At 39.7% G+C, this 72,089-nt stretch overlaps 5 protein-coding genes across 5 annotated transcripts in view; 4 read left to right on the top strand and 1 right to left on the bottom strand.

Annotated features, from left to right (window-relative positions):
- cxcl12b (chemokine (C-X-C motif) ligand 12b (stromal cell-derived factor 1)) overlaps nucleotides 1-3,082 on the top strand; it is a 14,145-nt gene extending 11,063 nt beyond the window's left edge. Inside the window, exon 4 of the mRNA XM_022189453.2 lies at nucleotides 1-3,082. This exon is cut by the window's left edge and continues 272 nt beyond it. The gene's annotated coding sequence lies outside the window, so the exon portion shown is untranslated.
- A 35,133-nt stretch (nucleotides 3,083-38,215) lies between these two features.
- hmox2a (heme oxygenase 2a) lies at nucleotides 38,216-44,064 on the top strand. The gene is given in 8 exon segments (XM_051945714.1): nucleotides 38,216-38,301; nucleotides 39,354-39,474; nucleotides 39,581-39,698; nucleotides 40,841-41,008; nucleotides 41,323-41,646; nucleotides 41,799-41,931; nucleotides 43,738-43,820; nucleotides 43,822-44,064. Coding segments are annotated over 7 exon segments (963 nt in total). The 5' UTR covers nucleotides 38,216-38,301; nucleotides 39,354-39,382; the 3' UTR covers nucleotides 43,867-44,064.
- Nucleotides 44,065-46,938: 2,874 nt separating this feature from the next.
- tmem186 (transmembrane protein 186) lies at nucleotides 46,939-49,046 on the bottom strand. Its single transcript, XM_022189451.2, has 2 exons — nucleotides 48,936-49,046; nucleotides 46,939-47,968 (listed from the first exon to the last, which is right to left on the bottom strand). Exons 1-2 carry the CDS (start codon nucleotides 48,936-48,938, stop codon nucleotides 47,303-47,305), a joined length of 669 nt encoding a protein of 222 aa, XP_022045143.1. The 5' UTR covers nucleotides 48,939-49,046; the 3' UTR covers nucleotides 46,939-47,302.
- Nucleotides 49,047-49,902: 856 nt separating this feature from the next.
- Nucleotides 49,903-59,430, top strand: gde1 (glycerophosphodiester phosphodiesterase 1). Its single transcript, XM_022189450.2, has 6 exons — nucleotides 49,903-50,068; nucleotides 51,790-51,965; nucleotides 54,152-54,257; nucleotides 55,203-55,295; nucleotides 56,094-56,305; nucleotides 57,867-59,430. The coding sequence occupies exons 1-6, from the start codon at nucleotides 50,051-50,053 to the stop codon at nucleotides 58,012-58,014; spliced, it is 753 nt and encodes a 250-aa protein (XP_022045142.2). The 5' UTR covers nucleotides 49,903-50,050; the 3' UTR covers nucleotides 58,015-59,430.
- A 1,502-nt stretch (nucleotides 59,431-60,932) lies between these two features.
- mcrip2 (MAPK regulated corepressor interacting protein 2) lies at nucleotides 60,933-70,320 on the top strand. Its single transcript, XM_022189452.2, has 5 exons — nucleotides 60,933-61,513; nucleotides 61,635-61,704; nucleotides 64,192-64,325; nucleotides 66,055-66,162; nucleotides 68,359-70,320. Exons 1-5 carry the CDS (start codon nucleotides 61,459-61,461, stop codon nucleotides 68,427-68,429), a joined length of 438 nt encoding a protein of 145 aa, XP_022045144.1. The 5' UTR covers nucleotides 60,933-61,458; the 3' UTR covers nucleotides 68,430-70,320.
- Nucleotides 70,321-72,089: the final 1,769 nt, after the last annotated feature.

Raw genomic sequence — 72,089 nt, 5'->3', positions numbered from 1 at the left:
AATTACACCTTGGAATGCTGGGACGCATGTTGATGTCAAATGTGTGTTGAGTGCTGAGTGACTGATGTGAGAAAGAAAGACAATGAGTGTATGTGTGTGTTTAAATGCGTGAACTAACTCTGACTGTGTGCCTGTATATAGTATTTTTCTTGCTTCACACAGCTATAAAGAAGCAATGTTAGCTTTCTGTCTCATGCAAGATTTCATGCAAAAACCATGTCGTGTCAGATTAACTTTAAATACAAGCTGCTTCCTTGGAGTAAGTACATTCTGGACTCAGTTGCCAGGTCCTGCCCTGATAGGTCATTTTGTGGTTTGGTATGTTGAAGAATTGCTTAATTCAAAACCACCAAAGGAAATTCATCCAAGTCGAACCCACAAAGCAGAGAACGTTCCCACGATATTGTGACAAGTTCTAAACATTTTAGGGATGTTTATCATTTGAAATAATGTTCCTGTAAGGTTAAAAGTGAAGTAAGACAGAATGTTTTAACATTTGGAGGATACTTGTCAGATTATGTTCCATGATAACAATAGAAGAGCGTTCTCAAACCAATGTTAAAAAATATTTTCAAGGTGCTTACGAGGTTTGAGAAGACAGAATGTAAAATGTAATGTTATGTATTAACAAAGGTGCAACATTTGCCTGCAATCTTTTGCATAGGATTTGAGGACATTGCTGTTTAGAACACTCCTACTATGTTACAGCAACATTCTAGGAACTAAAAGACAACTTTCTGCTGAAAATAATATTAGAATTTTGCAGAACTTTACACAAAAATATTCTAGCTTGGAAATGACCACGTCCATGTTACTTCTACTCATTATATTCTGTGATATTTTAATAGTTATACTATATTTAATGTATATAATAATAACATAATTACTTTGGATGTGGGCTTTCTGGACATAAATGTGAAAAGTTGCTTCTGATTTGACATCCCTTTATGAGGTGAACCATCCACAGCAGGGCAGAACACGATACCACCAGTCTGGTATCGTCTTTAAGCTTGGTGCAGGAACAAAACTACTAAGAAACAAGCACTGATCCGATGGTGCTATATATTCAGTATAAGGGCCAGAGCCATTGACATATGTTACTGTTTATTATATGCAACATTTAAGAGGAGATGCTGTGAGCACTATGTCTTACATTAAACTTTTTTTATCACTCAAGCAATGCTTAAAGGGCTGTTGTAGGAAGTCTTACATGAAAAATGAAATGGAAAGCGGGTTGTTAGTAGATGGCCATAGACTGTTAAAAAAGAGAAAAAAAAACACACTTATCAATGCAGCTTTGTCATTGATTGAACATTAACAGAGACCAAATATTTATTCAGTGACACATGCACATTAAGTCGTGTATAAACCTCAAAAGTCGTGACTTTTTTTCACCTCTTGTTCAGAAAACAAGGTAGTACATCAGCTGACACCTCAGCAAAACAGTTCATCACAACAGAGAAACTAAACTGCAGTATTTTCATACCAACACCTGTCCTAGGTAGGAATGAAAAGCTACTAAATGGTGAAAAAAAAAAAAATAGGTGAAAGATAAAAAGGGAACGTGGCAAGGTGGCAAAAAGAAAGTTTTTGATTGTCCATTTTTATATATATTTGAGCCACTTTATTACCAGATGTGTCTTTTAAATGTAATTGTTTTATTTTTATATTATGTATAATCTTACTAAATGCTTTGTAATGCAATGTACAGTAGGCAGTAGCTACTGAATGAAGGCTGTTCTGTAAACTGATAGAAACAGTATTAAACTTCTTTTTTTTTTCAAGGATTCAGGCAGTATTTCTCATATATGTAACAATTTGTTTTCAAGTATTTTATACACAGCATGCAACACATCTTGTATGATTTTTTTTTCTACAATGTGGATAAAATCTTGAGCAAATGATGCATTGCTCTCCTAGTTTGATGTCCTCTCCTTATCTGCTGGTCTCGGATGTAGAAAATCTGTAAGGTCCATCATGCAGTGATAGAAAACAAAAGCCGCTGTCATTGTGTTACACGAGTTGGGAAGCTATTGCGATCGGCCCACCAGTTCTCCCCAGTTCAATCTTTTATAGTTTTACTCAGGTTGATGTATGATGTGTCAGCAGAGCCACTGAGCCAAAACAGAGCCAAACCTTTGAGTCAAAATCCCAGCGACCAGCATGTGCTTTCAATCTGGACACTCCCAGCACCCCACAGACTTTCTTCGCAATTTCACTCAACTGCTGCCATGCCGCAAAAAATTGGCTTGTTTCCCCCCCTAAAATTGTAACAGGAGTTACAGGAGTGGTTGTGGACATTGTTATGGTCTTTGTTTTGTTTAATTTTGCATGGTTTATTTACAGACTGACTGATTATTGGTGATTATCTTATCAGTTTGGCAGCCAGTGGTGCAATAATGTAATTCCTTCTTCCATTTATGCAATAGAAATAGCCAATAAGAACATTGGTGGATAAGCTGAAAGTCTTTCATTTTCCAAACAGACTGATATGCAAAGAGGAAATGTCAGATTTAATTCATTGTATAAGTACATTGCAAAACCACCATCCTTTCTGTATTAACTATAGAGTTACATCTAGTAAAATTCAATCTTTCTCATGTATAACCTGATAAATATCCCAATAACAACTAAAAGAGATTGCATTATCTGTGTAGAACTATATTAACCTAATGAGAAATGTGTTTACCAAACGCTTAATAACACGAGTTAATAAGATTCATGCAATGTAAAAAGTGATTAGTTTTATTAAATAGAATTTCAGTGCTGTTAAGCAGCTCCTGAGATGCCACAGCCACTCTTAAGGATTATTTTTTGTGTGTATTATTTAGACCAAATACACACTCAGGTTCACATTTACTTGCTGTTAGTGTGTTGATATCTGAAGCAAAGTGTGCTTTACTTTGGACCCCAATACAATGTGAAATGACTTCATTATTTCTTTTGAGGCAGCTTCTGACACATATTCTTCATATACGTAAGATGTATTACTCTCTGTATTTTCACTGTTTGTAAACCAAGAGGCAGTATTTTAGCTATGATATCCATGCCCGTTTTTCAATAAAGTCATATGAAATAAAGATTTGTTGTAAGTCTGTATATAATTAATGAGAAACACTGTTTATTTGTATTGCTTGTTGTTTTAAAGCTGGATTGTGTGATTTTTGACCAGTAGGGGGCAGAAAAAAATCCATCCATCCATCCATTATACACCGCTTAATCCTCATTAGGGTCACAGGGGCTGTAGTCTATCCCAGCTGACGTAGGGCGAAATGCAGGGGACACTCTGTACAGACCACCAGTCTATCACATAGAGACAAACAAACACTCTCACATTCACACCTACAGAGAATTTAGAATCACCAATTGACCTCAGCATGTTTTTTATGTGGGAGGGAGCCGTAGTACCTGGACAAAACCCACAAATGCACAGGAAGAACATGCAAACTCCATCCCAGACCAGGACACCAACAGGACGCAAGGCAACAGTGCTAACCACCGAGCAACTGTGCAGCCCACAGCAAAAAATCCCTGAACAGATTTACAGAAACACCTGAATAAACCATTGACTTGTGAAAGTGTCAAAGTAAATCTATTCATAAACAAATGCCAGTTTAAACATCCTGGAACCATATGAGCATGAACTAAAGCTCGGTATTCACACTTTTCTTTCTTAGGATTGCTCTTTCAATTCCAAAGAAAAGCATCCAGGTCCATCTGTTTGACTTTCTTCGGTTAGTTTTGGCCTTTGTGCATGGTTTGTAAGAGTTTTGCACAAAGCAGTGATATAAATCATTCCTGGCTTCCGAAGAAAATGCAAAACAATCCTTCAATAGTGACATTACTGGGTTACTACAAGTTAAATGATGAAAAAGGCCTGAGAGTTTGGAGTTAGAAATAAAATGTCTAAGAGAGCTTGTTAGGCCTGCTTCTGCAGGCTCTAGATAGGGCTCCTCCTTCCTCATGTTTTTGCTTTGTTTCAGGTATGCTGGGTGCTGCAGCGGCAGGTGAAGGTAATTTTCTGCAGGCAATCAGCAGAAGCAGGAGCACCAGTGCCAATTAGCCCACTAAGCCTCACAGTAAAACCAGACTTTATTCACCTCTCAGACGCTGGATGGTGAACATTTATTGTTAGTGTTCACTGCACATGGTTTTACAGCTTCCTGAACTCCAGTAACTCTGTTTTGCTTTCCCAAAGTTTGACTCTCCACCTGTTCCTGCTGCCCTTTGACTTGACCCTTTTTGGATTCGTCTTCTGCTCAGAACCCCACCACCCCCATCTCATTTCTTGAGATTCAGTACATTGAGATCTGAGGACCACCATGAAAAAAGTAAAAAAAAATAAAATAAAATGAAGTCGATGCTTTGAGTTCAACACTTTGAGTGACCTATTTCACATTTATGCTTTAAACACTACTTATGGCAGCTCTGAAGTGGAAATTGCCCAACAGAAATGTCTGGAAATTTCTCAATTTTTCAAAAACTGTCATGAGAAATTACTTACTCTCTGACGATAATACACTTTGGCGGCACCACACCTCAGACAGGTGGAATAAGATCATGCAACAACACTTTCCACAGAGAAAAATTAAACACTGGAGACCAGGCGTCCTGCTGCTGCTTCACCAAAATAACCCGTTTACATAGAAAAGCAGAACCAGAACCTCACGCAAACTTTCTGTAACAGCCACTTTGAGGCTCAATGAATAATTCAAAAGAACTATCAGTTGCCATTTTCTGCTTTAGAACCAAGACCTGCCCAGTAAATGTTCGTTTTTACACTAAAGCAAGGAGGAAAGACGCATGCAATGTCCATTAACATCATGCTTGTCTGATATTTTAACACCTGAGGTTTCAGAAGTATACTTTTGCATTGGTTCATTACTTGTCAGCAGCACCAAGGAGCCCGTGTAGCTTTATGTAGCTGTCAGCTCTAATAAAGTGGAACCATGTAGAGCGGATTAATTTCATGGTACAGCTCTCTCCTCTGACCTCTGTGCAGATCCATACGAGGAACATGAGACATGATTTGGATGTGGACCAGGCGGTTTAGAGGGTCAGAGTTGCATGTTTGGGCCTTTCGGGCACATTCAGAAACCATTATGGGATTTCCATACTGTGCTTACTCAGCTGAGACCCAGACACAGTGGAGGTGGCTGATATACGTACCGAATGTTTATTAAGATGTATTTTTACTGACACATTGCTCTGATCCGGTTCAGCTGAGGAATTTGGAGGGGTTTCACTACAAGAAAAAAAAAGGCAAATCAAACACAAATAGGCCTCGTGCCAGAATGGGAAATATTTTTCATAAAGCTAGATAAAACATTGCGAGCCTGTCGTGGCTAATAAAACACGTCCAGTGGGCTAATAAGTGTTTGAATCAGACATGCACGGTCCAACCGAGAACAATAAAAGCGCAGATTGATGAAGAGACACATCAACTGATGAAAGAGTGGAGTTAATGTTGACACAAATGGTGCAGGGAGAAGTGGACCTCACACACAGTTGAAGGAGACAGCGAAGGATATTTGATGGAGTGTACAAAACATGGCACATTTTATTATATTACACGGTATAACAGGTGATACTGTGTGTATTTTTAGTCAGTATAACATCATGCTAAAATAGATACAAGAAATAGGCCCATAGGTAGCACAGGAAGTCCTTGATATGTTATTTCCCAAACTTGGGAATTATAAACACTGAAAAACCAAGTTTATTTGCATATATGTGTTAATGTATTTAATAAAGAGCTTTAAACAAAAAGTTACTTAAATAAAATGAAAAAATAAATGTACTTGTAGTTCAGATTTATTTTTTATTTTTTTGGGTGAGTGTTTACCTTAGTGAAGCTTAGCGCAACTACATTTAGCAAAACTTGTTTTATCAAAAGCTGACTGTTTATGTCACATCAGACATCAGAAATCAGTTATAAAAGTACAAAAAATACAGTAATTTAATCAATCAAAGTTTAGGCCTTTGCAACAGCCCGAAGGGTGATCAAAGTGCTTCACAGTAAAAAACAGGAAAATAACTTACAAACAATACAATACCTTAAAGCAGGACAATCAGTCACACTTTCAGTTACACCTATGGACAAATTTACATTAATTAATTAACCTCAGCATATTTTTGAAATTTAGACATTAATCTGCTTTACCGGCCCTTAAACTTCAGTGTTTAAAGTAATGCATCCATTGGTTTTTGTCAATAATAGAATGCACTGTTTGATACGTGTCGTACTTTTATTGTGGCTCATTCATTGTATGTTTTTACATGTTTTGTGATTTTGGGGTTTATCAGCTGCTCAATCAGGGACAGTACAAACAGGTTGGCATCATTAGTTCCTCTTTGCACTGAGGGTCTGCACACTTCACTTTCAGCTTAAAGGTTTCCATAGCAAATCGTGTGCCCTTCATATTCAGTGGCAGTGTTATGGGTCCCCAGGGATTAAAATAGGCATGACACATGCAACATAACATTAAATTACAGTATCTGACTGCAAAACCACAACTGTATCAATGCAAGCTAAGCAGCAAAGTAAATATCCATATCAGCACACATTTACACATAAGGATAAATAGGTCAAGTTTAATTGCACATTACTTCATGAATACGCGCTGGCCTGACCTCTTAAAGGCTTGTTTTTGTCAGATTAGAAAAGAATTCAAGTTCCTTCCTTCAATTTTCTGTTCTAGATCTACATTATAAGGACATGAACAACAGGGTGTGGTGATGTTAAACTACTTAAACTCTCTACAGTTGCTGATAGAGTCCAACAATCTACTCCTGCACAACAGTGAATGTAATATTCAACAAAGCACTAAAGATATCTTCTGTGAATCTCCCCATCTTCTAGCAAACAGAAAGCACATGCAAACAGCATAGCTTCACTCGGCACACAGCAGCCTTCAACTCAAATCACCTGAGACAGAGAACATAACCAGGCTGGACAACAAATTGCTCCGCTGATTTGGTCTTGGAGGTTGTGGCTAATCCGGTGTGATTTGAGGCTCTTGACTGTACATCTTTGAACAACTTAATACCCATCCAGCTGAATTGAACGTAATAGGAAACATGTTGGCTACAAATCCGTGCAAGGGTGTGTGTGTGCTGCTGCTGTAGCAAAAGAAAGTCAGGAGAAATGAGATGCCATGAACCTGGTGCTGAAAGATCAAGTGAACATGCACAGATGAAGTTAGAAAGTATGTTTAAAAGGAAACTAAAAACCCATGTACACCTACGTTGTTTTTATGCAAGTGCAACAAAATACAGTTATGACCATCAAACTATGAAAATAACACACTAAGAATGCCACCTTCAGATTCACAGGTAATATGACACCCTGATGCAGGTGGAATATAGGTGGAAATATGCATAATAGTAAGCATTCTTATTTACTTTTGTGTCTAAAGTTAAACCCCTTTCAGGCATGCACTTCTTTCCATTATTCTGACAGCAACTGGGCATGTCAACTTTATGTCTCAATAAACACCCTGGTCTGTGAAAGTCGCAACATCAATCTTCCCTGATCAGACTTTGTGACGTTTCTGCATCACTGTCGACATGGCAGAAGGGTGAACTGCATTACGTCACATTCAAAGATAGCTACACAGAATGACATATTTTGAATTGTGTGAAGTGAGTTGAGATAGTTTGCTGCCAAAATCACAAAACAGCATCATCAGTCACTTTTCCCAAAAATTCCCAATCTTTTTCAAGCTAAAATGTCCATGAAAACAGTAACAAACAGTTCCAATCAATGACGCTCAAGGATTTTTTTTCTTTGTTGCTTCCTGCTATTTTAGGAGTTTTTCCTAGTTTATTAAATCACCAGTCATCAGACAGCAACAGGATCCATATGAGCATCCCCAAACGTAATTCCAGAGAGTTGCACTCATTTACACATGTGGAAGAACAGACCACAGCACTGTTAACTTCATTTATTACTTATATTTGCAAATTATCCCTGACATGGAGACAGGATCAATCAGGAACAGCAGGTTAACTGAAAACTAACCTGTGTCATAATAACAGAGTGGCATCATCTTATTGGACTGATGTAGCGAGCCTGTGATTTCATTGGAGACATAAGCTGAACTTTGTCTTAGGTGGGTCACTTCCTTGGGTCTTGTCATCGCCTTCAAGTTACCAGGCAACCATGAGACTCCATTGAAGTTGCTGCTAGGCCTTTGGACTGAATCTGGCTAGCATTTCCTGTCTCTGTGCTAAGCTTATTATTGTCAAGCCTGTGGAGAGGCTCACATTGGCCCCTGAGCAAAGAAAAAAGAATAACGAATATGCAGCATATCATGTGAAGCCACAGGAAACAGCAGAGTCCAGTAGTCCCCTCAGTAACCCATGTTTGAGTCCCTCGTCTAACTGCCTGTGTGGTGACCCCTCCACATACAAGCTAGGCCTAGTTACCCCCTACAGACAATCAGCTCCAGGCCTAAACACGCAAAAACCAACAAACACCAGCTCAAAAAGACAGACGATGTTTGAACTAATGGCAGCCCAATTGTAGAGAGAAAGAAATAAGTATGAAAGAGTTCACAGTTCCTGCTGTCACAGAAACCACATATCCCTCAAGACACTTCTTCACGATCAAATCGAGAAGCATTAGCGTAAACAGCTCCAGGGGCTTTCAGAATGTCCTTGAATCCATCATGGCTGAGTGTTCAGTGTTTCTCTAACCTTATGGCAGCGGAAAAGGTCACAGGCATCACTAATGGAAACAGGTTGATCACTGTTTCCATACAGGGACATCCCACATGTCTGAGACAAAGCAGAGCAGAGGAGGAAAGAGATGAATATCATTATCTGTCAGCCATGAGTCACAATTGTTCCATAGCAGAGAAAAGGGACTAATACATCTTTGTTTATTAGCATTTTCAGTAAAAAAAAAAAAGCTCAAAGACAGAATAAAAGAGATGTCATCATTCACGGCTCATTTTAGAAAGACATCACGTACAAAAGGCTCGCAATGATCCCCATTTAATGAGTCGTTCCACTGTGATGCAGGACCAGGCGGACTGTGTCTTTGTTGCCTGGTTATCAGATTCCTCTGCTGGCATTCAACAGACAAGCATCATTAGCTTAGTGGCAAGTTGACTTCCCAGCTATTTCCTTTTGTAAGGCTGCAATGCCCTGCAGGCAATTACTGCTGAACCACTATGATTCCACTGCAAAAGGAGGCAAAAATGTCACAATTTATCTGCTATATAAGCTGTGAATTAACGTTTTTACAGTTTGATGTAAAAGAAAATAAAAAAATAACTGCAGCATGCTTGGCCTTAAATAGAGCTGGCAAACATAAGGGTCATTCATCATTCATGTCACGTAAAACTCTCTCTGACCCATTTTGGCACCCCATGCTTGTTCAGTCCCCATAAATGAAGGAGCAGATTCAAAGTTTTATTCCAAATCATCCAATAACAAAGTGGTACTGGATGATTTGGGACAAGTACGACATGTTCTGACTTTACATGATCTTTGCAGCTTTAAGGGAATTTCTACTGCACAACGTTTATTCAACAAGCATAGGCAGTACATACTTTACAAATGAAAGTTTTATATAAAAACAATCTGTAACTAAAACATAATGAAGTTAAACACATGGTTCACTGTTGTAGATTAAGCCATCCATCAGTATGTAAAATTTGTTTCGCATCAACCAACTGCTAAAAAGTGATTCTTTAAGAGGAGTCATAGGTGTCTTGGTGGCCTGTCTCGTTAATCTCTTTCTTTTGCTGTCACTCAGTTTTTTAAGTTTTTTTTTTTACATGTGTTGTATTTTTTTCCATTTCTTTAGGATGGATTTAACTGTACTCCAAAGGAAACGCAGTGACACAATCTCAGGCCTTAATGGTGTAGTCATAGCCAGGAGTACTGATTCACCAGTGACTTGAGTTTTTAGACACAGGTGTTTTTATACTACAGTCATTTGACCCACATTCACTGCACTCAGATGATCTCCATTTTAATAATTGTGTGATGTCTAGCACCAATTGGTGGCACCTGTGTTGAATTAGAACTCTCACTTTAAAGGTAGTCAGTGCTCTCACTTACTTTACATTTAATATTTTTAAATTAATTGACATTACTTAGTAAAAATCTTGTGCTCACTTTAATTAACATGAAAGAGTCTTTTTTTTGTAAATTCTCATCAAAAATGCCGATTTATATTGAGTACAATTTAATGTTGAGAAGCAGTTAAAGGAGAAAACTTCCAGGTGGTGGTGTGTGATTTTTATAGGCACTGTACTACAACAAAATCAGCTTTTAAATTTCTTCTTTGCGTTTTATTAGTGACATCTCTTAGTATACCTCAGGTTTTTTGAAAATATTTTTCCAGAGATGTCTTTCATCAATTTATACATTATTTCAATTATAATAATAATCATATTATGTCTAGGAAATATCATTTTAGTCGTATTTAAGCTACTGTTCTTCTGTTTTAGAATTAAAGGGACTAACTGCGAACAGACATTTTTTACAGTGTAACTCCACCAGGGCATTTCAGAGCCGAGCTTCTCAGAGCAACTTTCTTCTGAAGTCTGATGAACCGCAGAAAGCAGAGTTCAAGCCGAACTGCCAACATTTCTTCAAAGCACGTCATAATTCGCTCACCGGGTCTGAAACAACAGACACTGCGTTCCCTCAGCCTCCTCACTGTTTACCATTATTCTCAGTGTATTGTTAAAGTTACCATCTGCTGTGTCATCTGTTGAGTTTTCCTAACACATTTATAACACTCTCTGGTGACAGAGTAGCTGGTGTGAATTTTCTCTTGGGTGCTTTAGAAAGCTCTCCATCACCGAGAGGCTGTAGAAGAGTCAACATAACAATGTCCATCCTACCAAAGCACTGAATCTTTTTTTCTTTTTATCTCAATGACAGATTTATTTTTTTAAGTAGTAATTTGGAAAAAAAAAAAAACGGTCTTATAGTTTGGACTCTTAAAAAAATCACTCACAGCAAAGACCACATACAACATTAACTTTAATTCAGCTTCTTAAAGTCTTTTGGTAGTTGTTATTTTTGGAACATTCTGCGTAGGTAAAAGGTTTATTAGTTTGGTCTTGACTTGGATTTGGTTTTAAGAAGAGTCAAATGTTACTACTTGTGTCAGTTCCTGTAATATAAGCAATCTGAGCCTAAATTCTCCTGCATGGTTTCTAAGGTTTTGACCCAAAGCAGAACACAAACAAGCGCCCAACATTTTATTTCCAATGTAGTTATTGGAGTAAGACATCAGATTATATTGGACTGGACTTTCCTGGCTGACCCTTGAGAGGTTAAGTTTTTCTCATACCCAGCAAGGAGCCCAGATCGTGAACTTGCTCAACTTGGGAAAAGGGCAGAGTGAAATCCTCATATGTGTTTCATAAATTTCTGTCTCATATGGCCTCATTTTGTAGGTGTGATGTTAAATACGGTGCATGGACTCCTGGGCAGGACGCAGACACCAAAGGAAGTGACCAGATGTAAATACACATCAATAAACTCCCACTGGAGATCAATTGCAGGCAACTAAAACATATCAGTTATTTAATCATGTCAAATCAGAGTTTATCATATGTGATTCAGCATTAAACACAGTATTAAGTATTCAAGATTGTCATTTTTACATGTTGCAGAAACTGTACAGAGATTCCCAGGGTTCAAACAAGGGGCGAGGTCACACTGTGTGTTTGCCAAGACTTCAGAAAGATCTTGACAATTTATTCCTATGTGAACTTGAACCATAAGTATGCAGATGTTAACGCACAACGATTGAGTGAATTCATCTGGTGTTACTGCTCTGTTGTGAGTTGATCCAAACAGGGCAGCAGGAGAATGAAGTTTAGAGGAAGGCTTGTTAACCGTAAGGTCAGAGGTTCAAATCCCCAGACTGGTTTAGAAATGTGGGTGGAAAACTTGAACTGACACTTCTCTGTTCCTTCATCAGTAGTGTTCTTAACCTTCATCTGTTACAACACAACTGGTCAGTAGCCAGTATGTGTGTCACATAGGACACAAGATGGAAAAAGCATGCATCTGGTAGAACAGCTACAGTGAAGGCATCACAAGAAAATGTCCTAAAGTTTAATAGATCGCTATGCGTTAAATGTCGGCGATGTGGTTATCATTAGCTGCAGTGATGTTAAAAAACATTCAAGTTCCATGGTTGTAGCATCATAAACCTCTTCTAAGAATGCACATTTTCCCGTAAATCTGACAACAGTATTACTAGAGGGTGTCTCAGTCCTGATCACTCTTCTGTAAAATCAAGAAAATCAATTTTATTAGAACAGATCTCGTAAAAATTCCTTGTCACTTTCAGTTTGGCACAACCTTCATTGAATGTGGTCACGCTGATGGATAGGAACCCACAACATACTGATGTGTGACCATTTTACATATAGTGTGTCTGCCAATCATCACAGCTTAGGTAGTGATGTTTGAAAAAGCCGCAACTGAATTCAACCTAATCTACACAGACGTGGCAAGTTTGAATGTGAATATAAATTTTCTAAGTTTTTTTTTTCAATATGGTCGGCAATTTGAAATAACCAGGCAGCATACAAATATCATAACCATCTTCCTGTTCTGTCTTGGATGACAAATATCATTCATGTACTCTGGATCTGTAGCAGTCTGAATAAAGCTGTAAGGAACATAACATGAGAGCCACCCATGTCCGAATGATACACAGCTTTCTTTGTGTCTTTCAGACACAGACAACTGGTGAAGCGATGACAGAATCATGGTGAAAAGGCTGATCCATGTGGTTTAATCCCACAGAAGAGCTACTGTAGCACAAATTGCTGAAAACCTCAATGCTGGATATGACCAAAAATTGTCACAACGCACAGCGGATCGCAGCTTGCTGGGTGTGGGCCTCAGAAAACACCTACAATAGGCACATGAGCGTCAGAACCGGACCATGGGGCAATAAAAGAAGGTGTTTTGTTGAATCGTGTTTTATTATCATATGGATAGCTGGGTGGCTGTGGGGGGGGGGGGGATGGCAGCAGGATGCTCTGCTATGACAACGTTCTGCTGAGAAACCTCGGCAGAAGTTACTTGACACATATCCCCTTCCCTAAACATAGTTGCGGACCAGAAAGACCCCTTTATTGCAACTTTATGTTTGGTGGCAGCAACCTAATTTAACAGAACAACTCTCCCTGTTACACTGCGAACATTGTTCAGGAATGGTTTGAGGAACATGGCCAAGAGTTCAAGTTTAAACAATACCGTTCAGAATCTATCAGATGTGCTTCAAAAAGCGGTTTATTGCTTGAAGGTCTCAGCTCATAACTTACAGAACTTAAAGGGTCAGCTGTTAACATTCTGGTGCTTGATATCACAGGACACCTTCTGAGGTGGAGTCAGAGATGGGTCAGAGTTGTTTAGGCAGCACAAGGTGGACTTAACAAGATTAGACAGGAGGTTTTAATGTTGTGGCAGATTGCGTATCTCTGTTTTACTGTGTGGGAAAACTCACCAGAGATTGCAACTTGTGTGGGCCAGTTTACAGTTGATCTTGCTGGAGCTCCTGTTGGCCAGTGTGTTTCTTCCGTCCAAACAGATAATAAAATATGCACACAAATAATGGGAAACTGCGTACCCTGGAGTGTCAGATGATATTCACTGTATACAGTTTACCAGGAGGTAATATATCAAACGTAGATGCTAATTTAGGGATCTGACACACAGAAAATGAAAACAACTCAAGCATACAATGCAGCTTTAATAAGAAGAAGATGAAAAGAATTACACATACTGATCAATAGAAACAAACCAAAGAAACCAATAACGTGATACTTTGATATCAACCAATCTCACCTTCATTCCAGTCCATGCAAAAGATGAAGCTGATGTCCAACTGGACTTTGCATCATGCAGCTCGGGGCTATACAGCCATAGAGGGTTAAAGCTATAAATATTCACTGGCAACATTGTTGACTTTTGCTTTTTGCAGCAACAATGCAGAGGCACCTCCTTACAAGGCATTCTAAGAAATGCTAGCTATAAATAAGAATAGAGCTATTCCCCCTCAACCATCAGTCATGAGCAAAAATTCTCATGACTGATGGCTTGACAGGTTTATATTATAGACATTAAGCTGACAGCAAGATGAAATACACCGACCACTGGCCCTGTTGGTCCAACTTGATTCATCACAGGGTGATCTGTCTTCTCATGAGAAACACTGGTTTAACACTCATAATAGACTAATATATACACAGACGCACAGATACATTAAATGCAAGTAAGCATTTAAACACAGAGTGCCTATGGAGGGCAGGTTGTTGTTAAGGTGCTCATGGGTGGGGGTGCAATAAAACGCTGCAGTGAAAATGAACCGAGCTGTGACTCCCTCCTACGGTGACAGCAAGAGAGGGATGTCGCATAGGTCAGAGGCTGTGGAACTACCTTGGGTGGCACAGTTTTGCTTTTCCCTGCCAAAGCCTCCCTCGGGAAACCACGAGGAGACTCAGAATAGATGTGAACATGGATAAACGCACTCTGATTTCTCAGTACCCCACTGCAAGTTCAATTCTACACACTATTCCCCTGCTAAACATCAGGGCGTACTGGGAAGCAACTGGTGAGAGATTCTGATGATGAATGTGTGGATATATAGCAAGGGACAGATGGTGGCCAAACTACGTTTTTGTGGGCCCATGTAGTCATGGGAGACTTTCAGAGCACGGTCAGGTCAGTGTGAAACGCCATGTCTAAAATATTTGTCCTTTTATACTTTTCTTTACTCAGCTTTTGATTTATTGGTAGCTGTAGAAGAAAATGACATATTTTTTGCACCAAAAATCAATAGGTGGATTTGCATTTAATGTCATCACTTGTTCACAAAGAACTTTGTTTTCTGATCCTAAATTGCTATTATTTGATTAGGTTAAGTTAACATCATGGGCTGCTCAGTGGAGTAGTGGTTGGCACTTTTGCCTTGCAGCAAGAAGATCCCTGGTTCGAATCCCAGGGTGGGCCTGGGATCTTTCTGCATGGAGTTTGCATGTTCTCCCTGAGCATGCGTGGGTTTTCTCTGGGTACTCCGGCTTCCTCCTACAGTCCAAAAATATGCTGAGGTTTAGTGGTTACTCTAAATTGCCCATAGGTGTGAATGCGAGTGTGATTGTTCGTCTGTGTCTGTAGCCCTGCGACAGACCGACGACCTGTCCTGGGTGTCCCCTGCCTTCACCGAGTCAGCTGGGATAGGCTCCAGCACCCCCCGCGACCCTAATGACGATAAAGCGGTGTATAGAGGATGGATGGATGGAAGGCAACATCATACTGTACACTATTACTTATTGTAATGATTTTTTTTTTAAAATTGTGCTATTTGTCAGTAGAAAACAGGAAGCAAACCAAATTCTCTTGACCAAACTAAAACTGTCCTCCCATGAAAATGACATCATGAGTTCAGCAAACGGCCAAAAGCAGCTTTTTCTCAGGTTGTAGTGATAAAGTTCTCTTTTTTAGCCGTGTCTGCTAGAAGTAAATGAGGAGTTTGAATGATGCTGAAATAAGAATTAAAGACCCCAGCCATGGAGGAGGTTGGGGTGGATGGACAGGTCAACAAAAGGATTGACTTTAATTTGGACTGTATTACAATGACTTGTGTTTTTTGTTAGTCTAATCTGTCCAGTGTCATATTTTCTTGTTTTTATTTTCTATTAAGTCATTCAGTTCTTATTTTCAGGCCTCTTTAAAGCAAACTTTATGAATCCGTGGTTGACTTAAATGCCAGGGTTTCTTAGACAGTCATCCAAGTATATGAAATCTAGTATGGCAAGTCTACAACAGGGCTAGATGGGTATATATGTCTTTAAAAGTAAATTCTAAATATCCAAACAAAATAAAATAAAATAAATCTCTAAAAACACCATTTTACTGAACTGGTTGATTAAACTTCCAACATAAATGCACTTTTAACAGATACAGTAGAAAAGAGGAGTTCATCTGGGTAAATCATTATATTTTTTTAAAAAAACTCATCTTCTGTGATTACGGCACCTTGTATATAACTGTGACCATTTTCAGTTGTGTAACTCCAGTCAATTCCATCCAGTGTATGTATATTTTTCAGAGCAGTCATTAAATTGCAATTGTTACGGCCCCCAGTATTGGTGTGCCGTCTGGTTTCTGAGGTGATGTCCTGTTAGGCCTTTGTGTGGGGGAAGATTACATGTGTGGGTTCACCTGCGGCTGGTTCCAGGGTCTCTGGAACCCCAGCTGTGAGCCATTCCAGCTGATGACAGAGTTAAGGACCTGCACACAACCTTGTTCTCCCCTCCTACCGACCTACCTGATTGGGCCACCCTCCAGCTCCCCTCTACCTCTGACCAACCGGATGCAGCCAGCACCACACCTGCAGACTATATATCTGCCACTTTGGCCTTAGTCTGTGTGGGTGTCCAGTCTGTCCTGTTGCCTCTTTGTGTGTGGTAATTTGTTTGTATGTTGATGTGTGTCAGTCTGTAGGTACATGTGGTTGGGTTGGTGGGTACTGCAGACACTTTGTAGATAGTCTTGGTGAGTTCTACAGAAACTTCGGGCTTCTGTTGGCAGCTGCTACTTTAGTGTGGAGCCTGGGCCTCCAGGTAGCAACCCGCCAATTTAGTGAATAAGCCATTCGGTGTTTGAGTCTTTGTGAACAGTATAATCAGTGAGTGTGAGGCACCAGTTTTGTTTAGTTTGTTTTTGCACTCTTTGTACTAGTTTTTGTTACTGTGGTGGGTTTTGCTGATGTGCTTATGTTTGGTTAGGGAGTTTAGTTGTAATGTTTTGGGTTTGGATAATTTGGAAACTCTGTTAGCCTTCGTTTTGTTTTATTCTGTTCTTTGATTTAGCAGCATTCACCAGTCTTGTGTTTGTTGTTATCACTTTAATGTTCCATTCACCGCTAAGCAATAATTCCCTTCACCTGAAGCAATAACATCTGTTTTTTGTTGCATCCAGGCAACCCCTAGAGGTTGGATCGTAACACAATCAAACAAGTTTAACAATAAAATAGTCATAACACTTTTTGATTCTAATGAGTGTATTCAGCTGCTATTATGATCCAGATTTCCTATATGCGCAGCAGCTTGAATAACAATAACTGACCTCAGTTTCTCTAACATGCATCATGTGAAGCTCTGCTGCTACATAAACCAACAAATTGAAGCCTGTGTGTATGCAATCAATGTCTAATGTATGTGACCTTTATGGTTTTCACTTACCACATGTGGATGTGTGTACGTGTGCAATCACAAACTCAGACATGTATTTATAAAATGCTTTTAACAATACAGGTTTACAACAAAGTACTTTTTTGAGCACAGGATACATAAACAGAACAATTATCAGACAATCGCTCAGATATTGAATAGACATGAGGGGAGGGAGTGTGCAGGCGGGGTAAGGTTGGTCTAAAGGGGATTTCAGAAGGCCACAGGAGGCCACTAAACCAAAATAAAGGCTGCTGGTGTTTTCCCCAACCTTCCAGTCCTTGTGTAGTCTTCAGTAGATGGCCTGAAAGTCTGGAGTAAACAACTGGTAGATCCATAACTCTAACCACAAGCCATCAGACTGCCATCCTGCTGCCATCGCTCATAAAGCACTTTGATAAACTCAAGGGAGGACAGATCAGGTTGGAAACAGCGAATAAAGATGCAAATCTCAATGAGAAATGGGAATCAAGGGTCATGTTTGCCAGATTCATGAAAACAGTGCATGCTTTGTTGAAGAAAAATGGTGTTTTGACGTCTACAGATGCACCAGAGTGAAATGCAATTCTGTATGGTGAGCAGAGACAGGTCTGGACATGTTTTTCAAAAATGAGCAAGCTTAGGAGTATTGTCCTCATCTGATTGTAATCATAAATCTTTCAGTTCCATGGAAGCATTGACTTTATATTGCACATACTTCTCTGATGATTCTATCAATTTGTATTAGTGTGCTTGTCACAAGTGAATTATCAAGCTGGCAGTGATGCCTCAATATGATATCTGGGCAACATCAGATGTAAGTTCAGAGGTAGTTTGTGGAACATCTGGAGCACAGGGAGACTATGAGAGTCACAGGAGGTCTGAGTTGTATAAGTTTTTGGATTCTACAAGGAGATTATAATAATATGTTGGCAATGACCCCCTTCAGTTAAGTTTTTTGTCTTGGTAGTATGTCCATGTGATACTTTTAAATGCTGGAATATCCTGTCACTAGCTACATAAGCAGTCAGCACCATGGCTGAGCTTTCCTACCTCGAAAATGCAGCTAAAAAAAACCTCTCATTTAGACAGCCAGCGTTTCATATGTAACAAATTTAAGGAATCAGTCCTGTCTTCCTGAGAAGTCCAGTTTGAACATGTATGACTGAACTACTCCAATGTTTCTACTTGCCATTTATGCAGCTTAAATGAGCTGGCATGCTCAAGCTGCAGAGAGTGGTGGAGGGACAAGGCAGGGACTTAATCAATTTGCACAGTCTAGAGGGAAAAAAGTGTGTAGAGTTACAGCAAAGCTATTTTATATTTTAAAAAAGGTATTGTTTTGATAGGAAAAAAACTGATGAATATGTAACTTTGAAAAACAGAAATGAGTTTTTAGGGGTTTAATCAACAATTGTAGTGGAACTTAAGTGAAATTACAGGTTTTAACTGGCTAATTATGTTTTAAAATTACATTCACAACTCCACAATTGAGATCACCATCAAGCAGCTATCTAATGTTTTGTTTCCATGTTTTGTTGTGCAACTGAGCCGATTTCTGTTTGGTGATATAAAACAAGTCTCATTAGGTCAGATCAAGAAATTTTCCTTTATGTTCTTATTCTATATAAAATATGTGGATCATGTTAAATGCTGCAAAAATTCTGCTGATCTCTTTTCCATGTTGATTGATTTTCAAAATCTATAAGACTAATTTAATGACAGTATGCCACTGACTGTGTGAAGCTGTATATTTTTAGCTTAACATGATCACATTCACGATGCTAGCATGCTTATCAGCAAATGGTACATTCCAAGCATAATGTTTGTCATGTTCCTATGTATGCATGCTGGTAATTTGAACGAGTAATATGCTGCAAATAAAACTAGTGTGAATCCTTTCAGTGTTGCAGGCGTTTAGCAAAATGTTCACTTTTTGTTATCATATCCAGGCACTGGCAGCACTTGGCTAAGGTTAGGGAAAGATCGTGGTCTGGTTTAAGAGAGGAAAAGTACACAGTGGTTTGCAAAACATGTAATAACATTTAACCAAAACCATAATCAGTCCCCAGCTTTAACCAGAGTTCTTTTGTTGCTTTAGCTGAACCACAGACGGGAGTCAGGATGAAAACCACCGACCCACAAAGCTGTCATACTCTTGTCTGCTTCTCAGGCCAATTACACAGTGATTCATGTTTTCAGGCATTGAGTGAGAGAGTTGGGGGCGTATGGGGAGGTTACATGTGTACATGCATGTGTTTGTTAAGCGTATTACTGCCAGCATGACAGAGCATCTAACCATATGTTGGGTGTCTGCCCAGGCTTCTGTGTCTCTGTCGACACGTCTGTCAACAGAGCATGACCGTTCACGCTGCATTTTATCTGCTGACTGAGGAGGGAGGGATCCTCTCTAAAAAGAAAACCCAATGTTAAAAAGCCATCAGTCTTGATTAGGTATCAGCCACTGATCTCATAAATTAACAAAGCCTGAAAAGCAGAGCAAACCACACACAGGTTATCTGTATTCAGGAGACACACTGCGGAATGAATGGAAGTGCAGTGGAGCTAAATGACTTCAGACAGATGCCGAATTGGGGCTGGCAGGAAATAAAGAACTGCGTAGAAAGTCTACAAAGTAACCCGAGGTGGGATAACACACTGAAGATGAGAACGTGAAAGTTTGTTGTCATCACTTTTAAATGCAGAAGCGGAGGAAAAGGAAAAACAGAAGAAAATACAGGATAAGATGTTGTGTGATGTTGCTGTGACCATAATTTGCACAGTCAGGACAAAAAACAACTGTGTGGTTTACTTTTACCAGCGAGGTCTGTATGCGAAATAAAGCAAGTAACGCTAATTAAAATTTTTCTCAAGCAAGCCTTTTCTCAGCATATCAATGTTTCCATGTGTGGGACTGTGTGGCCATTTAATTTAAGACAAAGGGGAAACCAAAGAAAAAGGCCAACAAAATAAGCAAAGACTAAAATGAAAATGGACAATGAACCAACAGAGAAGAACAAAAAGACACATCATGATGCTATTTACCTCATTTTTACCCACAGTGCTGTGCCAAAGTAAGTTTGTACCTCTCACAAAGGCCTTACAAAGAAATGGTTCAAGAAGCCAATTCAAACCTATTAACATGTTAACAAGCGCAGATGAATAGTTTTTTTTATTAATACATAAAACAGGACAAAAGTTTAAATATATTCATTTCCTTCACATGATATTAAATATAAATCCTCAGAGAATGTGAATCATGGGATAATTGCTGAAAAAACTTTGACTATATGACATAACATGATAAGTTTTCACAGACAGACTCCCACCAGAGCTGTTTCTTGGCAGGTTCGTGAGGTCAAACACCCACTGGTGCACCTTTGGGAGTTCTTCTTTTAATGATAACACTGTAAAGCAATTAAAGCACTTTTGTAATGTATTATTTAAAATGTAAAAGTAAGGATTTTTCCTGTTTTTGATCATAGTCGTGAGAAATGAAACATTAGCAACTCGATTATTCATGTCCTTTTTTTCTTTTTTTTTTTTAAGTTCAAGCGCCAAGACCATGTCCAGTAGGTTTATCCAAAGAAATATATTACAGCATGTGTTACATTCTTTCACACAGATACTCATACATGATGTAGGTTAGTGGATAACTGTCTCTCCTAAAATATCTCCAGCAAATCTTCATCATTTTTCTCTGTGAGACACAGAAGTGAGAGGTCAGATGAAACATCATGTCATCACAATAATCTATCTATCTATCTATCTATCTATCTATCTATCTATCTATCTATCTATCTATCTATCTATCTATCTATCTATCTATCTATCTATCTATCTATCTATCTATCTATCTATCTATCTATCTATCTATCATGAGCGACACCTTCATTTTCCATCTTAAAACAGTCGGGCTCACAGAAACATTCGCCTACACAGCAGCCTTTGTTCCTCCCTCTCCCAGCAGGAGAGCTGCACCCTGCTGTTAATGCAAAACCACTTTACTCAAACAAAGCTTCAAATCCACCGACGGCAGACACATCAAGTTCAGGTCCCTGTCTGCCCATTCTGGACGCTGAAAGAGGTGATTTCAAGATTTAAGAGGATCAGACTGTTAGAAATTAGATTAGAGCCAACTTCATAGGAGTTTTATGGGAAAACTGGTGCTGTTCTCATGACAGTATAACACATGCTCTGCAGAAATGTATATTTGTCTTCATGTATAATTAGTGACTGTGCAAGTGATTCATCATTTGTTTGACATACACCGGTGTGAGTTGTATTTGTGATTTTCCTGATTAAGCTGACTGATGTTAGGTCAGCTGAGACCACGAAGGAGGGTGTCGAGCCTCGGGGAAATATCCTGTTCACTGTCAGTGTCAAGAACGACAGCAAAGTGTGGCATAGGGGAGACATGTAGTGGAGCACAGCTGAGTTTAAATCAATGTTAAGGCAGCTCAGATTTGATTTAAGGGATTTCGCAACTCTGGTTGGTTGTTGTGAGTGTTAAAAGTTTAGCGAAATTCTATTAAACTCATTCTAATTGCATAATTACGACATTCAGGAGTCAATTTTGTTGAAGCACTTTTTCACCCTCTGTGGATTCTGTAGTATGTGTTAGATGATGACTCCATGAGAATCTGCGCACGTTTGATGAGAAATTGCACTCATCTTTCATCCACTGAAGCCCTCAGGTCTCGTCATAAAGATGAGACACTGGTGCTCGTGACTGCTTTGAGATCAACAGGAGATTACTAATGCCACAGTTAAAACAAAGCACCTTATCATGACTGGAATCTATCACTCACACTTTGCCTCTGTTTGGACAAACTCATAGCCTGTGAATAGTGGAATAACATGCTCGCTGTGTGTTTCCTTTCCTCATCAGGACCAGATGGCATCAGCCATTAGTTAAGAACTTGATCTCAGCTGGAAAATGTTGGATTTTATGGTCAAAGCCAGTGTCTTATGTGACTCAGCTACCTTCAGTCGATGACAACGCAACACAGATGGTTTTTTTAACCCATGTCTAACAGACATGTTGAAAACAGAAATATCTACATGCCCTACAGTGTTTGTCAAAGTGCGATTAATTATCTTTAGGTAGTTTTCCTGAGGCTGATTCACAGCCTGAGTTGTTTGTTTAGACACACTTACTGTAACAGGCTCATGAGGAAAAACGCTGCAGTGGAATTAAGCTTTTCTGTGTTTTTATCTTTGCTTAAAAGTGAGGCAGAAGTGATTGAAATAAATATGTTTACCTATATGTGAGGTGAAATGAGCCTAATGTGTGTTAAAAGTTTAAAATTTCAGATGTCAATCAGAATAATATGAAATCAGCGGGGACTTAGAAGAACTACAGAGCTCAGAGTCCAGGCGTCTGCTGCCAGCTGAGCAAATAACACCACAGGAGAAAAGCAGGGTCACAGGACAGAAAATATAGGAGATGTGGACGGAGATAAAGGACATTTATGCTCACTGTTTGCATTAGAAGAAATGTAAAGATGAATGGATGGAAGACTGTGGGTGGGTGTGACTCCTGCAGTGTGATCATCACAAGTTTGTGGACACCTGAACATCTGCAACCATGTGTGAATTTTTACATTTTTTATTTGCAACCATGGACATTTATCTGCTACCATAACACCCTATGTTCTTCTGGGATCCACAATATTTTGTAGCCTGTTTGAACCTGAGCTGCAGCCCCAGGAGCCTTAAAGAGCTTGGGAGGTACTGATTTTGAACGAAAAGGACTGACTGGCAGTCATTGTTTCAGCTCATCCTGGAGATGTTCAGTGGGGTTGAAATCAGAGCTCCATACAGACAAGTTTGTTGCACAAATCTAAGAAAGCCCCCTTTGCTGACTTTGTTTAGGTTTGGGCATTGTTCAATTAGGAAGAGCCTTTCCTTCACATTTTGTAAAAGGTGAAGTCAATCTTCCGATGTTTGTATGCTGTGAGTGCTCATAGTTTTCATTGCATATGTGTAAAGACAATGATTACTCCTCTGGAGCAGTTTCTGTTTTTTGCTTCTGGGACATTTTTATTAACTGTGAGCTTATTTTTCACTGCAATATGATGTCCTGAAACCCTGTAGAAACAGCACAACCATGGCTACGAGCAGTGTGACACAGTTATGTTGCCATTAATTAAAGCAAAAATTTCTTTGATTCTTTATCCTTCAAAAATTAAAGAAAAACTGGAACCAATGGATGGATGGACAAGTACACACATGTGTTAATAGTACTGTTAAAAAAGAAATTCAGATTTTCATACTATAGATAATTTACTGTACTTTCATTTTCTCCCATTTGTCTCTTATCTATCCTGTTTAAACACTGCCTGCAGTTCATCCTAATAGTCCCTGAGGTCACATGACTTTTATTTACAGCTGAGTCACTCAGGGCCTTTCAGTTGCATCAAGGAATGTAGAATTTGTTGTTGTCTATTGAATCTTTTAAAAAAGTAATTTGATGAAATACGATTTCACACGATTTTATGCTTAAATTTGGAATATTTTCTCACCAAACGGTTTGCCACACTTAATTCGTTCAAGGTTGAAAATCTAAATTTTCCTTTCCATTGTTATAGTTTCTGCCTCTGATGAATTGTGCCTTTATGTTGTTGTTTTTTAAAGACAACATACCTTTCAAGTCTGATAGCCTGACTTTGGATTTCAAACGGTTAAACAATTAATTTACAACCTGACATGTAACCTCTGCAACACACAGCACCAATAAATTCACAGTTGATCAATATCAATATTCTACATGGGTTATTCTTGCTTTGGTTGCAAGTACAATTTTCAGCAACACGGGTTTTGCCTTTTGCATGTGTGTAAATCTTTAAACAGTTTTCTAATATTACACTGCAACATTATACAAGCTAAAATAATGTGTTGAATTCATTATTGTAATGTTCTATCCTTCTACTGTAACAATCAGAAGTGACATGTTCTCAGTGGCCACACATATCGCTGCAGACTGTGGTTGTATTATGTGGCTCCCAGATGTGAGTCTTAACTTGAGCACAAAAAAAAACTGAACCAGTGCTGTCAGTGTGCCTTTCTTAGATAAACAAATGTGGAAAATATAATCTATAACATACACAGTTTATATCGAAGGTTCAATGTTGTTGCTGTCATAATGATGCAAACCAGAGATGAGTTTTGCAATAATTAGAGGCCCTTAACGCTCAATTAACGCAGCTATCAGGAAGATTTCTTTAAAAACAGTAACTCATGACCATAATACTACCACACTGAATTTATTTTGGGAAGATGAGGAAAGATTTATATGCCAGGAAAAATATCGTGATAATTTGACGTGTAAATTACTGCAATTTGTGCTCTCTGTGAGGTGAGAAGACTGTATAAACATGGCATTCTGAATCCAACAGCTCTGCCAAGACACAGCAGCTCAGCAAAACCTGCATTTATTGAAAAATAAGTGCTGCATTTTAACCACATACATGATGATAAAACCAGAAAATCCATCCGAGCAGCACATGTGCCGATTACAAAGGTAGTAGTTGGCATTCATCTAAGATTTTAAAAACAGAGATAAAAGATAATAAAGTTTGGCCTACTATGGTTGGTGTGGGGTCCAAAAGCATCATTATTGATGTATGACTGTATACACAAATTCATTTTCAAGTTGGTCAAGGTCAGTACTGTTTATGCATGTCATCCAAACATCATGGAATATGTTCCAAAAGGATGGATAATAGATCAGACAAACAGTCGTACAGCAAAAGAGAACAGAAGCAAATCAGAAATTAAGACAAAGGCAGAATGGAATAGAAAACTGAAAAGCAGAGAACAAACTTAGATGGTACAGAGGTAAAAACCTGATAGGAACACCCAAAAACCAAATTACTTAAATCAAGCAAAGTACAATGCCTGTGAAAAGTCTTCATCCCCATAGACGTTTTCCGTTTTTATTGCTTTTCAACATTGAATCATTGTCATTATCTTGACACTTTTTTGACAAGAATTTACAAAAAAAAGTGTTTCATTTCAAAGGGAAACCTAATTTCTGCAAAGTGATGCCAATTAAATAAATATACAGAACGTAAAACAAGCAGCTGCACCTTTGTCTGCAGTTACAGCATTGAGCCTGAGTGAATAGATCTTAATCAGCCTGATAAACATGGATGCTGCAATTTTACACAATTTTCTTTGCAAAACTGTTTAAGCTCTGTCAGGTTGCATGAGGACTGGAGAGAACAGTTTTTTACAAGTCCAGTCACAGGTTTTTAATTGGATTAACGTCTAGGCTCTGACACTCAATTCTCTGTCGATAAACCATTTCTGTGTAGTTTTGGGTTATTGTCTTGCTGGAAAACAAATCTTCTCCCAAGTCACATTTCTCTTGCAAACTTTGTCAGTTTGTCCTCCAGGATTTCCCTACATTTTGCTGCATTCATTTTACCCTCTACCTTTATGGGCTTTCCAGGGCCTACTGCAGAGAAGCATCCCCACACATGCATTCTGGTGAACTCTAGTGGAGATATGAATTTTATTCAACAGTATTTTTCTCCTTGACACTACCCCATAAGACTTTGACTGGTAACGAACCCATGCAGGGAGCAGTTCATGTATGCATAGTCTCTCCCATCTCAGCTGCATAAGCTTGTAACTCCCTCAGAGGAGTCATGAGTGTCTTGTGGCCTCCCTCACTAGTCTCTTTTCTTGCACAGTCAGATTTTGAGGATGGCCGACTCTAGAGAGATTTATACATGTGCCAAATTCTTTCCATTTCATAATGATTTACTGTACTCGAAGGTGGCATGCAAATAGTCTAACCTTGCCTATGCTTTTCAATAATGGAAGGACTTTGTTGAGTTTTTTGTCTTCATGGTGTGGTTATTGCCTGGAGTACTAATTCACTAATGACAGAACATTCCAAATACCTTATATAACGATCACTTGAGACACATTCACGGCAGTCTCCAGTTCTCTTATTCAGTGTCTTCTTGCACCAATTGGCTGCAACTGTGTTGAATTGATTAAGTGACTTGCAATCATTTGTTTTCCTTCATTTATTTTTAATTACCTGGTATTGCATTGCAGAAATCTGTTTTCATCCTAATGTGAAAGAGTCCCTTTTTTTTTTTTTTTTTTTTTGCAAATTCTTATTCTAGAGGCCAAATTAAATTGGCCAGGATTCAGTGTTGAAAAGCAATGAAAGAGTTCACACTTCCAAGGAGGGTAAATACTTTTTAGGCACTGTACATCTGAGTTCAGCAGAGCACAGTAGAATAAAGCCACCCCTTCTAATCTCCATGTGCCAGACAGAGAGTCTGTTTACCTGCACAGTGTTTACAAGAAAACCTGGAATCCCCCTACTGCACAACAAAAGGTGGACGTGTGCAAGAGAGTTCTGTTCATGTGTGTGTGTTTGCACAATTAGAAGCACCAACGCTCCAGCTCTGCAGCCTGATCAGCGACTCTGTCTCTAATTCGCTTAGGTGTGACCAGCTTTGTTTGGAGCCTTGCCTCCTGCTCTGCTTCCAGCTCCCCTCCCTCGGTTTAGTCGAGAGAAAAAGAGCCTGGGCGAGTGAGGGAGCAGCCCTGACCTCCGGCGCTCGCTGCGGAAACAATGGCGACGCGCCTGAGGGTGACAGCGGGAGACAGGAACAGGCACAAACACAGGAACTGTCCATTCTGCCACTGAGACAGACCTGCCGAGGCCTGAGAATCTGGAGGAGGAACTGTCTCTCGCTCTCGCTCCCCTTTTCGATATGCCCTAATATGACAAAAAAAAAAAAGTGATGCACTTGTTGATTGTTTACTGTTATTACTAAGCAGTCCCTGAGGGAGAAGCTCCAAGCGCCACAGAGTCGTAGTGAATCAGACAGGGATATTTTAAGACACAATAATGGTCTTGCAGCTCATGTAACTTGCACATTAATTCAAAAGCCTTATTCCAAAATAAGATAAACGTTTAAGACAAACAGGTAACAACCATTCTCGCAGCTCAGTGAGGCTGTGTTTGGGAGCTGCAATTCCATAAGCTAAATGTTAAAGTCAGCATTGTGGGGTCTAATGTTGCTATTAGATGTACATGCATGAAATAGCATTTGCACATGCAAAGAAATCTAAATGATGAACAAACTTTGACCTCGTGAAGGTCTTAGTTGAAAGTTCAGTGACAATCCATTGAGTTGAGATGTTACACAGGATCGCCACAAGACAAAAATGGACTTCCGCACTCTGTCAGACTTGCAATCATAAATCTGTCTGATTTGTAGATTTGACTTCGGGCGAAGGCTGGGGACACCCTGGACAGGTCACCAGTCTGTCTCAGGGCATCCTGAAACAATGCATTAATGAATTTGTGATTACAAGTTAGACAGTATGCAGGAGTTCATTTTTGTACCTGTTGGATGTGCTCTTCCCTCTCCAATGCACCTGCCTTATGAAACAGATGTGCGAGTAGTTCCCTTGAATCTCACACTGGAGCCATGGCATTTGTGTAGGTGGCAGAAAGTTACTGATTTCTTAATCTAATCCAAAGTATAGTATGAACAGCATAGAAAAAGGAGATTAGACTGAGTGAAATCCCTGCAGTCTAAAGGTCTGTTCCCTCCGCACATGTTGTTACATCAAATCATGGTCAAATTAAAATTAAGATTAATATATAGCATGAATTCCTGAAGCCTTGTGATATCTTTGGTGTGACCAGTTATTGAGCATTAATGGCAAACCATAATAACATTTAACAGTTTGACTATATAGGCAATGCTGATGGATATATGCCCTGCGACAGAGTGGCCACTTGTCCAGGGTGTCTCCTGTCTTCGCCCAAGTCAGCTGGGATAGGCTCCAGCACCCCCCGCGACCCTAGTGAGGATAAAGCGGTGTATAGAGAATGGATGGATGATGGATATATAATTGAATTCTTTCTTACCAAAAAATAAATAAATTCAGATATCCACAATGACATTCTGCCTCCAGGTGATGTCTATGTGTATTGGGTTTCTCTTTACAAATATCTTCAGTTGAAGATATCTACTGTTGGATGATATCTTGTTGTAATTACAGTTTCAGATATCTACAGTTTATTTCTGATATTGACAGTTATATTGTCAAGATATTTATATTATCCTTCATAGATATCTTAAGCTAAGTTTGAACTAATCTTAATGACGTAGCACACATCTTACACTGGAATTCTAGTGAGTCAAAATGCAGTTACAGATGTCTTGAATGAAAAATTTGATTAGCTAAAATCATATCTATAGTTGCACCAGAAGCTAAGGCAAACAGGCAGCTTTTGTTTCAAACATACCACAGCACTGCAACTAAAACCCCATATGACAAGTCGTTTTACCACCATGTCATAGCAACCTTGTACTAAATTTCGGTTTCATGTTCTCCTTACAAATAAGCTGTTCACAACATTTTCTAATCAGAGCTTTTTCTAACAATTTTATCCAACAAAGTGACCGTTACCTCTTCTTTCACTGATCAAACACTTTGCAGAATAGCAGAATAGCTATAACAGAATAGAATAGAATAGAATAGAATAGAATAGAATAGAATAGAATAGAATAGAATAGAATAGAATAGAATAGAATAGAATAGCAGGAAGCCTCATATGTGCAGTGTCATACTCAGCAGTTCATAAGGTCACAGCATGATTTGATATAACTGCAACTTTAAATTTGACTAGATTTCTGGAATAAAAATTCAGACTTGTAACCTTTGTAATGACTTTGGTGATATCAATGATTTTAATTTCAGACAGTCAAACTGAACTTGCCTTAGAGAATCACGACAGGAGACCAGAAATAGTGAGTGATGAACTTGAACTCAGTGAACTGAAACACAGTCAGGTCACTCTGAGGCTCTTTTTAAGGAGCTCTACAGGCGCAGGTCAAACTGTCAGAAGTCCTTACAGCTAACACGGTATAGAAAACCTCAAAAAACAGAAGTAGCGCATGTGTGTGCCACATTCATACAGCATGTCTAATCGTATGTGTTTGTGTGCTTGTAGATGGCAATATTCTGTCAGTTCATAGCAGAAACGGTGAATGACAGCCTCCAGCTTATGCTTAAAGCAGGGTGTAGTCTGTGCAGAGCAAACAGACCTCGAGTTATGACTGAAAGCACCAAGATTTTATCTGATTCCTAGAAATTATATAGCAGGCTGCTGGAAATTAGCTCAGTTGTTTTTTTCTTAACTTGAACAAAAGAAAACCTTCAGTGAACAAAAGTAACATTTATACAGCCCTGCTGTTAAGGTTGTTTAACAGTTTTACTTTATTTATTGGTGTTATTGACTCAAAAGGGGAGTTATACAGTCTCTGTTTAAAATGCAATGATAACATTGATTTATCATGTCATGAAAAAAAATACCCTAAAGCTAAAGCTGAAGCAAAGTGAATAGAATGAACTAGAATAAAAGATTTCATGTACTCAATCTCCTCATTAAATCATGTCAAATATATCTCTCAACCCATGAAACTTGTTTTCCAACCACAATGTCCTTTGCGGAACCTATTTAAAAAGTCCAGATGTAACCAAATTATTGATTTGAAGATGATAGATGATAGTTGTGTGTTTGGATAATTACCTGACCATTTTACCATATGAAACCACAGCTATTATAAATGAGCTATAGCAGATCTTAGGCTAATTCATCACAGGCACAGCTTCATGAAGAGGTATTGAAGACATGTATTAATCACTGCTGTGTGATCTCTGTATCACCTCGATATTCATCTTCCCCGAGGCTGTGGTTTTGTCGGTGAAATGACGCTGAAAAATGAAAGTGTAGGAGGCTCATTTGTCACCACCTTTCTCTGACTGTAAGGGGTACAGGTAAAATACATGTCTGTAGTTCAGCTGTTGCCTTAAAAATTAGTGAGACATTTATTCACCCATGAAAGATTTGATTTCTCCATTTGTTCCTTTCAGCAAATGGAGCTATGCTGCAATTAACAGCAGGTTCTGGGAAAGCTAACGCGCTTTTCGAGAATTTGGCAGAGATTTAGAGTTCTCTCTGAGGATGTCAGATGATTAACAGTGTAAAACAGTTTGTGCGCTGAAACTGAACTCAACTTCACAACTGAATTCCACATTTATTCCAGTGAATTATCTCCCCAAAGACTAAATGGACGTTCATATGCTGAACAAGAAGAATCCCAGAGAACAGTGGTTTTACACAACAACACTGCCTGCAGGCGGTGCTCCACATTTTCTCATATGCTATCAAAATGTTGTTGTCAAATATGGCGTTTTTACAAAATATTTCAACTTTATATACTTGACCTGCTGACTAAACCAGCAAATCTATACATCTGCTGGACTCATCCACCTGGGAAATGTAAATTAATCATTTTCATTCTCTTTTAGCTATTTTTATGTCAGTACATTCACCCCAGATAGAGTTCATATCCTTCAACAGTAGCAAAAGTTACCGCAGCAATTTAACACCAACATTTTTTTCAAACTAAATTTATCAAATTGGTTTAATTGGAGCTGAGGTGTGGCATTAAACATTCTTTTCTATTCTTTGAGACATGCACATAAAATTGGGCCACCAGTCACAGGAAATTGCACAAAATTTTGCACACAGTAGCAGAGCAAGATTGTACACATTCTCTTGCAGAAGTAATTAAATGTGGTAAAGTGTGTTACCGCGGTTTGGTCGTAAACCCACTGTTTGGAGGGTTTGGGCACTCTCCATTATATTTTGTCTGGTCTGGAATCGTTTTTTTTTTTTCATTCAAAATTAAAATGTGGTGGAAAGAAACATTCAGACTGTAAAGACCTGGTTTAGCTATTAGCTTGACCTACTTCACTCCCTGTTGACCCGGAGCAAGGAGATGTAGATAGATAGATAGATAGATAGATAGATAGATAGATAGATAGATAGATAGATAGATAGATAGATAGATAGATAGATAGATAGATAGATAGATAGATAGATAGATAGATAGATAAAAATGAGAACTAAAGCCTGCTCATTTAAAACAGTCCTGCTCATGACCATCCTGAAGCCCATAGTTAAGGCACTGACAGTTCGTCTGAAAATGTTTTAATTCGCTACATGAATTTTGTTTCAGATAACTCAAACAAAATTTTGAATTTGTTCAACAAGTTGACCTTTTCAAAAGCAGCAGTCTGAGTTGACCTATATTGCCTATCTTTATGGCACATAGGCACAGTAGATCAGTATGTGGCAACTGCAATGAAAAATAAACATAAAAACAGACATACTTTACGGCTCAGTTAATGTTGCCTGATGCTTAAAATATGTTATATTGTTTACATTGTTTGCTTACTAACTAGATTTTACTGCCTATTCTGCATCTAGAATAACTTGGTCTGTTCTCACTGCATCTCCATACTGTATGCTGCATCTTATAAACTGCAGTTTACACAATGGAGCGGCTGATAACACTACAATTAAGCCATAAACCTGCCAACCATTGATATACACCAAAACACAGACTTCCTCTCTTGCACATTGTGCCGTATTCAAGGTAAGTACTTGAGCTCTCGAGTGGCAGCGCGACAATAACTGAGCAGATTGCATCACTCAGCGCCCACGGGGCACCTACCACCTCACCTCACCCCACCCTCACACACTCCTACTACCTCCTTTCCTCATCCAATAATATGGCATTGTTCGTTATTGATGAGGCTGACCTTGAGGAAATCCCCCTCAGCTCCAAAGTGGAGACTGTCAGTCTGCCGAGTGTTGCCAAGGTAAACACACTTAATCAGCCAATCGGTCGCCTGCGTGCCCATCTGACACCTGCCTAATGAGGAACCAGGCTGTTTTGTGCCTATCAGTATTCAGGAATGCAAAACTAGATTTTGGGATTGGCACTGGGAACACTGGGGACATAATGTTGGGAGCAGAGCAGTTTTCCTCCCTCCATCCTGTATTAGTCTCTGAGGCCGAGCTTGAGTCTCCTCTTTTCAGCAGGAACCCCCCACTGGGTGAGGCATCGCTTTCAAAGAATTCAAATGCTCAGCTTGGCCCACAAGGCTTTTCTCTGTAGGTCGGCTGTGAGAACGGGTCCTGCAGCAGCGTGTTTTTCTAGGGAGGGAAATTGTTCGACAAAGATTCAGCCCAATGAGGGGAAGTACCTCCCAGCTAACAGTTAAAAGTGTACATGTTAACCCATGAACTTTGTTGGACTCCCTGCGAGGGTGTTGCAATACAGGTCTCCTATTAGAGCGCCCAATTAACCTTATAAGGACAAATGGAGCGTCTATCCAATCCAGTGCCATTTGGGAATCCACATAGGGCAGAGTGTCTTCTCCTGTGTGCATAATTTCCATTTTTCCTTCAAAGAAATCAGTTTTTAAATGGCCCCTCAGTGCTGTCTAAATATCCAGACACAAAAATAGGACATTTTTGTTGTGGATTCCCTGGTGAAAGAATGCAATTTTGGGTCCAACTCAAAGGAGGGAATATTTGGACTCCGCAAATCAAACTAGGAGACATTTCACCCAAGAACACAATGGATGTTGTGATGCGGATTAGCCATTGTCTATTGTCAGATTCCCCCAGCCTCACCCTGTGTTACCCCACAACACATCCCCTCTACTATTACTGGAAAAAACACAGAGTGAACCGACAAATCTCTAACTCTTTTTGTTTTTATACACGTCTCTGCAGCGAGCGTTTTGTCTGGCCTTGGCCTGCGTTGCCTGGGTGGTGGGACTCGACGCTTTGCAAAAACAATTGATAAAACAGAAGATGGCGTGAAGCGTGTCCAACAACATGGCTTCCCAAAGTGGAGGGGCTGCACAGAGCATGTCCTCTTTTATCTTTCCCTTTCATTCTCTGATCAGCCGTTTTTAGATTATTTCTCATTTAGAGAAGAAGCACACAGTAAAAACCATTTTAGTAGTACACTTGAAGCCAATTTTCTTAAAAACTTTCCACCGCCTCTACAGCATGATCCCACAGATTTACCAGTAATGAATATCCTAATCCTTAATAATATCCTTTCAACTGTTTAAGTAGCAAATTTGAGACTTGAATTTCATATAGTTCAAATCAGGTGTCCCACACTTGGTATGATTTTTCAACAATAAGTGAACATTTTGCTATCTGAAAAAAATATGTTGTTCAGGAATTCTTACAAATGTTAGTTGTTTAGTTTTAATGTTATTTCAGTCATTTCAGCTGTCATTAAAAGTCAAATTTCTACAATTCAAGTCCAAGCAATCTGTGCATATGTGAGCATAACCAGTATAAACTAGCAGTAAGGCCGCTGAGTGTATTTTGTACTAGGAGGGATCAGTGAGATGTTTTTTGTGGCGTTGAACCAAATGTAACTGTTTTCACTTACAAAATAGGATTTCCATCACTAATATTTAGGGTCTCTAATCAGACTTAAGGTTTGTCCTAACTCCACATGTTTCAGATTTCCTTGGAGACATAGCGGATCAAGACATAGAGGGGATCAGTGAATGTCAGGGGGTGAAAAAAAGTCAAATATCCCACAGAGGAGAGCTCAGTAGAACAAGATCTTCAAGACAAGAACTTTCGGGGTTATAAAAGACACGACTTCTCTTCAGTGACAACAGAGACACAGAAGAAACGTCATGAAGGACAACAAGACTCCACAATTACATTTTGCTTTGCTTTTTTAAAATCTGTTTTTTAATCTAAAAGAAGAGCACTTTTGTGGTCGAAATGCTGTGATGCTAAATGCCAATTCTGTTACTGAAATTTGTTGTTTTGCACTAGACTCACAGATTTGTATAAAACAGGACAGCTTTGTAAATGCATAATCAACAGTCAGACCCCACTGCTTCATGACTGTGAGGCAGCCTGCAGAGCTTTTTCTGTAGCATAGCCTCATACTTCATTGATGCCTAATTGAAACATACAGTAAAAGTATGACTATGTGCTTCCCTCGTCTCATTACTTTGTCTCCTAGGCTTTCTCCATCCTGCCCTCCCATCCACCTGCACATTCTAACGAGGTGATCGCAAGCACTCAAATACCAGACTGTGATCGCATCGCATGCCTGCCCCATGTGTACACTTTCCTCTCTTTGTTAGCCCGCAGCCTCGCACACACATGGAGGCCCGGTCTGTTTCCTGCAGGCAAATGCATGGCGGTATGTTTCTAATTATAAACCTGATCCAGGGTTAAACACACTCTCTGCTGGCCACCACAGCCACCAGGATTTATGGTACCAGCGATCAGGCTCCAAACCCCCTGAAACCCACCAGAGAAGCAAAGCTGTTCCCTCTCTGTGGCTGTAAATCAGAGAAGTATGGCCGGTAGCTGCCAGTCAAAGGCAAACCGAGTGTGTTGTATCCTGCAGGAGGTGAGAAAACAAATCTGCAAGGATCTGTTGGATATGCTTGTCACTTTTATGTATTTATCCCTGCTGGTTTTGCAAATTATAAAGTCACATGTAGTTTTTTTTGGCAGATCCTGTCCATGATATAGCAAAAGAAAAAAAGAGCACAATCAGCAGGTGCAGGGAAGCCAGCAATGTCCTTCAGCACTTGCAGAATATGTGAGCCCCATGCTGCTAAAGTGATCACTTGGAAACACGCTTAAAGAAACAGAGTACTTGGACTTACTTTTGTTATTTAATGGCAAAATAAAGACATTTGTTTCAGGCCAAACAAATCATTTAGCACTTGTGTCAATCAGTTTTATATGAGCTCCATTGACGTGCAGCAATGTTCCAAAGAACACTTGTCCATGGCATCGATATCACTAAAAACTGGAACAAACTGCGAAAGGAATATTAGCTGTGTATGGGATTTCCAGAAAATACCTCTGTCAGATAAGGCAACGCCTGCAGATAAAGAGCAGTGCAGCTTTTAGATGAAAATATTGATACCACTTCTATGACTGATCACTAAATATGAAGCTGAACGGGAGGCGATAAGGCTAGAAGCAAGAGGATACAGCTGTCCTGGTTTATTAAAACATTCAAATATATACAATTAAATTTAGTTAGTATTCTATATTTTGTTAGTTTGAAATGTTAAAACAACATATTTTCAGTCACAAGGTGTAAATATTTTCTTTTCTCCCCGTAAAGAAGCAGCCATATTTATTAGTAAGCATCAGGTTTGTTGGTTGTAGTAAATTTATTAAAAGCTTAATTTTTTGGTTAATAATGAACTTTTCCTTAAATATCAACTCACTGAGCAAAAATACTAATAATTATTAGTACAATGAAGTGATATGTCTGCATGGATGTTGTGTGATGCAAATAAAAAGAAATCTTTGAGAATTTTTTTTTGTTTATATTAGCAAAAGGGGAAATGTGCTATTTATTTTTCATAGTGATGGACTGGGAATAGCAAAGACTGAAGGAGAGTTCTGTAAAATTGTTCAGAATACCAGAAAAATCACTGAAAAAATATTAAGGCCCCACAGTGTTGCTGCTATCCCCAAATAGTCTTTGAAAAAAACATACTGATTCACAATTTGAACCGAGCCAACATGAATCAAGCTCGGATTATTTTAGCCTGAGCCTTTTCATTACTGAAAAGAAGAGGAAATCCCTCACAGACAGGAAGGTTTCCCTTCTGTGTAATAAAGATCAAAATATTGTGCCAAAAACAATGTGGAATGTGGTAAACAATAAAAGGGAACAAACTACCCGCATGACTGATGTATGATTAAACGCCTCTGGCATGGCCCGACACTTGATCATAGCAGTGTCATGTGAGCCCCAGGGAGCAGTGACCTTAGTTTAGCATTGGCTTGGAGTGATACAAACACGATTGTTTCCAGGTTGTATTGTGATAAATCCCTCTTTGGCAAGCACAAGCATTCTGGCATACTTAAGAGTATTACACACCAGTTTTTTAAAAAGCTGCATGCGCCTTCCTATACATTGTTAATGACTAATGAATCAGAGAAAAGTGGACAAAATGTTCATAAACACAGGAAATTGTATTCAATATAAAAGCAAAGTCCCTCAGGCAGCGGTGGAGTCGAGGTCAATGTAATATTGTTGATCATAGGAAGCTTGTCTCAGTTATTAACAATGACAAAAACAAACAGAGGTGTGTCTGTAGTTGGACGTTTCAGAGCAGGACAGCAACAAGCAGAAGTGGGGTTTTCCTACGGCGGAGCAAAGCTCTCCAGGGCCCTCCATGACATGAAAGAAGCTCTTGCAGCTGCCAGAATCCCTTTCAATGCTCGGAGGTTTTGCAGAGGAAAAAAAAAACTGCTATCCAGTACCTTTGTTCCTTTGTTCATGTTCTCAAGTGTTCTTCTGGGAGTCCATAGGTGAACTGATGGTGTTCTTTAGCCAGGGTGTGACTGAAGCCACACAAAAACAACCCCCTATCTGGTGGATGTTTCAGGCAGAGTAGATGTACAGATTAACAGACCAGCAATGTAAACAGGAGGTCACAGGAGGATATCGCATCCAAAATATGACTGAAAGCGACATATAAACTATGCATTTCCCACGCATTGTCTTATCGCTGCAGAAGAAGACATATTTATGTCTTTGCATCTGTGGCCTCAAGCTGAAGAGGCAATAAAAGCAAAGAATGTGATGATATAATATAAAGTAAGAAACAATGATGATGGCAACTTTTATAAATTTAGAGGTGATGGAAAATGCTGGAGAGGTTAAATATTGCAGGACATAATGTTCACATGTAAGACAGTCGCTACTGGTTGGGAAACAATCACTAATGCAGCTTTGAAAATGAGCCAACAGCCTACTGCTAACCTGAGTTAGAGACAGAACTGAGCTGCTAAATAAAATAGTTTGAGTGCTTGAAGCACATGTGAGGTTCAAAACTTGGAGTCTGGTGACACCTGGAGGTCTAAAGAACAAACTGCAGCATAGAGTGTGCTGACAAGTGGAATAAAATCCTTCTGCTCAAAGACCTCATAGTACCACATTATCCCAATAAAACATATTATCCAATAGCACAGATTGGGATTCCTATTGTTTCAAAAAGCAGAACAGGAGGCAGAGTCTCCTTTCCTGTGAAATCAGCTTCTCGTTCTGATTTGGGAGGCAGACACCTTCTCTACTTTTTAGGCTTACAACTTTTCTTACAGAGAAATCACCGAACAAAAATATAAATCCTCTTCTTTTCTGACTGAGAAAAAATTTTAAAAATCTAATTTATATTATTCAGGTTAGAAAAAGATTACATTTTCCACAAGGACAATTATCACTGAGTGGACCAGTGATTATAGAAGTCCATCTTAAATGCAGCTTTTTTCAAATAACACAATGCCACAGATGGCAGAAGAAAATGTGAGCAAGCTGCGGGTGCGCTTGATGCTGGCATGTCAGTGAGGGTCTGTCGCCAGGCACTTGGATGTCCACAACTCCACCATTTGTATTTGAGAAGTCCTTTCAAACAGCTCTGTATATACATGTCTGGCAAGATGACCTTGGATCCCAAAATGTACTCAGATAATGACATTGTAGAGATGCCCCGTGTTAGAAAAACACTTAATGAAATTTTACATCTTCTAGTTACGCACTTTTGTCTAGCATAGTTAGGGCCGGCTCAAATAACCCTAAATTATGCTGCTTTAGATCCAGGCAGCTGGGGAACTTCCCATAATGGACCTTTCTTCACTATTTTTCTTCCACTACCAGAAAATGCTGAGTTTCCCACTGCCAGGCAGGAGGCCCAGAGGAAAACCAAAGAGGAGGTTTATGGATGTGGTTAAAGAGGACATGAAGGTAGTTGGTGTGAGAGAAGAGGATGCAGAAGACAGGGTTAGATGGAGGCAATCGATTCGCTGCGGTGACCCCTGAAGGGAAAAGCCGAAAGGAAAAGAAGAGGAAGAAGACCAGAAAACAAATCTATTGAAAAATATTTTACTCACAAAAAAAATGTTGTAATCAATATTAAATCAGAGGTTTTGCTCCATACAAATTAAAAAACAAAACAACAACAAAAGTTTGTATGAAAATCAAAGGATGAATTCCCATCCACATTTGCTTCCGTCTCTTTTCCGCGATGAGACAAATGATTGGTTTAGGGTTTACAGCTTTGCCAATCAGTGAAGCCTCTGATTGGTTGGTTGCCCTAGGAGCCACGCCCCCCGTTCTCCTGCAGTCTTGACACGTGCAGTGGAGGCAGCGCTGTAAACAAGGTAAACAAGCTTTTCATTCACATTTTCCCCAAAACGCGACAGTTATACGTATTGTGTGTTTGTGTTCACACAGACAGAGAGTGAATTTGTGAAGGAAGCTCTGTCCAAAAACTTCTAGCTGTAGATACTTATATAACAGACGACGTGCTGTGTCAGTTTTGTAACTGTCCCCTTCCAAATGTCAACTCTATGCATGTGTGCGGTGTTTAGTCAAAATACGTTTAAAACACTGTGAAATGCTATCATTAATGGAAAAATATCTTAGGGTAAAATTGTTATTGTTGGTCCAATAAGTTTTTTTTTAAATAAATAAATGATAAATCACTGCTGTGTGCACATGCTATGGAACCTTAACAACAGCTGAACACGTTATACTTACATAGAGGCAGTTTGATTTCTAACAAGGGCCATTTTAAAAAGTAGAAGTGATATATCACCAATTTAAAAAATAAAAATGATAATTTAATGATCTAGAAATAATTTAATATTTTATTTTTCTACTTCTTTCAGTGTTACAGTAACCAAAGCAAATCTGGTGTAAATATTATATGTGTTATCAGTTTTATTGTTTTAACATGACATTTTTAAACTTCAAAATATCCTATTGGAATCTTTTTTTTTAAATGGCCTTTTATAGACTGTCATTTTATTTTTTTATGTGTCTTTTCATTAACTTTAGGTTTTATACAGGAAGGAAATTTAGTTCTAAAATTCTGACTACATAAATTCAAACACATAGGCACTATATCAGACATTCTAGGTGATGTTTTGTTTGTTTCCCACTATCACAACTCGCTCTGTCATGCTGTCTTATATCAGTTTTATTCTTTGTCATCGCCTTTTTAAGTTTTAAAATGTACTTTTAGGTTTTGAAATGTCCTATCATAATCTTTTCTTTTCTAGACTGTCTTTATTGACTTTCTGTCTTACTCAGGGAGTGCCAAATTTCATTGTATTGCTGTCTTGCAATGCAGTATAATAATACAATTTGTAATTCTACATCTATTAGCATTCACTTGATTATTATGTCTTTATCTCTCTCCTGCCGTCAGAAGGTAAAAACGCTGAGACAACCAGCAAGATGGAAACCAAAGTAACATCAGAGCCCATACCCAATGGTGTGACGAAAGGAGGGGCAAGGATTGTCGTGGATGACGATGAAGATGTTCTTAGGTATAGAAGGAACGATCAGCGGTTTGTTCTGAAACTAGCACATTGTAGGAATAATTTAAAGACGCTCATTTCTTTTCTGTTTCCTCTCCCTGTCTGTTCCGTCAAGTCCAACCGACCTGTCTGAGCTGTTAGCTGAGGGGACCAAGGACTCTCACGAGAAAGCAGAGAACTGCCAGTTTGTTAAGGATTTCCTCAGAGGGCGCATACAGAGAGAGCTGTTCAAGGTAGTATCTTGCTGTGGTGTCATACATCATTATTCCTCTTCTTTTTTCTTTGTTTTTTTTTGTTTTGCTTTTTTTTGATAGTCACAGTAGAGATGGACATGAAATATGGGAAAACAGAGCAGGGAAATGACACGAGGTTAGACTCATGCCGGCTGGCATTTGCACCCATGTGGCATGCCTCCTGACTGCTGGGCTATCAGGTTTCTCAATAAGTCCAACTTGTACAGAGGACAGTGAAAAGAGCAGCACATCACACATCTAATACACCTCACTCTGGTTGTTGCTCTGCCACAAACACAGCAGTAACCCCAAGGCACTGGTTCGCAAACATGTTCAACCCCGAACCAAACATATGTACAGTAAGACAGTGGAAATGAGCAAATCCATATGGCACCTGCCTTGAGAGGCGACAGTCTAATATGCTGTCCATTCTAGCAAGCAGAGTTATGAGTTTGACCAGGCACAGTTTAACCCTTTAGCCAGGTCAAACTGACATGTTTGGCTTATAGCATGACATATACAGTGATGTATCATACTTATATCTTATTGTTTTTTACTTGCATTTCTTATGTTTTGTCATTTGTTTTTTCTAAGAAATATCTGACAAACAGAAATTTGCTTCAGGATTAATGAAGTTTTAATTTTTCTCATGTTATGCTGCAAATATTCACTTAATAAAGGCAAAAAGTGAAGCAAGTGAGGTGAAATTAGAAGGTGATGGAGTGGATGAATGGCAGATTTGGTGTAGTGGTGTTGTGTGGTGAAAAACTAAGCCATAAATAAACGTAGATGCATGGAGCAGCCTCATAGAAATGACTGCAGTTGGATCTTTATAGGTGCACAATACCATCAGACAAAGGGGCTCCTGTTCATCCAGATGATGTTTTACCAACTTATTCCCTACAACAGAGAGCATAAATAAGTCAACCACAAACAACAACTATAACTTTTGTATGAAACGATCTGAATTTCTGCTTTGCCTTGATTGTAATGCTTGGTCAGACCCAATTCTACCTAAAAAATTAACAAAACTTCAGCTGTCGAGACCATTAAAACTTCATTCCAATATGTAACGTGTGACTGCCACAGACTTTCCAGTTCCTGTGTTTCTCACTTTTCTCTCCTTCTTCCTGTGTTTTCAGAGAGGCACAGCAGCTCTGTACTTTGTGTACTCGGCCATGGAGGAGGAAATTGAGAAGAACAAGGATCATCCTCTCATCGCTCCGATCTATTTCCCTACAGAGCTGCACCGGCGTGAGGCCCTGGGCCGAGACCTCGAGTATTTCTATGGGGAGGACTGGGAGAGCCAGGTGAGCAGAAGCACTCAAGACTTAAAGTTTGCAAGATGACACTTCTGACACGGCTGTCTTTTCACAATAGGTGGCTCCTAAATCACCACTGAAATGAACTAGTGTGCTGACTAATGATAATGTTTAACACCAAACGTGTGCACACAAGTTGTGTTAAGGTATTATCATAGTTATCTCCTTCACAGAAAAGTGGTCTTTAATCGAAATTCTACATTGCCTTCTTGGATCCAAAACAACCTTACCAGTTGTCTTTCATATTCAAATCTCAAGTTTTGTGGCAACTGGAAAGCCCATAGCTGTGTTCTCTCTCATAGATCAGCCTCACTGCAGGCACCAAGCCGTATGTAGACCGTATCTACGAGGTGGGAGAGAAGGACCCAGTGTTGTTGGTGGCCCACTCCTACACCCGCTACATGGGTGACCTCTCAGGGGGACAGATCCTCAAGAAAGTGGCTCAGAGGGCTCTGAAGCTCCCCTCAACCGGAGAGGGTCTCAACTTCTACCAGTTCGAGGGAATCCACAGTCACAAGGGCTTCAAGCAGTTGTACCGAAGCAGGATGAACGAGCTGGAGCTGGATTCTGAGACCAAAGAGAGGCTTGTGGACGAGTCCAATCGGGCCTTTGGCTTTAACATGATGGTGAGGGAGCAGGGGGACATGCTGGGAGTGACCTGATGACACAAATCATCACGATAAAGGAACAGAGTGCAATTAACAGTTGGCAAGTCAATGAATTGTTTGGAGGGAAAAAATAAAGGTATGACAAAAAAATGCTTTTATTCTGAAAACAGGTCTTCACAGAGCTTGAAGAAATTGGAAAAACCATCAAAGAGGAAGTCCAGGACACAGGTTTTGGACACAGTCATGCAGAGATCATGGAGGGAGGTGATATCAACAAATGCCCTTACTATGCGGCTAAAATGGGTAAGAAATCATTTCTTTATGCACCTTTAATGGAGCATAGTGATGGAGTCTACCTTGTGAGGTTGAAATTGAGCATATACACACGTGGACAAAATTGTTGGTACCCCTCAGTTAAAGAAGGAAAAACCCACAATTCTCACTGAAATCACTTGAAACTCACAAAAGTAACAATAAATAAAATTTATTGAAAATTAAATAATCAAAAACAGCCATTACTTTTGAATTGTTGATTAACATAATTATTTAAAAAACAAACTAATGAAACAGGCCTGGACAAAATGATGGTACCTCTATAAAAGATTGAAAACTATTTGACCAGAGTGACATGATTAACTCAGGTGTGTCATTTAATTGACATCACAGGTGTTTCCAAACTCATAATCAGTCAGTCTGCCTATTTAAAGGGAGACAAGTAGTCACCCTGCTGTTTGGTGAAAAGGTGTGTACCACACTGAACATGGACAACAGAAAGCGAAGGAGAGAATTGTCCCAGGACATCCGAAAAAAAATGATAGACAAACATCTTAAAGGTAAAGGCTATAAGACCATCTCTACACAGCTTGAAGTTCCTGTGACAACAGTGGCTCATATTATTCAGAAGTTCAAGACCCACGGGACAGTAGCCAACCTCCCTGGATGTGGCCGCAAGAGGAAAATTGATGACAAATTGAAGAGACGGATCGTTGGAATTGTATCCAAAGAGCCCAGAGCAACCTCCAAGAAATTAAAGGTGAACTCCAAGGCCAAGGTACATCAGTGTCAGATCGCACCATTCGTCGTTGTTTGAGCCAAAGTGGACTTCATGGGAGACGACCAAGGAGGACACCACTGCTGAAAAAAACTCATAAAAAAGCCAGACTGGAATTTGCAAAAATGCATGTTGACAAGCCACAAAGCTTCTGGGAGAATGTCCTTTGGACAGATGAGACCAAACTGGAGCTTTTTGGTAAGGCACATCAACTCTATGTTCATAGACTCAAAAACCAAGCATACAAGAAAAGAACACTGTCTCTACGGTGAAACATGGAGGAGGCTCAGTAATGTTTTGGGGCTGCTTTGCTGCATCTGGCACAGGGTGTCTTGAAAGTGTGCAAGGTACGATGAAATCTGAAGACTATCAAGGCATTCTGGAGAGAAAATAGTGCTGGCCTAGTGTCAGAAAGCTTGGTCTCCAGTCGGCAGGTCATGGGTCCTTTTCCAGGACAGAAAAACCGATCCAAAACACACAGCCAAAAACACCCAAGAAGGTGAGAGAAAAGCGTTTGGATCTATTCTATAAGTGGCCCTTTGCTATTAGCCCAAGATCCTGATCCCATTAGAACATATTATGATGGAATGGAGCTGAAAATGCCATTTGGAGAAGACACCCTCAAACCTGAGACAACTGGAGGCTGTTTGCTCCTGAGGAGTGGGCCAAAATATCCCTGTTGACAGCTGCAGAACGCCATTGACAAATACAGAAATCGTTTAATTGCATGATTGCCTCAAAAGGTTGTGCACAAAAATAATTAAAGTTTGGTACCATCATTTTGTCAGCCCTATTTCATTAGTTTGTTTTTTAAATAATATGTTAATCAACAATTCAGAAGTGATGGCTGATTTTGATTATTTAATTTTCAATAAATTTTTTTGTTACTTTTGTGAGTTTCAAGTGATTTCATGGAATTGTGGGTTTTTCCTTTAACTGAGGGGTACCAAACAATTTGTTCCACGTGGTAGATGTTTCTGATTAATTCAGTCTTCCTGCTTTGTCTGTACTCATACTTTCATTTCATCTTTTCACACCCTCTCCATCCCTTACCTCAGCTGCCAGTGGAAATCCCACCTATGCTTGCCAGTTAGCCATGATGCTTCTCAGACATCCACCCTGTCAGGTGGTTCTTGCAGCCTGGGATGGCCGTCCTTGCTGGATTTGCTGCCTGGTACTTCATTTGAGCTCTGATGTCCTCGATCTGCTGATAATCACATCTGAGCAAAGAGTCTGAGACACGGCTGCATTCTGCACACTTTGTCCTTTTCAGTTTGATGGATACCATCTGATGCAAATCAGAACTGAACATTTTTTAAATGTTTTCTGCCACGTGTGTTGACATTAAGAAGTATTGATCTTATTTCTCTGACTATTTCCATTCTGTGGGAGATTACAACTCTATTTTATAAACTGCTAATACAGTGAGGGATCTATATGCATTATTCAGTTGTGTGATAATTAAAGTCTATTTATTATGCATGCACTATGTGTGATGTTTTATTGAGTATACAAGGTTAGAGACGAATGTCTCAAACAGAAAGTTTAAGGCACGGGCTTCTCCTTTGTGATTAAAGTATCATTAGTGAATGTATGCAATATAACAGTGAATTTGTGAATGTGTGTAGCTGTCTGATATAAATATATTGCCAAAAGTATTTGCTCACTAATCCAAATAATCAGATCAGGTGTTCCAATCACTTCCATGGCCAACAGGTGTATCAAATCAAGCACTTAGGCATGCAGACTGCTTTTACAAACATTTGTGAAAGAATGGGTCGTTCTCAGGAGCTCAGTGAATTCCAGTGTGGAACTGTGATAGGATGCCACCTGTGCAACAAATCCAGTCGTGACATTTCCTCGCTCCTAAATATTCTACAGTCAAACTGTCAGCTGTATATAAGAAAGTGGAAGTGTGTGGGAATGACAGCAACTCAGCCACCAAGTGGTAGGCCACATAACTGACGGAGCGGGGTCAGAGGATGCTGAGGGCATAGTGCCAAAAGGTGGTCAACTTTCTGCAGAGTCAATAGCTACAGACCTTCAAACTTCATGTGGCCTTCAGATTAGCTCGGAGAACAGTGCTTCAGCAGAGAGCTTCATGGAATGTGTTTCCATGGCCGAGCAGCTGCATCCATGCCATACATCACCAAGTACAATGCAAAAACATCGGATGCAGTGGTGTAAAGCAGACCGCCACTGGACTCTAGAGCAGTGGAGACGCTTTCTCTGGAGTGACCAATCACGCTTCTCCATCTGGCAGTCTGATGAACCAGTCTGGGTTTGGCGGTTGCCAGGAGAACGATACTTGTCAGACTGCATTGTGCCAAGTGCAAAGTTTGGTGGAGGGGGCATTATGGTATGGGTTTGTTTTTCAGGAGCTGGCTTGGCCCCTGAGTTCCAGTGAAAGGAACTGTGAATGCTTCAGCATACCAAGACATTTTGGACAATTCCATGCTCCCAACTTTGTGGGAACAGTTTGGAGCTGTCCTCTTCCTCTTCCAACATGACTGTGCACCAGAGCACAAAGGAAGGTCCATAAAGACATGGATGACAGAGTCTGGTATGGATGAACTTGACTGGCCTGCACAGAGTCCTGACCTCAACCCGATAGAACACCTTGGGATGAATTAGAGCGGAGACTGAGAACCAGGCCTTCTGGTCCAACATCAGTGTGTGACCTCACAAATGTGCTTCTGGAAGAATGGTCAAAGATTCCATGAACACACTCCTTAACCTTGTGGACAGCCTTCCTAGAAAAGTTGAAGCTATTATAGCTGCAAAGGGTGGACCGACGTCATTTTGAACCCTATGGATTAGGAATGGGATGTCACTTACGTTCATATGCGAGTCAAGGCAGGTGACTGAATACTTTTGGCAATATAGTGTATGTTGTGCAATTTTTTGTACATTTTGTCAGTAAAAAATGGTTAAATCTAACTCCGACATCTTTTAATTAAATTTGCATTTTATGTCTACAAATAATAGCTCTCCTCATTGAGGAAAGTGGGGCATGATAAAATGCTTTTCAAAAGTCAGCATCATGTGTATCATTTTCTGTCAAAGTTGCATTAAAGTTACAGTTGGTATCTGCAAATTGACAAGTGTTACCACAATATTACGGTATACACAGGGGCACCATAGTGTATATACATTACTGTCAAAAGTTTGGGGTCACCCAGGCAATTTCAGATTTTCCATGAAAATTCACATTTTTATTCATGTGCTAACATAATTGCACAAGGGTTTCTAATCACCAATTAGCTTTTCAACACCATTAGCTAACACAATGTAGCATTAGAACACAGGAGTGATGGTGCTGAAATGTTCCTCTGTACCTCTGTGGAGATATTCCACTAAAAATCAGCTGTTTCCAGCTAGAATAGTCATTTACCACATCAACGATGTCTAGACTGTATTTGCGATTCATTTAATGTTATCTTCTTTGAAAAAAATGCTTCTCTTTCAAAATAATATTTCTAAGTGACCGCAAACTTTTGAAAGGTAGTGTACACCCAAACAGCAATACATATACTAGCAGGCTACAGCAACTAGGAATGTAGCAAAGAAACTCTGGAACTGTTTAAGAAAAAGTTCCTGATGCTCAAGATGAAACTTAAATTAGGTGTTCAGAGAAGACTAAAGAGACTAAAGTTTCCCATAGCAATGTGCACAATTTTTTTTTTCTGCAGCAGAAGAGACAGTCACTGTGACATACAAGATGTCAGAGCAAGTGAAGCAGGCTGACAAAATTTATAGTTTTTGCTCAAAAGAAACTTAATTTCACAACCTTCAGTGCTCCCAATAACAAGTCTACTTTTATCATGTAACACAGCAGTGCTTCTCCTTGACAATCTCTAATACAATGAATTTTCACTACAGGATGCTTCCCAATTCCAAGACTAGGATGCTTCAGTGTTATTTTGAACTGCATTCTTGCTTGCATTTGTTAAGACTTATGGTGTAACAGGGCAAAAAGGAAACTTATGCATACACATAATATGTAATATTTGATTTGGTACAAGGTTCTGATAGGCAACCTGACAATAGTCATGTTGTTCAATGGAAAAACAAAAGTAAAATTCAAAATTATTTTTTATCTTTTTATCTGTGACAATGTTCTTCTTCCACTCTCCTGCTGAGTCTCTAGCATTGAAGAATATTTCCTGTAATGTACCTTTGTTGACAAACCTGTTGTTAGTCATAACGTTAATATGCAATATGACTATTAAGGCATTTCAAATAATAGGACACTGGTATGATGAAGATTTTAGGTTTTACTTTACTTATTTCCAGCTTCACACATTAAATCACTGATTACCAGACAACAGTAATTTGAGCATATGACGGCAAACACCCTTTGCATGTTTACTCTAAAGGCCACAGTCCGGCTGAGGCCTTCAAATGTGTATTCCTACTTTACAATCACAAGCGTGGTAAACGCAGCAGACCAATAACATTTAAATGTCTGTTTAACATGGCATCAGTCAGAAATGAACAAAGCGACAGTCCTCCAGTGTACAATCTTTAGCTTTGTATTTCATGTAAATCAGATCATAACATCCGATATGTTAATTACAATATTTAAGAGACTAAGGAGAGTCTTTACATTTTGACAAATAATCATTTCAAACTTCCAAACACTTTCTCAAACCCCTGCGGGTCCACCACACGTCCAAAATGAGTAGAGAAATACAAAGTCTGTGGACTGCTGTATCTCCTAAGTTTCAGTATGGTTTCATTTGCAGCGTCCCCTGCATCCCCAATGGTCATGACATCCGACACGGGCAGGAAGAAATCATGGCGCTTGCCCCAGAAGGTCAGGTGGGACACTTTGAGCGTGGTCTGGGACGGGTCAAGGTACATCATCCCCACAACCCTCCTGAAGAAGTGACTGGCAGTGTAGAGCATGACACCAGCAAACAGCGCTATCCCTGTCGTGTAGCTGACAAGAAAGAAGGGAACTTCTCCCTGGAAGTAGAGAACATACACTGGGGGCAAGATGACCACGGTGATTGCAGTTTGGAGCAGTTTGAGCCTGGATATGGCTCTGAGGAGCTTTATGTGAGGCAGGGTGTAAATCATGGTGTACTTCTGAGTGGACAAGTCTGAGTATCTGGTCAAGCCTGTGACTTTAGGTATTTGGTGTCCATGGAAGGTGTGTTGGACTGGTGTGTGACCTGGTGATAGAGGCTGCAAACCGTATGACATCCGACCTGTGAGCAGACATGATCCTCTGGTACAGGATAATACATGGGAGGTTAACCTGCACAGCAGCACTGACCTGATCTGTAGAAAAACAACATGAATAGTTAAATTGGACAATTCTTCAGAGCAAAAACAATTAGAAGAATAATTAATCAGCTGAAAAAATGCAAAATAACCCAAAACTGTAATAATCAAGTTTGTCCTCTGCCAAAGTAAACTGAATTATTTAGGATTTGGACTGTGTGTGGGAAAATATATCATTTCTGCTCTGTGAAATTGCAATTTTCACCTTCTTCTGACATGTTATGGATTGGATGTATAAACAATAAAGAACAAATATAATAATGAAATACACAAAGCAATGCAATAACATCAGTACAACTCACAGAAAGTAAAAGAGTTACTGCAATGGACTACATTAGACTGCACAGACTTTTCTATTATTCTGACCCTTCACATGCATTTTGTATCATGTAGCTGTGTTATAGATCTTTAATTCAGGTGCACTCCCCCTGCACAAAATTGCTGCTTGCAGCCTGATGGATAATACAAATTCTTAGATGACAAATGGTGGAGGTATGGACATTCAAGCAACTGGCACACCAACAGCCTGTCATCAGCTTTCTCTCGTCATCTGTGGAAATTTTAGAATAACCTTTCATAGTCACTGCTCCTAGGAGTGTCTGTGTACTGGTCACACTATATGATTATTGCTCTTAAAAGCGCCACATTCTGATCAGTCGAACAACTACAACTTTTTTGCGCACAATTGGCTTAATCTATCCCTTTTCCCAGCCATAACAATAGAAACTACACATAAAACGGTATCCTCCAAATCACAAAAGGAGATTATGTGCGTGCTGTGTTTATGTTTTCGTCCAATGTACAGATTAACCTCCAAACTGTTTGCACTGACTGAGGTTCCTATACAAACCTAACAAAGCAGCATCTAGCCTATGTTGCTAAAAATGAACGTTTCACGACTTTGTGGTCATTTTTAGAACTGTAAAAGTAATATGAGAGTTTGAGGAAAAATAAAGAAGCTCACCATGACTGCCGACAGATTACGTAAATATAGAAACACAGAAACAGACAACCAAAGGAAACCACGTGAGTAGCTAGCCGGATACTAACAGGAAGCAACCTCACTCTGACCCGGATATGCTAATATGATGCAATTTTTTAAAAGCATATAAATATATGTTTGGGTTTTCTCGTGTGCCCCTTGTGGGGAGCTGTAAAGTATAACTATGTGTGTTTTAATGAAACTGTGTTGATATTTTACGTGAGCTAAGGGTTTCATTGATTACTTTCAATAGCTAATGATGTACCATAGCCGGGCGGAGCATGACCGTGCCGAACTTAAACATTCACACTGACAGAGGGGGAATTTAGTAGAACAGGGCTGTTTAGGCCGGAAAGAGGAGGATGTCTTGTCACGATTAAGACTCGGGCACACAGGGCTGAATAGTACTCTGAGAATTATTGGTAAGCATAATACAGGGGAATGTGAATGCTGTAGAGTGGAGGAGAATGTTGAACATGTATTGATTTATTGCCCCAAGTTTCAGCAGCAGAGAAGAGTATTCAAGAGGAAAGTCTGTGATAGTAAAATTAAATTCGAGGTCAGGGAAATTTTGAGTAATTTATCTTTGAAACATGTTGCTAGAGCATTGCTTTTATTTATGGAAAGAACAGGTTTAAGAGAGAGGGTTTAAGGGCTGCTGGGGCCTTCCTGCCCCACACTCCATTCCAGAAGGTGGCGGTAATGCACCTAAAGTTGCGTGCCAACTGCCATTAAACAAAAAGAAGAAGAAGAAGAAGAGGGCGTTGGTTTTGCTGACAGCTGCTATTTTTTCTTTTCTCAGACACACTCGAAGTCAGGAGGACTAAAAAAGGAGGACAACAATGCTGCAGCTGGGAGGGCGAAGTCAGCCTGTACTCGCTTGTCTTCGTGGTGGTTCTGCTGGGGACCCGCAGTCCGGTGTGGACGACCGTCTTCACCGCCTCGTCTACCGTCTTTGTAACCATGTTCCGGTTCCCCCAGGTACCAGCTAGCCGAGCCCTCCAGGTTCTGCCACCCGGCCAAGGGAAACCGTGGGCTCCGGCAAGGTGTCGGTGGTCGCTCACCGGGGCGGTGGGCACGACGCACCGGAGAACACGATGGCAGCTATCCGGGAGGTGAGAGGAGAAGGAGGGTTGGGAAGATTTGAAGCTTCACACTTAAAGGTTAACAGTGTTTTTAGAGGACAAACCACCACTGGAGGCTGAAATATGCTATATGGTCCTGCCTGACAATAATGAAAAACATTACCATAGTTCTGGAGTACAGTTTGCACCATTAAAAGGGAAGTAAAACTCTGGACAACAGGATTTCCCCTATATGAAGACACTATGCAGCCAAGACTGCAGCAGCACACAATATCCACACTGCCACTGCATAGCCTGGCCAATGTTAGAGTTTATCCTCTTTTTTGCAAGAGATCAACTCAAAAATGTATCCAAGAGCAGCAGTATCACCTTTTATCCAAGTCTTCTTCAATTCATGTCTTTGATAGGAAAAGAAATGTCTTTAAGAACCCTAAAGAGAAGTCCTGTTGCTTTCTAGTGATGCTCCAAGGTTTACCATGGCCTGGGTGATTGAGAATCTACAGACACAAACAGTTTACTCATTCATTGTGACCACTATTCCCCAATTTACACATGGCATAGACATCTAATCAGTATATTGTTTGGACAGAAATAGTCGCATGTTAAATTACCCCACCTGACATTGATTATGCCCCTAAAAATTCATCTGTATGTGTCAAATTTGTCCACAAAAATAATCCTTTTATGCCGTACAATGGCTTAGATGTAACTCTACGTCACCGCTGCACAATTCAAAGTTGTAATATATGAGTAATTCGACAATACATGCTCAAATCAGATACCTATTCTGAAGAAGACTGATGATATAAAAAGCTCTAAACTACAAAATTTACAGGTTTTGTTCCTTTGCTTTGTTCTGCATGAAATCATGGAGATCTGAATCGATGCGCTTTTTGAGACTGCCATCGGTACACTGCAGGTTTTCAGTGGAAATGCTCTTCCATGACACCGACTGCCTTCTTACCAATGATATGACATCAAGCATATAAAAAACACAATGTAGACTTGTTATCAAGGTCAAAAACAAAACTAAACAAACTTTCGACCAGTAATGCACTGTGATCCGATCATCCAGACCACATTTGGAGGTGGTTTTGCTCCCACTGTGATCAGATCTCAGCCAGGCCTGTTTATATGACCATAAACACAATTTGAAGAAAGCATCAGTCCCACAATTTGCTAACTCATGTAAGTCAGAGGTAAAAACCTACAGGTTTTTTCCGTAATGTTAGCTTATTAAAGGTTAGTTTGTCAGCAGTACTTCTTCTGTGTAATTGTCAGCCAGCCACACCCGACTATTCTGTACACTGGAACCGGATCAAAGTGTGGCCACAGTCATGATTAACAGTATCATGATACAGATCAGTCTGAGTGCACAGTGCACAAAAATATGTTAGTGCTTGCTCGAGGCCAAACTTTGCAATAGAGATGCTGTTTCTAGATAAGCTTTCTGACAGTTGTAAGCCAAAACAGTCTCATGTTGCTATTTCTGCAGTGGGATTGTAACGGCTGACTCAGTGGCCCAACCAGTTTATTGGTGTGTTAACAGTCTAATTCTCATTCTGTTTCCCTTGTAATGTGACACTTCATTTTGCAGTGATTTTCTTAAATCTGTTTTAAATTCAGATAAAAAGTCGAAATACCTTCAGAATAAAAAATAGTGTAGTATGAGATCAAAACTTGAAAGATTTAAGGCTACCGCTAACAACAGTCCGTCAATGTAAAACGTATTTTTGTGTGATCTGCTACAGGCCAGTAAAAATGGTGCGACTGGTGTGGAACTGGACCTTGAATTCTCAGCAGATGGCGTCCCGATACTGATGCACGATGACACTGTGGATCGGACCACAAACGGGTCAGGGCCACTCAGCAAGATGACGTTTTCCCAGTTGCGTAAACTGGATGCAGCAGCCAAACATCGACTCAGGTAAGGAGGCAGCAAGGGATCCACATAGAAGGCCCACAGAGATGTTTAGGATTTAACACGATACATGTGTTTGCAGACTGATTCAGTGCTGGTATGTTTAAACTGAAGTAACAACTAGACAATATTTTTGTGCCTTTTCCACCAGTTAAAGATAAGATCAGATAAGATATGACTGTATTCAAGCTGAAGGAAATTCTTTTGCCAGATCTGTTTTTTTTATTATCACTGTCAGGATTTAAAACACCGTGAATGAATGTATCACGGAGTTCTGACAATGGCATTCTACTGACCCTGAGCTCTTTTTGTTGACAAACTAAGTAGAAATAAAGATGGCAAGAAAACACACCGTAAAGAAGAGGTGAAAGTGAAGTTACATTGTTGTAGAGTGCTGTTTATGTGTTTAAAGGTACAAAATGAGTCAACAACCGATCTTTGTTGGTCATGTAATAGTGTTGATTGGGTGAATGTTGGATATGCTGTTGACGTGTCAGAATCAGTTCGTAATCCTTGTTTATTTACTTTAAAAAAACATAAATCTGAGGATAGGCTGCTCGAGATGCAGAGATGCGATGCATCATTTTGTCTTCGGACACAGAAACGTGATTAACAGACAGCGGAACGACAAAAAATACAAATAGACCAATGTTGTAGCATCAACAAAAAACACACAAATAAGCCAAAAAGCCTCAAACACTAAACTAAATCCATTTCAAATCTGTTACAAACAAAACAAAGAAAAGAAGAAAATATTGGAAAACAAAAATAGTATTATACTGAGCTACATGAGTCTTAAAGTTATGAAAACAATAAAAAATCTGACGAGTTAGACTAATTTTAAGAGTGAAACGGTGCTTTAAAATCAAAAGCACATCTTCCTATTTCTAAATGTCTTCTTTATTTGTAAAGTGAGCTATCAAGACATACACTACCAGTCAGAAGTTTGGACACACCTTCTCATTCAGGGATTTTTATTTAATTTTTGTATACTTTGCAGATTAATACTGAAGACATCAAAACTATAAAAGAATAGATATGGAATTATGTTGTAAACAAAAAAGTGTTGATCTTTAGTATTAATCTGCAATGTAGAAAATAGTACAAATAATTAAAAAGCACTGAATAAGAAGGTGTGTCCAAACTTTTGACTGGTACTGTAAATGCAAGAACAAAGACCCAATTTAAAAAGAAATACTATTTAAATAAAGGCATCAGAGGGAAGCAGTCTCTTTTCTAATGACAAACTTGTCAAAGCCTTGGAGGTATGACAGCAGGAAGGATGTGCCATGAAAATGCTAAATACTTTGGGCAAAATTATATTTTATTGGTTTGTGACTCATGTCTGTTTAACATGGAGTAGACCAGATCACTATAGTTCCTGTGTATGGTAGAATAGCCTGGGGCAGAATATATCAATCGGTGCATCTTCTAGGGCTGCTCAGATTGTTCTATGACTACATGTTGAAAGGGTCTGCAAGAAAACATTTAAAGCACAGAATATAAATATGATACCGCTAAGAAATTGTGCAAAAAGGAGGGAGGCAGATTGCTGTGCCTAAGCAGAGACATGCAGTTGGTGATACAGGCGAGAAAAAAGACCCAAAAGAGTTTCTAAAAACAGCTCCTTTTGAAGACAGAAGAAAGACAGAAAGGTTCAAAATAGTCCCTGAAAATTAACAAACTCAGACACTGTCTGGAAAATTGGCACAAAGTGAGACGATTTAATAGTTTTAGAACATCTGACCTGTATCGGGGAAATCATGAGATGAATGAAAAAGTTTCCTTATGTGTGTACAATAGAAAAGGTACAAGAGGAAGAACCTGTGAGAGATATGAAACTCTATAGCATTTGAGTGTTTTAAAAGTAACAATATGGAAGTCGCAGGTCATCTGCTGCGCTAACAAAACATCTTATGGAAAAAACCATGTCATGTTTAGAAATCATTTAAGCATAAAGACAATTTATTAACATGTCTGCTTTGTATAGGATTATACTGCAATCATAAAGGTGCCATAGTTTTATTATGTTGTCAAACCTTACCCACAAAAACTCCAGCGTCTAGACTGAGAATATGGCAGATGCATGGCGCCTGTATCCATCACTCACAGGCATTTCATCATTCACACAGAGGAAAAACAGAAAAATGCCTGTCATGCACGTGAGCCTCACTTGTTTCCTTCGTCACCAGGGACAAATTTGCTGGAGAGAAGATCCCAACTCTGGAGGAGGCGGTGGAGGAATGCATCAAACTGCAGCTCACCATCTACTTTGATGTCAAAGGTCATCCAGATGAGGTGAAGATAAAACTAACAAACAAACGTACACTTGATGATGTGCAATCCATCATTTATATTTTGTTGCTTATTTGAAGTGCTTTTTGTACAAAATGACCACAGTGTATCTGCACAGGTTTGACAAAGTTGTTTAAACGTTGTAGCTCTGTATTAATTGACAGAATGGAAGCAAATTCATTCATTTAATGCTTTAGTTTTGTGTGACTTTTCTAAAGGTTTCACTGCAGTGCATTACAATACTGCATAAGCAAAATCAACTGAACATGATGTAAATTCTGGCTGCTGTTATGCCAGAGATGTAACTTTGAATTCTAGAAACTTGTGCGTTACATAAACTAAACACCGGTGGTTTAATTATTAGTTCATTTTAGTGGCATGCGTTATCATTATCAGCAAGTCACAATTACTCAGCAAATAACGAGTTGTCCACAGCACATGTTCCAGTTCACTTTCTACTCAAACAAACCCCCGAAACACACACACACACAAACTTCATATTCTCACACTGAGCACGTTACCACAGACAAGTAATGTTTTGTTTGTTTGACACCATTTTGCATTACTGCTCCATGTTTCTTGAAATGATCTATCTGAGGAGGTTTATTGCCAGAAACAACAGTCTCCCAGCTTAGAGGTGCAGTTCAGGCATTCACTCAGTGCCACTTAAACAGCAACATTTTTACCATTTCATTCTGCTTTTTAAGAAGATTTTTGCCACTTGATCTGATGACTGAGCGCATTTTTCCATCAGTGAGGAATGCAGAGCCGCTGCGGTGGTTATTGTTTCAGAGCTGAGGCTCTGCAGCTGTGTGTCTGTACGTACACAGCTGTTGGCTCCCACCGAGTGGTCGGACAGAACACCCACAAACAAAAACATGAAGTGTCACACAGTGTGTAAACAGCTGACTGACCTCCAATAACTATGTGTTTCTCCTCTCCACCCAGGCAGCCGCAGCTCTTAAGGACTTGTATAAGAAACATCCAGTCCTCTACAACAGCAGCATTGTCTGCTCCTTCCAACCCAAAGTCATCTACAGGGTAAGAGGGAGCTGTGAGGTGTACTGTCAGTGTACTGTAGCTCAACCGGCTCAGTTTACACTCTGTTACTGTAGATTATTTTCATTTGATTGTATTTTGTCTAATTAACAGACAAAGAAGAAAGCTAGCACAGGAGAACAGTAAGAAATACAGTCAAGTACATTACACAAAAAAAGGGATTTAGTTCAGCTTTTTTCTGTTAATCAACCAGCACGCATTGCAGCAAAACAATACCAAAATAAATGGTTTGTTCAGGTCAACTTGCTTGTATGTTCCTTGCATCAACAATATGCAATGAACTTTTACCATTAACTAAACTTCCAGGTTTTTTTTCTTTTACTTGTGTCACTTCACTCTGTTTTACTTTGCGTCAGTCGTTACACACTCAGAGGATGTCTTTGCAAATACCATAGTATAATTGGTCAAACAATAAGAGCACACATTCTTTGTCTAACCACACAGATCCCAGTGTTTCAGCTCTGCTTCTCATTTACACTCACCACACAGTGATTATGTAGGCTGGGATACTCCGACAAGCAGACCAAAGCTCATGTACAGCTGAAATTGTCACAGTAGAACTTCCACCTCTAGATAGGCAGTTTTATAATAATGAAGACGCTAGTTTTGTCTCAGAAAAACTGGAATAAGAACAAAAAAAGGTTTCCAACACGACATGAGCTTCTGTCATGCTTTAATCACTACATTCTCCTAAAAAAAACAACCTTTGCTCACATTCTCCTCCTGTGTGTTATTGTTGTAGCTTTTTCACCAACACTTTGTCTTCAATCCCAAAACCAGATGAGACAGAGTGATCCAGAGGTGGTGACAGCGCTGACCCACCGGCCGTGGAGCCTGAGTCGGCTCGGAGACGGCACCCCACGTTTCCCGTCGCTATGGAAACACCATTGGATGACACTAATGGACATTGTGTTGGACTGGGCGCACCATAACGTGTTGTGGAAGCTCTGCGGGGTCTCAGCCTTCCTCATACAGAAGAACTTCGTCTCACCGTGAGTTTCATTGTAGTTATGATCTAAAGTCAAGATGTAAGAGACTTTAAAAGAACTTTACTCACTTTTTGTGGTTCAGAATGTGTACTTAACAAACTGAAAACCCTAAAACACAACAGTGTCGATGGCAAGACACTGCGTCCTTGTGTCATTTCCGACCTTCCCTTAAGATTTCATCCAAATCCATTTTTGAGTAATGTCGCGAACAGACAGACAAACAGACAGACAGACAAACATACTCAAATCGTCACATAACTCCACCGAGGCACCGCATCCTTAGCAGACTAATTATGATGATAGAAGAGAGGCCACCAGATGCAAGAGGCCCTACTGCACAGGAAAAACGTGTCTTTTATGACAAATGCAACGTCCACCCGTACGTTGTGCCACAGAAACTGCTACGAGGCCGCTCATCGAACGTAAGAGAATAGATAAAAGTATCCACAAGCTGATGTCTGTCCCAGTTCGTTGTATGATCAGTTACTGCATGGAGTCTGTTATGTTATAAAGTATGACAGTGCATTCATGATATTTTACAAAGACATCAAAACTGATGTCTTGATTTTATGTTATTTAAAAGCAAACACATGTAAAATTGTTCATGTTCAGACCTGCACAAAAACACACACACACATGTAGATGCATGCAGTCATCCACCTCCAAATGTTAAAAACATATCCTGCTTTTAATGACATTTTAGGCCCATTCAGTCGTGGCATCTGTTGTAATGGACATGTAAAAATTAACCTTGCCAGCAAGTTGATTTCTCGCAATATTTGTGAGTTCACAAATCTCTCAAGAAAGCATCTTGCTCCGCTCCCGCATTCACTGTCCGTACAGAGCCAAGTTGGCACGGGCCAATCACGCAGCAGTATTCGTGTGTGGCGCGGGATATCCGGGTGTGAAGACGAGACCAAGCGCCAGTAGATCAAAACAAACATGGCAACGGAGGACAACGATCGTGTAGATGCTGCTATTAAGTCAGTTTTAGCTGAATCTCCTATCGCTTCTTTGAAGGAAGAACAACGAGAGGCGCTTTGCGCATTTCTGGATGGTAAAGATGTTTGTGCTTTTTTACCTACGGGTTTTGGTAAGAGTTTAATCTACCCACTGGCTCCGCTCGTTGTGAAGATCCCGCGATTGGCTAAAAACAAACCTGTCAGAGGCGGGACATACTGTTACATTGTCCAATCCGTGCCTCTTTCCTCCGAACGGATTTACATGGAGCGGTCCCAGATTGATATTGTGGAGTACTATCAAGTACTACACAATTATTAATCTGGCTATTGCCAGGTTATGTAAAAATACTAAAACAAAAGACTTGGTAAAAATGTCTCAAGAAAATCTCAGCAGAAAAAAAATCTGGTCTGAAAGAGTTATAAGGACATCACAATCTTTTTTTTTTTTTTCATCCTGGGTTTTTGTTTGATTAAATTTTACTAGACCTGCTGAGATGTTCTGAGTAGATTGTGGATTGTCTGTCTGTCGGGTTATTTGCTTTAAAAGGTCCTTAACGTTCTGTTCACACCAGAGGACCACTGTTTGTGTGTGCTGTCTGCAGGGACTATGTGCAGTACTGGGCCCAGAGGGGGGTGGAGGTTGTCGCCTGGACCGTCAACACAAAAGTGGAGAAAGATTATTACCAGGAGCTGCTGAAAGCCAACTACATCACAGACAGCCTCGTGGAAGACTGTGATCCTCATTACTGAGAAACACACGAACCCAGCACACAACATGTTCACATACGTCCGCATTTTATCAAGAGAACTTTTCACTTACTACCCATCACTCATGTGTGGCTTCAGGTAGGAGAACAAATGTTATCTAGTTGGACTTTTATTTCCAATCTCACTTTTATTAATGAGATTCTGTGTACTTTCTTCAACATGATCAGACTCAGTGCCATACTTCATAAGAAGAGGACAGGTTTTTCTCTGACTGCATCACTTTAGTAATAGAATGAATTGATACAACATGTTGATAAAATGTATCCAAAATCAACCAGTATCAAACGTACTGTATTCACCAACTCAGGACTGCAGAGATTTTTTTATGTTTGTCTTGTTCATCGTGTATATTTTACTGTGGTTTCAAGGTCTATAATATCATGGGCTGTTTGTGCTTTTTACTCAGTAAAGGTCGTTAGTCTGTAGGAAACTACCTAGAAATGATTTTCATCACTTATGGAAATCTAAAAGCCATTAAATACATGTTAAATGTTTGAATGTGCATATGGAACTGAAGTGTAATATTTAGCAGGATTTCCATACAAATGGCCAGTTTTCCTCACTGTTCTAGGATTATACATTGTAGGTAATTTTGTTATTTGAAAAAAAAAAAATACAATTTGCTCAGACAAAGTGGTTTCCTGGTAGTTTATGTTCAGGCTTTTGCACCTCACTGTATCTGTTGAGCAGATAAACCATTTTTTAACTACTACACTGACACATTGTCGCTGCTGTTGTTGTTTTCTCATTACTGATGTTGAATATGACTCCAGTAGAGTTTAGTGATAAAGTACTGTGACTGGAAACACTGAAGGACAGTGTGGATGAGCAGTGAGATTAAGGCGTGAATGGGCAGATTTTGTTCAAGACGTTAAAACTACAGTGGTACAGAATATATTTAGTAAATTTACTGTATAAAATAGCAGAAGAAGCACAGTTGAAACTAACTGTCTTTGCTTGACGCAGGAACTGGTGCACCTAAATGAAACTCAGCTCAGCTTAATGTTGAAATTCACTATTAGAAACATTTTCAAACTGGACAATTCTCTGAAATGATACAATGTAGAATTTCTGGTGCGCTCTTTGACCCAAATAGCAACCTCGAATGCAATTTTAAAGTAATTGAAAATGTGTTGGGGATAAACTAAAAGTGAATGATTTATTTGAAGTGTTGTCAGTAGTCTTAAAAATGATTAAATGCATCATGAATAGGGGATCTTCTATGATTGCACATGTTTGTTGTGATGTGGACTGACCTGGTTGAGGGGAAAAGTGTATAAAATGTTGCTTATCTCAATTTTTAATGGAAAATTTAGTTTGTCTTTCTTTGTTTTCTCGCACCGCAATAAAATTACTCTTGGATGACATGTTTCCAGCAATAAATGCTTTTAAAAAATATCTGATAACACAACCTGAGACTGAGACATTTGTTTGAAAGGTTGGTGGAGCTCATTTTTACTGAGTGTATTGTGTCAAACGTGCAGGGTAGAAGCTGAAGAACGGATGTGAGCTTGGTGGCATTAAAGCTCAGCCTGTGTGGTGTGGACTGTTGATGATTAGCCCTGAGACTCAGGTGACTGCCCCAGATAGTGCAGATGAATGGGGGCTGAGTGGAGTGTTGGATATCACCCTGGATAAGCCTGTCTGAGCTGCTTCTTGTCCCGGCTGATCTTCAGCAGCTCAACGCAGACAGCTTCCCTCATGTGGAGCCACTCAGTTGATTTCCACCTGAAGAAGGTTAGCTGAGGAAATAACTCTCAGATAAATGTTATACAGATAAGCTCTTTTATAGATTGTGGCTAAGAACTGAAGATAAAAAAAGAACACCATGCATGTTGTCAGTCCTGGGAAATATCACTTAAGTAGCAACATCTCTTAAGAGTTTCTTAGTTTTTGTCTAGTAAATCATTAGGTTCGAGTCAAGCATGCAAGCTGCAGAATAATATCCGTTTCACCTCAGTTTTTCTCTTTTGTTTCGACAATCTTATCTGTATACCGCTATGGTTTAATAGGTGAAAGGTGATACGATTGCTCCTCCCACAAACCCAATCAGAGGGGGTTTCAGTGACGCACTCAGGAGGTTTACCAGCTCAATACTCAGACACAAACAGAAACAACCTGAGCTCCAACTACGGGGCCCACATTTCAAAATAAAAGCCCCTCAAAGCATGAGGCTGCAGAGAGCATAAGAAACCCAGTAATATACTCAGTAATCATAAAGCTGAAATTCAGTACTGGAGAATAAATGGAATGGAGACATGTGGTTTGATAACTGCAGCTTAAAATATTACTTAATCTACTATATAATGAGGGTGACTGAATTGTTTGAGTGCTTATAACAAAAAATGCATATTATGTTACATTATTATTTGTAAAAAAAAATATATATATATACATATTTTTAATTGCTTGGGTCATTACGTGCGTCAAATTGACCTGGATTAAAGTTTGAAAATGTGGAAAAATATATATTTTTTCACAGTGATTTTCAACATTTTTGGGAAATTTTTGAACATTTTTTGGTGGAAAAAAGAATTGTTTAATAAAATGTTTCTCTCGGAACATTCAGAAAAAAGTCAATCAAAATTCAGTAAATTTCAGATTTTTTTCCCTGAATGTTATTAAAGAAAATAGTTTAACTTTTACTCGTGTATATGGAATCATTTTAGATATTTTTAGGATTTTTTCGAAGGTTTGTATTCATTTTTTGAAAATATTTTAACTTATATTATTAAAACTTTTAAAGAATTTTTGGGATTTTCTTGCTGAAGATTTTGCTATTTTTTTTATAAATTTGGGGATTTTTTTGCTGAAGTTTTTGGGGTTTTTTTCAGCCAAGAGAACAATAGCAGGAGGGATAAAGCTGATTCTGAACTTTATTTTGAAAGTCTTGGCCGGAAGCGACGCACTCTGTTGTGGCTGGCTGGACGCTGGCTGAGCATGGCAGCTCTCCGTCCCGGTGAAAGTAAAGTGTTCGGTGTCCTTGTGTTCCGTCAGAGAGCGGAGCAGCTACGGCGGGTGTCGGAACTTAAGCGGAGCTGACCGTCACCACCATCCTCCTCCTCGGGCGTCAGGAAGCACCTCCCCCCCGCCACCGCCGCCTCCTGTGGGTGATCCCCGGCATGTGGAGCCGCTTTCTCCTTGAATGACCTACACGCCACCTCTGCCAGGAGCACTCGGTTCATCCCCTGTGGTCGGGAGTTTGTATTTACGCACACGCAGCGGGCAACAGGTCACAGCGAGTCTCCTGCAGGCGTCGGGCCGACTCCGGAGCAGCTGACCCGGTCTACGAAGTCGGCTTATTCCCACCGTGGCAGCGTCTGGAGCTGCGGAGCGGACGGAGGAGCGCAAGTTGCGGAGCTCACAGTGAATGTTCGGACCCGACCTATAACTACCACAGACCCTGCGGAGCTTCGTGGCGTTCACATGATGTACACAATCACCAGAGGTCCCAGCAAACTGGTTACACAACGGAGGACAGGTGAGTGTGTGTTACGTAAAGAGTGATGCAACGTAACGTCACACTGGTTCTGGTGCGTCTGCTCGAGTTATGAAGCTTTAAATGTAAAACTGCGTGAAAAAACTCCAAACTTCTGCTTCAGGTCCAACACAACAGGTCGAGAGCAAATTCACCGACTTAAAACTCAAGCCGACGTCGTGGCTCACGTCAAAGTAAGTATCTGTCTGCGTTTTTTATTCATTCTGTTGTATTTTTTTTTTTGCATTATTATTGTTTTCATTATTATTGTTCACGCGCTGCTGGTTGAGCAGGCCCAAAATACTTTGCACGTGCGCCGTCAGTGCGATCATGTAACACCTCGCTTTGACCTGCACCCATTATCGGACGCAGCTCCTCCCGAGTCGTCCCCAGCCCCGCTCTCAGGTCTCATGTGCTGGGATGAGACGCTCGACGGTGGGGTCTGCTACCTGTGTCGGCCCGTGAAACCAATTCGTCATCTGGGATCCCACCTGTGTCTTCCTGCTGTGGCTCTGAGCGCAGCAGGAGGCCTGCAGGTGCTGCTGGGAAATGCTTTAATACCAAATGCCACTTAAAGCTGCACTGAGCTTCAAGTGCATTTGGAACAGTTGGCAGTGCAGTCCAGCTCTTCCACAAGTGAAGTAAACAAGCAGGACAAAATCGTAAAAATTAGTGGAAGAAGCATTCAGATCTTTTACTTGAGTGAAAATCTTAAAATCTTAGTTAAGTTACAAAAATCTCAACAGCAAAATGTGTTTAAAGATCCTATATGTTGATCTTTTTCATCATTGTTAATGAAAGTCTCACATGTTCTCAGAATGTGTCTTTTAGTAATATTTAATTTCACCATGGACATCTTACTCCTGGTATTAGTCCTGTTCTACGTGGACTGTAGTGTCTGGAGCTTCAAATATAACTAGGCTGCTGCTGTCCACACCTCATTCAGGAAGTAAACCCTCTCTGTGTCTGTGATTGACAGCACAGAGCAAAAGACTGGACAGCAGATGTGAATAAGAGACCAGGACATTTTGTAATTTGTGTGAAGTAATTGCTGAATTAAGTGGAAGACTGTTGTGTTTGGCTAAAATGTTTGGTGAGTTTGTCAGACAACACTGTGGTCGTAAAAGCTGTGAACAGCTTTATTCAGAAATCGGCTGTATTGACATGCAATATATGTTAGCACAGAGAGCAGGAGAGAACTGCAGTAACCCACACAGTTCTTTTTTGTCAGTTTCAAATGGGTTTGAAAGATCCCGTGTGGTGAAAATCAATTTTTATTGTGTATTTTTGGCCATCATAAACTTGGAAGTGTAAAGTAAAAGCTGTTCAGGTGTGAAGACGTTTAATTCCGTCATTATTCAAGCACAGCAAATGTTCTGTTGTTAGCTGCAAAAGTGAACACAAAAGTTTTCAATCTGAGGAACTGATGACACAGTGGACTGCTTTTGTTATTGATGGCAATGTTACCACAGCAGTTGGAAAATCTTGAGCACATTATGTGTCTAATCTGGCTCTTGTTAGCATTAGCTTGGATCGCAAAGCTGAGGGACATTCACAGATGGTGGAAACTTTAGAAACACTTTGAAATGATGTGGTGGGTTGCAGTGTGTTCGTGTTGCCTAAACTCAGCCAATACAGTCCTTTAACATCGACTTCTCTCCTACTCTCTGTGTTCATTCACACTGCATTTCAATACAGCTAAAATTCCCAAAAAGCTGTTCTTATTTTCATAATTTTCTGTTTCTGTTGTCAGGCAATGTAACAAGTATGAAACAGCACAGCATGTAAGAACTACAGTGTATCTAAGTCAGTATGTAGTGGAGTTGTTGACTCAAGGACGTCTGCTTTTTGTATCATGTTCAAGGCAAAACGTTTGGAAACTTCTGGCCTAAATTTATCTTGAAAATCTTCATCTTAAAAGTAACTAAAGCTGCCCGCTGTCAAATTGATGTAGTAGAGCCGAAAACATGTTTCCCTCTGAAATGCAGTGGAGTGGAAGTTTAATGTAGCATTAAATGGAAAAACTATATCAAAACTGTACTCATGTACAGCGCTTGAGTAGATATATTTTCCTCCGCAGGGAACGCCACAGTATTCCTTCTTGCCTTTCACAAACTACAGAATCTAAAATGTCCGTAAGAATGACTCAGCACTTTGGCAGAACTTCCATCAAAGCATGATGTGTTGCATCAGACTGCAGTGGGCCTCATGAAGAGGCAGCTGAGTGGAATTCTATTGCAGTTTGAGTAGAATTTGAGAGCAGAAAATATAATAACTAGGTTTTTGTTTCAGTAAGAGAAATGGCTTCTTTTAAGACTTTATATCTGCACTAATATTCAATATATACAGCGTGAAGGCAATCCTGAGATATTCAGTCATGAGCTGTACGATCTTGGTTGAAATGCATTCTGACAACTACATGAGTTTCTCTGCAGACTCATTGATGATGAGGACATGTTATTGTTTGTTTAGCCCAATAAACAGGTTGAGAATTCACTGTTAAAACATAACATAAGCTTCACCATATGCTGGTAACAGGCTGTCAGTCAACCGTGATGCTGCCTGAAGTCACCCTCCATCATTTTTTAGCTTGACTTTGAAATAAATCTCTTGTGCTTTGTGTTTTTATCGACCGTCCCGATCCACAAGCAGCTGAATAAACTCCTCTCATTTCATTTCAGCTCTCCGCCCCCAAAGATCGTGTTCAACCGTCCCAATGGGAAGCGCTACCACAGTGCAGCCACACCGAAGGCCGAGACCTCCGCCGAGGGATTCACTCCTGCACACGAGGAGAACGTCAGATTTGTGTATGAAGGTGAGGATCAGTAGACGGAGGGGGGGGGGGGTCGCAGTGCAAAGTCAGACCTCCAGGAAAAGAAGCCTTGGAGATTTATTTCTCTCAAGGTTAAGGTTGAAGGTTGTGACGGCTGAAAGTAGGAAATGAGCGTGGGCAGGTTTTCAAAATGTTAATCTGGATCAGTAAGATCCGCATGAGGAAGTCCCATGTTTTGCTAACAAGGATCAGGTAATCGTTGCTTGGATTACCTTGGTCCAGATATAACCTTTCCAAGACCACCAAATCGGGATCGCTTGGGCTCCAAATAAGACCAAACATCACAATGTAGGCTGCTAGCTGTGTAAAAAAACAACATGTACGATAGGCAGTTATGTGGTCACTTTATGACAGAAAGCAGTACAATAAAACATACATATATCCCTTTACATTTTCAGTTTCATTTAAACAGTCAGACCCTCATCTGACTCACTGCAAATAAATACAAACATACGATATTCACCTCCAGGGGTCTAGTGGAGTCCATGTCTGGATGGGTCAGGGCTGTTTTGGCAGCAAAAGGGGCACCAACACAATATTAGGCAGGTGGTCAAAATGTTCTGCCTGATTGGTGTATATATGTAACTCAGAGATATTGCTGCAGTTAATTTATTTGCAGATATCTCTATTTGCAGAGCAGAAGCTCTGCAGAGGACTTTGCTTTTAGTCACACTTTTTGCTCTATTTTCAAGTAGTTCACCCTCAATTTGGTGCGCTTTTTCATAACATTTTGGCAGCGTGCAAACAGCAAATTTTGAATTAAATATTTCATAAAACAAAATAAAAGAAACAGCCTGTGAACACATATCTTTCCACTATCTTTTCCTTTCGTTTTCATACTTATCTAAACCAGACAAATGATAAAGATAACTTCCATACTTGTTTTTTTTTTTTTTTTTACTGCATAAGAATCCTGGGGTCACAGCTGGAAGAATTGAGCAAAATGTCTGCAGGACTTCAGAAACGAATGTTGCCTCCAGTCAGTTAACACCTAACAATGATTTAAAATCACGAGTCTTCACTATTCACCCTGTCTTCATGCACTGGCAAATAAATGACTGTCTGTGTTACTGTTGGACTGCTGCCACTGAAGACTGCTTTGTGCTGTTCCTTTGTGACCACAAAGTTCAGCTCAGGCTAGAGCGCTTCATTTTAATTCACTGCTCGCCTAAAGAAAAACCTCCATCACACTCTGTCAAATTGCTTTGAGACAGAAACTTGTGGAACTTGTTTACTATCACAAAAAAGAAAAAAAAAGCAGAAATTATAGCCAGATATGTTCAGCTAGTGTTTCACCCACCCCCAGGCAGCAAATACAACTAGATTAAGGCTATTTGTTCCATTTATTTGGCATCCTTGCAGTAGTTTATGTTACACCGGATGCACCGTCAGAAAGCAAATAATGTGTAACTAAAAGTTTGTTTAAAGACCCTTCAGCAGAGACTGAGCCTGGAGGTTTATCTCAAGGTTAAAGAGGAAACCTTCACCCCTGCTGATTAAAAACACACCACAAGCCTGTCCAATCTTTCACAAAGTGACCAGTCTGCATTAGTTTTCACAAATTGGCTTTAAAAGTGAGTGGTGCAGGTTTGTGAGGAGTCTAGGGGGTGAAAAGTGGAAGGACAAATAAATAAAAGAAACCTGTATCCAGGCTGCAATTAAAGCGGTTTTTCGTCATTGAGTAAGTCCATGTGTGGTTGTTTGTTTGCAGTATGGCAGGAGGTGGAGCAGAAGCTGGAGGACAGAGACGGTGGAGAATCAGCCAACAGCCAGGGGCCCGTTCAGTACACTGAGAAGACCCCCAGTACTGCGATGAAGAGTAAGAACCTCCAATGACACAGCTGAAATACTTCAAATAAGACGGCAAAGTAAATCTGCCGTCATTAAGCATCTAATCTCACTATATGGCTTTATGGCATCCGAACAGATAACCCTCTTCCTCCTCAGTAACCGGCTGCTCTTTGAACCAGTCTGCTCACCGTGTGTTTATTGTACAGGTTCTTTAAACCTGTCAGGAGAACTGAGTAGCTCTTCTCATCTCCCCGAAAGAATCGTAAGCCAAGTGTCTTTTGCATTGACTTTATCTGCATCCAGAAGGCAACTGTTTGAACAGTCGGCTTTTAATTCCGTTTATGAGAACCCGACTATTCCAGATAAACCAGTCACGGCTGCTGATTGTGGTTTTGTCTGTTCTCACGCTCCCCTGTCTGCTCCGGTTTCCTCTGGGGATCGCTGGTCTCTCAGGCTGGATAACCTGTCTGGTTGTTTTTTATTTTATTATAACAACTTAGGCTGTTGGCTCTTATCAACAGTAGTTAAAATGTGAGTAATTAAACAGCTCACATGTAGTGTGTTTCAGCTCGAATGACCTTTATAACTTTCTGAAGGAGTTTCTTGAATCTTCCAGTGCTTGTCTGGTTGGTTGTTTGCTTTTTAAATCATGCATGGTGTTACGGATGGCACAGTTTCACGTTGTAGAACAGAGTCGTCTGGCTGCTCCTCATTATCACTGTGCTCTAGGGGGAAAATAAATTACCACTGTCTTGGTCAGAGCTAAGCCAAGAATGTACTGGCGGTGTTCTTGAAAAGTAGTCACAAGGGAATTGTTTTGGTGAAACATTTGCATGCAGGCAGGCAGGCAGGCAAGCGCTGGCATTAAAGCGACTGACTTAACAAAAAACTAGCAGGGCGGCCTTACTGCCCGATCCAAGTCCTGTGCAAAACTTGAAATAATCAGTATGGTAGCTCAGAGATTGTTGTTGTTTGCTGTTGTGAAGGGGACTTTGGAAACAACAACATGCAGATTGTGGAATGGGATGAGAAAGTGGTGTGAAATGTGCACCAATAGACTTATAACCGTCTACATCTGGTGAGTCAGACTAGAAATGGCAGCTTTAATCTGAAATGACTAGTAGATAAATATTGCTGTGGCATGTTTAATCTGTCTAATACTTCGGTTTGGGAAAAAAAAAAATCCTTTAAAACTATTGACATTCTCATCAGCCTTAGATGGACTTTGTGTTTAGACCTAATTATCAAATGTTATCGCGCTAATGCTCTGAACTCTAGCCTACACGATAAACATTATCTCCACCAAGCATCAGCACATTAGCATGCTGATATGTATGTATCTCTAATCTGGTTTTGTAGCTTTATTTCACAGATGTGATTTTTGTCGGAGAAACCGTCCAACCTGTCACATATTTCCTGACTGTGGGTTCATTTTTCACTACAATATAAAGACCTGCACTTCTGTAGAAGCAGCACAACTATGATTAGAAGTAGACAACTCGGATAATGCCGTTATGACGCCATATATCATTAAATAAAGTTTTTAAAAAAAGAATAGATTTCTTAGATTATTGATTCGGCAAAAATAAAAAAAAGAGAAAATGTTACTAATACTGGTTAAAAATGGTGACTACATACTAGAGATGTTACTGCTTTCATTTTGAATTTGTTTCAATATTTTGTCAAAAAGTTCCTGATTTTTTTTTTTTTTTTTTTCTCCCTGACTGTTGGTCACAGCAGAATCACTAATGGCTTCTTGGTTGCACCAATAGAGCAGTTTTTTTTTAAAGCACGTTGTCAAATATAAACAATGTTTCAAATGAGATGTAGAATGAAGTGATTTTGATGACAGGATTTGGTTAAGTTTCCTGATAGAACATCATATCAAAAAAGGACAGTAGGAAATTGAAAATCCAACAATTGTGTTTTCCAGTTTGTGGCTCTGGTGACTTTTTTTGAGGACAACATGCCTTTCAAAGTGGCCAACAGACTTTGGGCTTCAGAGGGTTGAAACATTTCTAACCGTTGTAATGGGTAACTCAGTAACTTTGTGTAGGAATACACTCATGTATATATCACAAATTGTAAATTACCGTGTTGCTTTTGAAATGCCTGACTTGTCCATTCATGTGACAATTTAATAAGTGATGCACAAAAATGGGTTCATCTCAGAGGGCAGATTAAGCTTTAATCCTTCGCCTCCTGTGGTGTTTTTTCTGTGCAGACTTTGTGCCCATAGACCTGGAGGAGTGGTGGGCTCAGCGCTTCCTCGCCAACATCGCCAACCTGTCATGACTGGTTGAGGCTTTGAGCCGGGACACGAAGCACCGCGTTGATGCTCCATCGGTGAATCAGGGTGGAAAATAGGCGAGTCCGTCTCCAGGATCTGCAGTGTTGTGCGTAATTTGGAATCTGATTTGACGCCCTGCGCTTCACGCTGCTATAGAGAAATCTGGGTGCACAACATGAAGCCGCCAGCCTCCCCAATGCAACAACAGCGACCTGACTGTGAACTCTGGACAGCATTGTTTTTTTTGTTGAGCGACTTTGAAGGACCCGTCTCTCTACTTGAATGACGTATCAGATAGAAGCTGTGAGGTTTTTCTTGTTCAAGAATCTGCCTCCTTTCTCAAGTGTGCTCAGCTCTCTGTGTACATCTTGGCTGATCTTTGGATAAAAAGCTACCGAAGAGCAAAAAAAGTAAAATGTTTTTCAAAAAAAACTTCCTGTGTGATGGGATTGCTTTTCAATCAGTTAGACCATATTGTGTTGGCTTGGTTGTATATTACAACAAGTCGCTGAGTCACTTTTGCATCATTAGATACGAAATGAGATGACAAAGGTTCTACAAAACATATTTCAGATATGAAAGTGTTTTGTCTGTAATAAGTGTAGAGTAACCACCGAAGTGATTATGCTGCACTCGTTAATTTAAAAGGTTCACCACCTCAGTTGTCTGAGGAAGTTATCAGTTTAAGCAAAATCTCTAGGAGACTCTGATTGAAATATAGTTGATCAGTCTGATATCTGAAAGTCTAGAATTCTCGATTAACACTGACTTCAGTTCTCACACACAGAAACACACAAGACCATGAATTGGCCGAAATGAAGATGTTAACTGTTCTACTAAAACAATACAGGTGAGCACACACAGGTGTGCGTGCGTGATCCAAATGGGGCATAAGCCCAAGCCTGCCAACTTGTGATCAGACCTTAGAGTGAGAATTGGTTTCTGCAGGATGCTGACAGGGGTCTGGAGGCCCTCCCCCAGAAAATTTAGAAAATTATTGATCCTATTTCCTGCATTCTGGTGTAATTTAAGAGCATTTTGCCTGTTAAAATCCATATTATAGAGATAACATTAAGGGATAATAAAAAAAACAAAAAAACATTGAGCTTAAAAAAAGGAGGAAAAAAAACAGCATGGGCAGGCAGTATTGAAAATGGTTCATGTAAAATACTGATGAAAGTTCTGTGGCTGGATGTGCACAACACATTTCAGTATTTTCCATAAATATCTGCATAATTGAAATAACTCCAGCAACCACTTTGTAACATTTGTCTTGGAGGATTTTAATGCACACACCCAACAACTTCAAGTTGACCACATCAGCCAACTAAACAATAAAAAGTGCTTAAGCAAAAACAAAACATATCTTCATAACTTAAATTATCCATACACTGAACAGAATTACAATCAGACACTAAACTCTGTCCCACAGGAGCAGGGTGACATGGACTAAAATCAGGACTAAACCAGGTCTGACTGGACCTCACAGGAGCAGGGTGAATAACTTATTAGCTAGGCCCAAAAATAAATGATAAAGACTGAAAACTCAGAATAACTGGCACAACTGTAAACAGGAAAAGGAAAAGAAGAGGGAAAAATGAATTCTTTTGAGCCATGTTGTCCTCCCTGGTGGCCTTTTTTGAAGCCTTGATTATCTCTGGGGTGGGTTCCCATTTATGGCATGGCTCCAAACCAGCCATTTTAACAGTCATAATAGAGGAGAGTGTTCCCTCTAGAGCAGGGCTCCAGACTAACTTCTTTTCCTAGGAGCACAGTGGCCCCTAACCCTAATTTAGGGGCGCACATCGAAATGGACGTGCAAAGTAAATATTCACATTTCCTCTCATTTTCACTGTATTACTGATAAATACTTGAACAATAAATGCAGAAAATATGTTTTTAGTTCAGATTTTATTGTGCAGCAGTTGACACAACAAGATAAGTACTCAGAGAGTGCAGTTCTCCACCAAGGCTGCTCAGTTGACGTATCATTTCCAGCGGATGAAATCTTTAATAAAAAATGACGTGCACATTATATATTTATACCGAATCGCATGTAAATTACTCTTATAAAGGTCTGTCAATCAGTTTATCAATTCTGACAAGCCTTTGTTTTGCTAGTGTTAAAATAACTGCTCCCTCCAAGCTTTTATTTTGAAGACGTATTTTTTTTTAATGCTAAGGGTTTTTATTTTGTCACCATTCCAGCAGCACAGGAGGTGTTTCTCTAAGAAGCAATTTATTAACATGCAGGGGCGGATCCAGATTAATTTTAGTTGAGGGACACAGGGGGGTACAGCAGATTTTTTTTTTTTGGGGGGGGGCAGCGAAAAATTGTAAGAAAAAAATGAAAGCTGCTACTGACCTCTCACTTTAACAAAGTATTTTTCATGTTTTTTTTATTTTTTTTGGGGGGCTCTTTAACCCAATAGGAAAGCTGTACATGATATTTTCATTTTGGACTGTTAACATTCAAATTATGATGGACTCGTTTCCTTGTTTATGTGAATTAAAACATCATTAGCTGCAGCATCTGCCTGTTATGTAAAACTGGTAAGCTCAACGACAGAATCCTGAGGGCAATTAAATGGCAAATATTGTGCAAGAATAGCACTACGTATATACAACCCTGTCAATTTCCACTTCTTAGAATGTTTACTGACAATTATCACACCTAAAATATGAAATAATAATAAATAATATTCTGCACTTTTAGCAACTAGTTCTCAGCTGTAAACCAGAAACATCATAGGTTTCTGTATACTAGTCAGTCTAAATCTAAATGAGTACAACCCAATACACAGTGAACAACAATCTGTACCCTTGATCTGTGGCAAAATAAATTGAAATGTTCTGTGCAGTAATGTAAATTTTAAAAATAAAATACAGTAAGTAGCACTCTATACATTTAATATAAACCTGAGAACAATAATAAACAGTAACAATACTCCATATTCTTAAATAATACAATAAAATACAATAAGCAACACTATACATTTAACAATAAACCTGAGAACAATAATAAGCAGTAGCAATATTCCATATTCTTCAATCATTTAATAGTGCAGAGCTCAGCAAACATCCTAGTGTTCTGCATAGATATCACAAAAAGCTGCTCTCGATAATCTTTCACAGTGAGCAGATGTCCTTGTGTTGCAGGTACATGGGCCAGACGAGACTTCTCAAACTTCACCGGGTTCTCCAGCCACTCGTAGATCGTACTCATTATGGCGTGCATGTCCAGAGCAGTGATGACATCGTACTGCTTAAAGCCATCTTCACCAACTTCAATCTGATCTTGGGGCTTGAAGAAGTCCTCCTGATGGACCAGGCAGCAGTTGGGCAGGTTCTTGATCAGGCGGTTGGTGAGGGTGGTTTTCCCTCCATTGGTTTCACCGCCGATGCCGATGATGTACTTCATGAAAAAGGATAAAAAATGTCAACAAAAACCGGGTTGGGAGTGATCGGACGTGGAAGAAAGCTGAAAAAGAGAAGGTTGCAGAAGGAAACGTCAACTACTTGAGTCCTCCATGGTACTTGAGTTTAGTGAGTAAGGTAAGGGCAGAAAGGGAGCTGCCACTCAGACGTTGTTCTTCCACCCAGAGAGGACCTCTTTCTGTTGTCGCTGCTACACATACTGCCCAAGTTGAGGTTTTAGGTGGAAT

This window comes from Acanthochromis polyacanthus, chromosome 3 (assembly GCF_021347895.1).
Source record: "Acanthochromis polyacanthus isolate Apoly-LR-REF ecotype Palm Island chromosome 3, KAUST_Apoly_ChrSc, whole genome shotgun sequence".
Taxonomy (NCBI): domain Eukaryota; kingdom Metazoa; phylum Chordata; class Actinopteri; family Pomacentridae; genus Acanthochromis; species Acanthochromis polyacanthus.
This window is presented reverse-complemented; position numbering and strand designations above follow the sequence as displayed.

What these genes read in the sequence shown, in the direction of transcription:
- gde1 (XM_022189450.2), top strand. An exon ending in AACCCAAAGTCATCTACAGG is followed by an intron (nt 55,296 to 56,093) that starts GTAAGAGGGAGC and finishes TCCCAAAACCAG; the next exon opens with ATGAGACAGAGTGATCCAGA. An exon ending in CAGAAGAACTTCGTCTCACC is followed by an intron (nt 56,306 to 57,866) that starts GTGAGTTTCATT and finishes TGCTGTCTGCAG; the next exon opens with GGACTATGTGCAGTACTGGG.
- mcrip2 (XM_022189452.2), top strand. Translation starts at nt 61,459, where the DNA reads ATGATGTACACAATCACCAGAGGTCCCAGCAAACTGGTTACACAACGG. An exon ending in CGTCAGATTTGTGTATGAAG is followed by an intron (nt 64,326 to 66,054) that starts GTGAGGATCAGT and finishes GTTTGTTTGCAG; the next exon opens with TATGGCAGGAGGTGGAGCAG. An exon ending in CCCCAGTACTGCGATGAAGA is followed by an intron (nt 66,163 to 68,358) that starts GTAAGAACCTCC and finishes TTTTCTGTGCAG; the next exon opens with ACTTTGTGCCCATAGACCTG.